The 72,089-nt window shown below is 36.3% G+C and overlaps 1 protein-coding gene across 1 annotated transcript; it reads right to left on the reverse strand.

Annotated features, from left to right (window-relative positions):
- Positions 1-19,735: 19,735 nt before the first annotated feature.
- On the reverse strand, positions 19,736-20,921 carry LOC308489717 (mortality factor 4-like protein 1). Its single transcript, XM_081031258.1, has one exon. The coding sequence runs from the start codon at positions 20,856-20,858 to the stop codon at positions 19,887-19,889; it is 972 nt and encodes a 323-aa protein (XP_080887384.1). The 5' UTR covers positions 20,859-20,921; the 3' UTR covers positions 19,736-19,886.
- Between the last annotated feature and the right edge of the window lie 51,168 nt (positions 20,922-72,089).

The following is a 72,089-nucleotide window of genomic DNA, read 5'->3' on the forward strand; positions in this document are numbered from 1 at the left end:
GGACAGAGTTATTATCAAATCTTGAAGGAAGATTCTCGTACTCTTTTCAATTATGCACTTATGCCAATCACTTTCCTAGAAACAGATAGTGATTAAGTATGGAGTGTATTTTTCTCTGTAACATAGAAAGTCCGTGTGTGTGTGTGTGTGTGTGTGTGTGTGTGTGTGTGTGTGAGAGAGAGAGAGAGAGAGAGAGAGAGAGAGAGAGAGAGAGATCCTTGTATTTTTATTAAAAACACAAATCTGCAAAGAACAGTTGACTAATAATTCTTTGATATTTTCTCCTGATATTTAACTCCTTGCCATGCTGCTGCTCTTTATGAGCACTGGTTGTTTATGTCAGGCAGTGGTGGAAAGCTGACATTTTGTATCAGAAGATGCTTGCACTTTCTCCTATCTTTCCATGATTCTACAGCTCTACTTAGATCTTTTCCCTCAGCAGCACGATGGTCTGCCTTATGAACTTAGCATATGTTCTGCAAAAGACACAATGCTCTTTTTTTGTGGACAAAAGTGCAGCTTTCAAGGAACTCATAGGAGAGGTAAAAAAACAATAACACAAAAATAGTTGTAATGCTAAATTAAGTGTATTAAGCGCAACACTATCCAGGAAGCCCAAAGGGGGGAAAATAACTAGGGCAGTAAAAGAAATCTTCATGGGGTATTTTTGATTAATCTTAAAGACTGGGTAAGATTTCATCCAAAGAGATGCATAATGGATATGCATGGAAGTGGGAATGCTAGTTGTAGACAGAAATGGCTATTGGTTACTGCTTAGAGTCTAATTTGGATAATGCCAAGAAACTGTGAAGAGGAGTTATGGGAGATTAGAACAGAAAAGTAAGGCAGGTCCACATTGTATTTCTGGAATTAGTCTTTCCCAACTGGAGTCCCACAAGAGAAATAAGCCTTACATAAAATAATTTGAGTGAGTATTTTCTTAGTCCTCCAGAAATTACTACATAGCTATCACCCATCTAGATGCATAGGAGAGAAATTAATTTATTATATACAGTGGGTGTCCAGGGTATTTGGGTAATCTCTTTGGGAACTCTGATTGAGGAAGGCCGGTCTGGACTCTAGATAATGAAGAACCATGGAAAATACATGTGTTTTGGGAAAACTTAACTGTCAACAACAGTATTCAGGACAGTTTGAGAAATGTGAAACTAAAGATTATTGGAGCTTTTGTAACATGAAAAATAATATAGAAAGTAAAAAGTAATTAAAAGAAGGTAATGGATGCACAAGATTTATTCATTCATTCACTTAAAGCAAATATATATTAAGTACCTATTGGATGTCAGGTGTTGCGACTAGTAAGATGAGCACAAATAGACCTAGCCATTACCACCTAATGGGAAGTCAAGCATTAAGCAAATAAACACAAACTTACATAACTTCTTAACAGAGATCAATGCGATAAAGGGAAGTTTCTCAGTGCATGTAACAGTGACATGAAGTCTACTATATAGTAAGGTTCATGTACTTGGAAGAGTGAATAACAGTATGATACAATGAGGCTTATTTGTGTATGGTGAGTTTGGAATTTATTTTATCATTTGTGAGAGATAGTAGATATTTTAAATCAGGAACTAAAATTATGATAGCAATCTCCCATCGCCTCTTCCTGATAATGGGATCTTTATTTTACTGATTGTAGGATTATATTATATTCACTATAAATGATAATTTCATAGTCTATGTCTGTGATCATTAAAAGCCGCTGCTTTAGTCTTCCATTCCAATCCTTACTAAAGATCACTTTTGTGAAAATTGTAATGATGCTTGCATAAGGGTATAAACACAAATGCACACAGGATTTTCCTTCTTTGTAGGTGGTACCTGCATGATCAGTGCATTTTCTCTACTCTGTCTCCATTCTGCTGTTCACAGGCTCTCCTCTGGAATACCTGAGTGAGTTTTCCCAGGCTGATAAGCAAAGCGACTGCTAGAACTCAAATGAAATAAAAATAAATGAATAGAAGCAAAAATGAAAGAAACATAATTTTTAAAAAGTTTAAAGGGTTATTACAAATCTGCTATTGAAGATGTTGTCAGGAATGTTACTCTTTCTCCAATACATTTAGGTCCTGTGTGTACATTTCCATTAAAATTTAGTACCCAGATAAAAGTCTCATTAAGGAATTTTTGTGGTTTCTGTTTTAAAATGGAGATTTCTATCCTGACTTCAAAGACATTAAGGAACAATTTTGACGATGAAGCATAATTAGTTATGCTGGCTTCCTTGAATTAGAGGTCCTAATTTTCTTCTGTTTCATTGATCATATTGTATTCATGTCCCATTCAGTTTGCTACTTCAAATAGAGAACTTGTAAGTTAACAAGTCATTATGATTAATCAGGGATTTCCCATGTCTTAGTATCCAGTTGCTTGATGATACTCTAATCAGGCACTGTGTGGGTTAAACAAAGATGATAACCTTCCTTGCCTTGTCTTTACTGAGCCAACCAGAGCATGAACTATCTTTATGGGAATGAAATTCCTGATGAAGAATGAGATTCCAATCTCATTCTTGCACTTCATATTCTCTATTAAAACACAAGTGTCTTCTAGGAAGAATCAGCAAAGCAGACTTGGAGTTCTTGAAAATGTGAAAGTCAAGCTAAAAATGTGTAGGTAAATATATATCTCAAGACAGCAAATAAGCTATAATTTCAGCTTTTATACTGTAAGTGTTGTGAAATAATTGTCCATAAAGTCTAGACTGACATGGAGGGATTTAGAAAAACAAGTGGCTGAGCTGCTTTTAGTAAATTACATTTAAAGGGATAAAACTGCTGAAGAAATTGTAAGAAAACCCTCAAGTTCTAGACCACTCACTTCATCCTTAGGCAAATGTAAAGTTTTCCTTTTATAAAGTTAGAATCAGATTGGTAGGTGTCAACAGTGTTCCTAATTTTACCTTCTAGAACCATCATGGGACATGTTTAATCTTTGTTCTGTTCAACATTTCTTTAAATAGATAATACAAATACCATACAACCAGGTAGCATATTGTCAATTTTTAGTCCTTGATGGGGAGATATTCTCAGACACTGCTCCTATGCATGACCAGTCGTTGCCTCAACAGTAATAATAGTAACTACCAAGTATTGAACCAATCAACAATCACAAGATGGTAGCCTAGGGGTTTTGCTTCCATTATTTCTAATGCACATACGTAACTAACACGATTAATGCATATGTGCAACCAGCAAGATAATTACTAGTATTTTCGAAGTTTGGCAGTTGACAGGGGAGCTGTGACCTTAATTAAGTGTCCCAAACTGATCCAGATTCAGATCTGACTATAAATCCTGTGTTCTTTTACTATCCTACACTCCATTATATAAATTGCAAACACATGTCTTATTATAAACTGTATTATTATGAGTAAATTGCACTATTTTTCAAACTCCATGTTTGTCCTTTTAAAACAGTTATCTTTGGGCTGTGGAAATAACCAATATGATTCTTCCTTGCAGAATTTAATTTTGAGGAAACTTTTATTTTATTATTTTTTAAAAATTTATTTTTCAATTACAGTTGACATATTATATTAGTTTCAGGCATACAACATAGTGATTAGACATTTATATACCTTACATACTAAGTGATCACCCTGATAAGCCTAGTAACCATCTGACACCATACATAGTTATTATAATATTATTGACTGTATTCCCTATGCTGTTTTTTACATCCCTGTGACTATTTTTGTAATTGGCAATTTGTACTTCTTAATCCCTTTCACTGTTTTCACCCACTCCCTCAAACCTCCTCTCATTTCGTGACCATCAATTTGTTTTCTGTATTTATTTTATTTATTTATTTATTTTAAGATTTTTATTGGGGAAGAGGAACAGGACTTTATTGGGGAACAGCGCGTACTTCCAGGCCTTTTTTTTTTTTTTCCATGTCAGGTTGTTGTCCTTTCAATCTTAGTTGTGGAGGGTGCCATTCAGTTTCAAGTTGTCCTTTCAGTCTTAATTGTGGAGGGCGCAGCTCAGCTCCAGGTCCAGTTGCCCTTGCTAGTTGCAGAGGGCACTGCCCACCATCCCTTGCGGGAGTCGAACCGGCAACCTTGTGGTTGAGGGGATGCACTCCAACCAACTGAGCCATCCGGGAGCTCAGCGACAGTTCAGCTCAAGGTGCCGTGTTCAGTCTTAGTTGCAGGGGGCGCTGCCCACCATCCCTTGCGGGATTTGAGGAGTTGAACTGGCAACCTTGTGGTTGAGAGCCCACTGGCCCATGTGGGAATTGAACCGGCAGCCTTTGGAGTTAGGAGCATGGAGCTCTAACTGCCTGAGCCACTGGGCCGGCCCTGTTTGTTTTTTTTTGATCCCACATGTTAAGTAAAGTCATATGGTATTTGTCTTTCTTTGACTTATTTCACTTAGTATAATATCCTCTAGGTCCACCCATATTGCTGCAAATAGCAAGCTTTCATTCTTTTTTATGGCCAATATTTCATTGTATGTATGTACCACATCTTCTTTACCCATTTGTCTATGGATAGACACTTAAGTTGCTTCCATATCTTGACTATTGTAAATAATGTTGCAATGAATTAGTGTTTTGGACTTCTTTGAATAAATACCCAGAAGTGGAATTGCTGGCTCATAGTTTTGAGGAACCCCCATACTGTTTTCCACAGTGGTTGCATCAATTTACAATCCCATCAACAGTGCACACTGGTTCTTGGGGAAACTGTTTTAAATGGAGATTAAGGGCAGATTGCTAGAAGAGGCAGGCTCCTCTAATAATTAGCATGGGGCAGAGTGAGAAGTTGCCTTGTTAGTAACTGAAGAAAGGATGCACTAAAGCATTTCCATATACCCCAAATCTTCAGTTAAGTCCAAGGAACACTTAATTATAAGACTCTTTATGACTATATACTTCTGTGATTCAAGAGCTGTAAACCAATGAACTACTGATAGAAATTTAGAGTATATCAAATATATACATATGTATGCATGTTACATGCAATATATATGTATGATATACATGATATATATGATCTATACCAGATATATATAAATGTATGTGATATTTATATAAAATATATACATATATAATATTTTTGCTAGAAAGAATTACAAATTTATAGTTATAAATCAAAAATATGGGAATGTTTAAGAATAAATTAACATCCCATTAAATACCCATGTAATCGCCTGCCCTTCACATATGCACACAGCTGTTTGGGGCATATTCATCTAAATCTTTTTCTGTGCTCACATATTCTTTTCTTTTGTTCTTTTTCTTTTGTCCCCTTTTATTCTTTTATTTTTCAACAAAAGGTTCAAAATCTGTAATGTCTAGAATTGGTTTCTAAAGTGTACAGCTTGTTCAAATAATAGGTGTCTTTTAAATTTATAGATATTGCATGACTATTTTGCAAAAATATTTTTATAATCTACACTTTCAAAACAATGGTGGATATGTCTTTTCTCCCCAAATTCTTTTTGTCACAGGATACCATAAAGTTTTAGAACTTAGGCTTATCTGATGAGTTAAAAAGTGTATCTCATTCATGATGCAATTTGAATGCTTCATGATTGTGCAAATCTTTTTGTGTTTAATGACCATTTGTATGTCCTTCTTTGCAGCTTGCCTGCTAATATCCATTGCTATATTCTCTATTGCTTTTTTCAGTTTTATTAATTCAAAGAACTTTGTGTATATTAGAAATATTCTTGTTTGTCATATTCATTCTAAATGGTTTTCCCAGTTTATTGTTTATCTTTTGCTTTTGTTTGCAGAGGTTTTGGCAAACAATTATTTTATATCGTATGTTAGGGTTATCTTAAGAAAATCCTCTTGGTATGTGTGATGGTTAATTTTATTTGTCGACTCAGACTGGGACATACACCATCAACACCTTGTTTTTTAGGCCTTTAGACTTGGACTGAGTTGACACCAATAGCTCTCCTAGTTCTCCAGCTTGCAGACAGCAAATCATGGGACTTCTCAGCCTTCATAACTGCCTGAACAATTCCTATAATAAACAAATATAAATATATTTATATGTATATATATATATTTATACATATATAAATATATGTATGTATGTATATGTATACATACATACATATATATATATACATATATATACATAAATTAGCAAAAATATGCTAGCTTTATATGATGAATTGAAATTCTTTCCATATTTTCCTATGACCTGAAAAGAAATAATAAAATATTATTTAAAATTAGGTAGAACTCAAAATAAAATAAGGTAGAACTCAGCTATAAAACAATTTAGAGTGAGGTCATTTTAAAGGTTGAAGTTTAATTAATGGTTCACTCTATGATTATATGTCAGTTGAGATTATTTGACTCTTGGATCAAATTTCAGTTTTTCTTAAGATTTTAATTGGTATCTCACAGTTGTTCTTATATCTAAATTCTTTTGCTGATTTTATATTTTTCAAAAACCTAACTTTATATATCTTCAATTTCTCTTTTTTAAAAAAGGCAGCATGCTTACCTGAGTGTATCACCTTCTCTAGAGAGGGGATGGGAGGAGAGTAGTGATACGCGACCATCATGCCATTATCTCAGAATACCACAGAAATGACTTCAATATTTAGACATGTCTTAGACATATTTAGCTAAGTCTTTAGTGGTGGTCTTTTTTTTTTCTTAACACACTTTGGAATCAAGTGTAACCAAGTTTTAAGTGTTTGTCTCTTAAAAGTGTGATATAATATGAATGGAAAAAGTGAACATTTCTTCTGCAAGGAATTTTAGAGTTTCAAGGCCGACCCACTTGAATTTCAATTTCTTAATAAGCTAAATTATGTTTTGCTCTCCTGCTACATGTCTAAATATAATCATATGAGTATTTTTTCTGCTCTTCTGGATGCAGATTGCCCTGTACGTAACATCTCTCCATCTGAGGCTCCCCATGTGTTCTATCACCCTCTTGCAGAAATGCTTCTTGTTTTTCCTAAGCATTGTTGCTATGGTCTCAACTGTCATTTCCTCAGCACCATCTGTAGACTGATATTTTGTGGGAATTTGTATGGATTCCAAGTAAGAATTCAGCTCAGCAGGCCAGCATATTTAGTTTTTAGGAGAAAAGAAAGTAATCGATCAATTCCTATTCTAGTCCACTCTCTTCCCCCCCAACTTCTTCCCATTCTATCTTCACATGAAGATATTCTTATAACTTTGAAATGGAATCAAATTTCCAGGCTGTACAATTAAATTTCAGTCAAACATTCCACTTGCCAGAATGCTCACAATACTAATAGTGTTGTTAGAAAGAAGACACTTGATTAAAAGGCAGCACATTTGTCTATATCTTTAATGTGCATTCCTAATGATTCTTAGCAGGAGGCTGATTCACAGGAAAATGTACAATTAGCTCATCCAAGTTTAATATACCATTATCTGCACCCAGGCCCTCTCTTCATTACCATTTGAATGCACTGTTTTCTTTGGAGTTTTGTGCAGGAAACAAATCCCTATATATGGCACACAGCTCTAGACTCTAATTTGTCTGCATTTGCCCTTTAGACAAAAGGCCAAAACAACATGCTCTGTGGTGCATTAATTTTCAATCTCTGGCTATTTTTGAAATTGTAATGCAGCACATTTCCTTTTCCAAGGGACTTAGTATACAATGTGGAAGTGGATATAGCCAAGGGATTTCTTACTTTGAGTGGTGGCACGCCATCTTTCCTATGTGGACAGATAAAAGGGGCTGCTTTAAATTGCTGTTGAAACCCAATGAAATAAAATAATACTTGAAAACTGATTTCACTACTACATTGAGTCTGCATTACTCTATCTTTGAATTCTCAGTCAGTTGCCTACAATAAAAACAAAAAAACAAAAGTTTTATTTAATTCCTATGGAGGTTATCACTTGGCCTTTCATTAATTGTTGGTGTTTCTGGCATGCCACACTCCCACAGTTCCACAAGCTTCCCTGGTATTCAGAATTCTATTTAATCTGGAGCAAATAAAATCAATAATAGATTAAATTTAATGGGAAAATAATAATCTTTTCACAAATGGTGCTGGGACACCTGATATTCATATGTAAAACAATGGATTTGTACCCCTACTTCATACCATATGCAAATATTACCTCAAAATGGATCATAGATCTTCTATAAAATAAACTTAATTAAGGAGGTGAAATACTTATACACTGGAAATTATAAAACACCAATGAACAAAATTAAGTGGACGTAAATAAGTTGAAACATGTTTTATGTTCATGGATTGGAAGACGGTGTTATTAAAATGTCCACACTATTCATTGTGATCTACAGATTCAGTGCAATCCCTTTCAAAGTCCCCAAGACATTCTTGCAGAAATAGAGAACACAATCCTAAAATTTGTATGGATCCACAAAAGACTCAGAATACCCTAAGCATTCTTGAGATAGAAGAACAAAGCTGAAGGCATCATACTTCCTTATTGCAAAGCCACAGTAATTAACATAGTAGTAGTGATATAAAAAACACATCCATAACAATGGAATAGAATAGAGAGCCTTCATGTAAACCCACAACCAACTGATCTTTCACAGTGGTGCCAAGATTACACAGTGGGGAAAAGATAGTCTCTTTAATAAATGGTCTTGGGAAAACTGGATAGTCACATGTAGGAGAATGAAATTGGACCGTTATCTTATACCACACAGCAATCAATTCAAAATGTATTAAGTTTTAAACATAAGATGTGAAACTCTAAAACTCCTAGAAGAAAACATAGGGGAAAGGCTTCATGACATTGGTGTTGGCAATGGTTTCTTGGATATGACATCAAAAGCACAAGCAACAAAAGCATGAATAAACAAGTGGGACCACATCAAACAAAGAAACTTCTGTACAGCAAAGGAAACAGTGAACAGAGAGAAAAGGTAACGTATGGAATGGTAGAAAATATTTGCAAATTATTTATCTGATAAGGGGTTGATCTCTAAAATATATAAGGAACTTCTAGAACTTAATAGCAAAAAATTAACAAACAAATAGACATTTCTTCAAAGAAGACATACAGATGGCCAACAGGTATCTGAAAAAATACTCAACATTTCTAATCATCAGGAAAATGCAAATCAAAACCACAATAATATACTACCTCATACCTGTTAGTTAGGATGGCCATTATATGTGTAAAGCAATAACAACAACAACAACAAAATACACAAACCAAAACCACAAAACAGAAAAGATAGCAAATATTGGTAAAAATGTGGAGAAATTGGAACCCTTATACACCATTGGTAGGAATGCAAAATTGTGCAGCTACTATGAAAAACAGTATGGAGATTTCTCAAAAAGTTAAAAATAGAACTTCTGTTGATTTAGCATTTCTACTTCTAGGTACATATCCAAAAGACTTGAAATCAGAATCTCAATGAGATATCTGAACTCCCATAATCATTGCAGCATTATTCACAATAGCCAATGGAAGCAACCTAAAAATATCCATTGACAGATGGAATGAATAAGCAAAGTGTGATACACACACACACACACACACACACACACACACAATGGGGGATTATTCTGCCTTAAGAAAGAAAGAAATCCTACCATATGAAATAACATGAATGAACTTTGAGGACATTATACTAAGTGAAATAAGCCAGTCAGAGAAGCACAAATACTGCATGTCCTTCATTTATATGAGGTGTCTACAATAGTCAAGCTTATAGAAACAGAATAGAATGTGGTTGCCAGGGGCTAGAGGGAGGAGAAATGAGTTGCTATTCAACAGGTATAGAGTTTCAATTGTGCAAGGTGAATAGTTTCTAGAGAACTGCTGTAAACATTGTGCTGAATTGCACACTTACAAGTTTGTTAAGGTGGAACAGAATTGAGAACCCAGAAATAAACCTACACATATACAGACAATAATTTATGACAAAGGAGCCAAGAACATAGAATGGAGAAAGGACAGTCTCTTCAATAAATGGTGTTGGAAAAACTGGACAGCCACATGCAAAAGAATGAAACTGGACTGCTATCTTATACTATACACAAAAATTAACTCAAAATGGATTAAAGACGTGAAAGCAAGATGTGAAACCATAAAATTCCTAGAAGAAAACATAGACAGTAAGCTCCTTGACATAGGTCTTAGTAATATTTTTTGTGGATTTGACTCCAAAGGCAAGGAAACAAAAGCAAAGATAAACAAATGGGACTACATCAAGCTAAAAGCTTCTACATAGCAAAGGTAACCGTCATAAAAGTTAAAAGGCAACATACTGAATGGGAGAAAATATTTGCAAAGCATACATCCAATAAGGGGTTAATACATAGACAACTCATACAACTCAACAACAAAAAGTTCGATAAAAAAATGGGCAGAGGATCTGAACAGACATTTTTCTAAAGAGGACATACAGATGGCCAACGAGCACATGATAAAAATGTTCAATATCACTAATTATTAGAGAAATGCAAATCAAAACCACAATGAGTCATCATCTCACACCTGTTAGAATGGCTATTATTAAAAAGACAAGTAATAACAAGTGTTGGAGATGTTGTAGAGAAAAAGGAACCCTTATACACTGCTGGTGGGAATGTAAATTGATATAGCTACTATGGAAAACAGTATGGAGTTTTCTCAAAAAATGAAAATTAGGATATATGATCTAGGTATTCTTCTTCTGGGTATTTATCTGAAGAAATCCAACACTAAATTGAAAAGATACGTGCACCCCTAAGTTCATTATAACATTATTTACAATGGCCAAGATATGGAAGCAATCTATGTGTCCATCCATTAACAAATGGATAAAGAAGAGGTAGCATGTATGTGTGTGTGTGTATATATATGTATATATATAGAGTATGTATATATATGTGTATATGTATATATATGTGTATGTATGTATACACACAATGGAATACTACACAGCCATAAAAAGAATGAAATCTTTTTTTGAATGAAACAACATAGACCTTGAAGGTATTATGCTAAGTGAAATAAATCAGAAAAAGAAAGACAAATACCATAAAATTTTACTCATATGTGAAATAATAAAAAACCAAACAAGTGAACAAACAAAATAAAACAAAAACAAACTCATACATGCAGAGAACAGATTGGTGGTTACCAAAGAGGAAGAATGTTAGAGGTGGGTGAAAGGGGTCAATTGTATGGTGATGGATTATAATTAGACTTTTAGGGGTGATCACTTTGTAGTTTATAGAGATGTTGAATTATAATGTGCACCTGAAACTTATATAATAATAAAAAAGAATGCCAGGATTGTTAAAATTAAAAACAATTTTATAAAGAGTGTATATCTTATGTTAAATGTTCTTACCACAATTAGGGACAAATCCTCCATGAGCAAGTTAATTAAATTACAAACCTGAGAATACTTCCAAAAATGTGAAAACATTCTTAAGGGAGTTATAAAATAAACTAATTGAAACTTATTAAAATAGTAAAAAATACAAACTTCATATATATGCATGTTTATATATACATTAGGATACCTCCAAATAAGTGGAGAAATGCAGTATAAAAGGACTTATTCTAATAAGAATTGTGTGTTTTTCTGTTTGCCTTAATGAGGCCAGCATGAATTGAGAGCTTGGAATGGGCTTTTACTTTGAATGTGAAATACTAAGAATCTCCAGCAAACACCAGCAAATGATTACTGTGGAAATAGTAAAATGAAAGACTGTTTAATTTAATCACCTAAAGGTTTCAGTGCCACTTCCATCCCTATTCCAAATCCTTTCCATCTCCCAAATTTTCACTCTCACTATTCAAACTGTCATCATTTATGAGTCATCTAAGTCCATGAAGAATAATTTTGAACATTAAAAACTGTATCTCATATATGTTGTGATATAAGGGATGTACGATTATAAAAATACCTTGTATTTTTGACACAGTAACAACAACAACAGCAACAAAAACCAGGATCTTGACTGGCTGCCTGATTGTCAGGGAACAGCTAGGGGTTTATTTACCAAACTTCTAAATAATGATATTCACAATTGTGGGGCAAAAGCCCCTTTGAAGAAGTGAGTGTGGTCTAGTGAGTGTGACTTTAGGAAAGACTTCTTATTAAGTTTAATTAATTCCTCGAACAAAATATGAGGTGATTTTACTTTTATGATCAAACACTGTCAAAATTAACTCCATTTATTTTATAAGGGTTAATGATGCCAAATAATTTTTAATTTCCATTCTAATTCTACATCTTATCATCAGCAGACATAAGAGTCAAGATATAATCTAGAATGATAATAGGGTAATATTTTGTCTATATTAATTTAAAAATAGCACTCTAGATGCAGTCGTTTTCTTTGTTTAACATTTCCTCTCTCTATGACATTAGTAAAAATCTCACTTATGCCAGAATTAAATAAAAATCTGATTAGGTTAAAGAGGAGAGGCAGGATGTGAGTAAAGTGGCAGGGGAAGCTCTTGCTAATAAAAGACATTTGTAAGTTGATATCACACCAGAACTGAGCTATTAGTGGCAGAAGCTAGAAGCCAGAAGAGAACTTAGTGGAGGAGAGACAGTTGCCATGGCTGAAAATATAAAAGAAACAAGGGGCTGTCTTGTCTGTCTAACTTATCTTGAAAAAGCCATGTACCTAAAATGTGGATATGTCTGCTGCCTCCAATGCATCAATTAACTGCAGAAGTTGCTCAAGGGGGCGGCTTTATTGTACTGCTTCTGTTCTTTGGTCTCTCAGACGAACAGTACCAGACCCACCACTTTCCAGATGGGAGAGCTGGTTTCCAAGATCAAGGAACTAGGGCTCCAGAGGAGAGATATTCTATGAATGAATTCAAGGATGCTGAAGTTCCAAGTGGATATGACCTTAGATATTGATACAACTAATGAATTCCTCACCATTTCTGATGACCTGAAGCACATCCAATGTAGGAATATTAAACAGAAGCTATAAATGTGTGTTGAGTGATTCAGCTATTCAATTTGTGTCTGAGGCCCCCCTCAATTCACCTCTGGCTGCCATTACTGTGAGGTGAACGTGGGACCAAGAAAATAATCGGACCTGCGAATTTGCTGAGAATCTGTTCATTGACAAAGAGATATCCAACTATCTAAGAACTTGGATACTGGACCTTAAATTTGAGACATGAAAGCTACTTGAGGTTTGGTCAATATGGTTGAGTAGGCAAACACTATGCTTGCCTCATTTAATGACCACATCAAAATTACAACTACAGAACAACCATCATTGAAAATTACCTGGAGTCTAGTTGAACAGAAGTCTTATACTTCAGGATATACAGAAGAAGCCACATTGAGACTGGTAGGAGATGCAGAGATGCAGAATGGGCTGATCCCACACCCATGTGTGTCAGTGAAAAATTGGGAGAGATATCTAGGCTGTGGAGGTCCACCCTGAGGACTGAGGGTCCAGCCCCATAGCAGCTCCCCAAAGCAGAGCTCCAGTGCTGGCAAGAGAAGTCCTCACAACTTCTGGCTGTGAAAACCAGCAGAGATTGTGGCTGAGACAGATGGTTGCTGGAGTCCCAGGCCTTCCTCTTACAGGGGCCCCTCACAGACTTACTTGCTGATGGACTCACTCGCTTTGAGCTCCTGCTCTGAGACAATAGCATGAAAGGTGCCAGGGACATACGGAGAGGAACTAAATTGTCTGGCTGCAGGGCAAGGGCTGGAGGGGCAGCTTTCTCCCAGACAGAAGTGTGAACAGAAGCCACTGTTCCTCTGTTGGTCCCTCCCACACCCAGTGTGCAGACATAGGTGGCTGTCATATTTGAGTCTCCATCAACCTGGCAAACACTTTTTGCTCCACCCTGGTAATTCCCTGAGACACTGCCCCACTCAACTTGCAGGCCTACTTAAGCTGTTGCCAGTGACCTTTCTATACAAATGGCCTGTCTTGGCTAATGCTACAAACTTTCCTAAAATCTCTCAGAGGTTCAAAACTCCAAACAAGCAGAATTGGGCCTTGTCATGCCCCACACATCTTGCTAAGCAACCCATGCCTGGCACTAGTGGCAGTCAGCTTCAGTTTGCAGCTTAGCCTCTCTTAGGCACCTCTACGCCCAGCACAAATGACAACCATTTTCAGATAATTGTAACTCATACCAAGTGGTCCCAGGCAGGGCACAAGCAGTGGCTGACTTTGGCCTGCAGGAGCCCCCATGAAGAAGCCCCAGAACCCACACACCTGGTGGCCAGCTTCAGACCACACCACAGCACCATCCAGACAACTCCACAAAAGACATACCAAAACGGCAGACTGGGCAGAGCCCTGCTAAAGCGAATCCTGCTCTGTAGGGTCAGCCACTGCACCACAGCTCCTCCACTGTAGTTATTGGCCAGTCCTCCCTCACAAGCAGTCAGCCTGAGGGTGAATTCTTATTACTGACATGTTTGCTGTAGCTTCCAAGACTCAACTACATTAGGAGGTAACACACAACTCAACACAAGGGACATACCTGTAGCACACAGTTCAGGTGACCAGGGAGAGTGTACCCCTGGGCCCCACAGGACACCTACTACATAAGGCCACTCTAAGAATGGGAGACATAGCAGCTCTACCTAACACATGAAAGGAAACACAGGGAGGCAGCCAAAATAGGGAGACAAAGAAACATGTCCCAAGTGAAAGAGCAGAACAAAGCTCCAGAAAGAGAACTAAGCAAAATGGAGACAAGCAATCTACCGGATGCAGAGTTCAAAACACTGGCTATTAGGATGCTCAATGATCTTAGGGAGGACTTCAACAATGAGATAGGAAACACAAATACAGAGACACAAAACTTAAAAAAGAATGAGACAGAATTGAATAATTCAATAACTGAAATGAAGTTAGAGGGAATCAAGAGTAGGTTAGATGAAGCAAATCAAGAGTTGGTTAGAGAATCAAATCAGTGATTTGGAAGATAAGGTAGCAGAAAGCACCCAATCGGAACAGCAAAAAGAAAAAAGAATTGAAAAAATGAGAATAATTTAAGGGGCCTCTGGGATGACATCAAGCATACCAACATTTGCATCAGAGGGGGATCAGAAGGAGAAGAGACAGAGCGAGGATTTAAGAAACTATTTGAAGAAATAATGACAGAAAACTTCCCTAACCTGTTGAAGGAAATAGTCATACAAGACCAGGAGGTGCAGATAGTCCCAAACAAGATGAACCCAAAGAGATCCACACCAAGACATTATAATTAAAATGCCAAAGGTTAAAGACAAAGAAAGAATTTTAAAAGCAGCAAGAGAAAGGCAGTTAGTTACCTACAAGGGAGCTTCCATAAGACTGTTAGTTGATTTCTCAACAGAAGTTTTGTAGGCCAGAAGGGATTGGCAGGAAATATTCAAAGTTATGAAAAGCAAGGACCCATAACCAATTTTACTCGATTCAGCAAAGCTATCATTTAGAATCGAAGTACAGATAAAGAGCTTCTCAGACTAGAAAGAGCAAAAGGAGCCACCGAACCAGTACTACAAGGAATCTGAGAGGAACTTAAGACAAAAAAATCAAAACTGTGAATAATAAAATGGCAATAACTACATACTTGTAAATTTCCTCTTTTCAGTGACAAAGGATATCCTTTTCAAAAGATGGTGCTGGGTCAGTTGGGTACCCAAATGGAAAAAAATTGATTCCTATGTCCATCATAATCCAAAAGCGATTTCAGATAGATCGTGGATCTTAAAATGACAGTGAAAACAAAAGTGTCCCTAGAATAGATTATATGAAAATATCTTTTGGAACTTGGTTAGAAAAATTGTATTTGTAATTATACAAAAGTGCTAACCTCAAAGGAAATGAATGATACATTGAAATACATTAAAAAATAAAAACTTTTGTTTAACCAAGGATATTAAAATAGTGAAAGCCAAGTCACAGAGAGGGGTGAGATATTTATAAGACATTTAATTTTAAAAGTCTCACATCCAGAATATGTAAAGAACTTCTACAAATCAATAAAAAGACAGAAAATACAGTAAGAAAAAATGGTAAAGAAATTTAAACAAGCCCTTCCAGCAAAAATATATCTCAATGGCCATTAATATAAGGAAAGGTTCTCAGCTTCATTAGTCATCAGGGAAACGCAAATTTAAACCACAAAGCAATGCCATTGCATACCCATTCAAATGGCTAAAATAAAAAAAAAAACATTTATAATACTAAATACTTAAGGGTAGGTGGATCAATTTAAACTCTGCTTCTGATAGGGATATAAATGGGCACAGTCACTTTGAAAAAGCACTTATTCTTTTCTACACATTGGAGCATATGCAATTCCCTAAAGTAATCCTAAATTTTCTAAATTTTTCATTAGTACCTAAAAAAATTAGTACCTAAATTTTTCATTAGTAGTTAGACATTCAACCAAAATGCATACATATGTCACACACACACAAACACACACACAAAATGTTAAAAGAACATTACCTTAATAGTCTAAACTAGAAACAACCCAAATGTACATCAACTTATGTCAACTATAAAATGAACAGAAAACACACTGTGATACTCTTCACACCTTCTAATACACTACATCAATGGAAAGGGAGCAACTACAGTTAAATACAACAGGATGCATGTATTTCATAAACAAAATGATGAACAACTTTACCTTAGTATAACCTTGTTATTAATTTGCCTTGTTATTCCTCTTGGCATGTGGTTTAGAAAGTCTTCATTCCAAAGGCCATGAGCATTACCTGCCCAGAGGGGGCTGTGTTCTCGGTGTCATTTCTACATCCTTGTGTAATTTGGCAGAATTTATATTTTGCTTTGGAAATTTATTTGCTAGGTGCTAACGTGAAGAGCATTATTTCTGTACTTCTCATACTTTATTATGCAAATAATTCAAAAAGTGACATCAAAATACATTTGTAGGGCAGGTATTAGTACATTTTAGGCAAATATTTATGTTTTATAACCTAGTATTTGCACTTTCTTTCTTTCGCTGCCCCATTCTAAGATAAAAGATGAGAAGATACCCCAAGATTTAGGAAACAGTTGTTTTCAAAATTATGTTTCATGGTGGTTTCACGGGTGTATACTTAACTTCAAACTCAGTAAGTTGTTTATAGTAAATATGTACATCTTTTTGTGTGTCAATTGTACCTTAGTAAAATGGTTTAAAAATTGTGTTTCATGGAATGAGGATAAAGATTTCTTTAGTTCATCAGATTATCTTTGGTGACTGAGCCAGGGTAATTGGCTGAAGGGATAGGTTATAGGCAGGATTTGAGAGAGAATATTGTTTGTCACCTACAAAAACCTTTATTATGCCTTCCTTACCAGTGACATGAACCAGTGGTAAACTCTTCAGTTTATTCTGAGAGGGGTTTCCTCCTGTGAAAGTATTTCTGCATCAGTGGAAAAGAGGTCCTGACCTCTGCTTGAGGGTAGCTTGCCCCAAAGAGGGGATTATGACATCTTTTCAATAAACATTGAACAAAAAAACAATTTTTTTTTTGTCTATTAGATAACACGTAGCTTAAGGGATGTTGCTTTCATACTCTAAAGATAATGTTATTTATGGTGGTATCTTGGCTAAAAGGACACACAAAATGTATTCTCACCGTCCCACTCCTGCTGTCAGTGCATAAGGCAATCTCTAATTTGGCTCAAGATATTACAACACATCATAAAACTACATAGACTTTTACAATTGTGTAAAATCAAAAAGTTTTATCAGTTGAGGGTACTAATGACCAGGAAGGTCTAGGACTCTACCTGACATACATAGATGGTGCCAAAAAAAATGCATACACATTTTAGAAATGTATTAAAATTATAATATTCAACATGTGCTGATAGCACAAGATGAATACAAGTCACATTTGAGTTATGCAATTACAAGAGGTGCTCAAAATTACCATCAGCGTAATTTTAATACAGTTTTTTCCTTTCTTAAAATGTGTATACATTTTGTTGGCACCCTCCATGTTCATACAGTAGATGGTCAATGAATACATTTTAAATGAGTGGAGGTTAAATCTCCTCACTAAAGCAAAACTAGTAGTTAGTATCTGAACTAGAAGTATATGCCAAACCTAGTTTTCTGTTTTATTATACTGTTATGTATAAACTGACTTTAGAACTAAGGTAAATATTTAAGGACAAAGAAACATTTTCTTGATAGATTTGTTTTCAGGAACATTTGTTCTTTGATGAAATTGTTTAGAAGTGGTCATTGGGTCTTTATGGTTTTTCTGACATATTTTGTAGGTCAGATGAAAGACTAGGCTGTGGTTACAAGGCTCGAACAGCACAGAGGATTGCCAAACGTAACACTAGGTTAGAAGTCAGTTTTGGAACTAGATCCAATTATGAGATTTCTCAGCACTGTGTCCTAAAACTAGACATGAGTCTGGGATCACTAGGTGGGCAGAGTAGCTGATGGTAAATATGATGCTTTGTGTCCTACTCTGAAAATAAGGAAGACCCCAGGAAGTGTGCATGTGTTTGCTCATTAGCTGATGCGAGGACTATTACATACGCCAAGATAGCTTTCCTGAGGAAGAACAAGCATGAGTTCTATATAGAAGAGAAGTCTGTGATAGCCACCAACAGTCCTACATTTAAGTAAGTCTATTCATCTGTGTTTTAATTTTGCAGGTGTTATATTATACAGTATAATTCAAGCAAATTAGGTGCCGTGGTAAATAAATTACATTCAATATTCCTATTGCTGCTGCTGCTGCTGCTACTACTGCTAGCCGTGTTTCCCCGAAAATAAGACCTAGCCAGGCAATCAGCTCTAATGCGTCTTTTGGAGCAAAAATTAATATAAGACCCAGTCTTATTTTACTATAAGACCGGGTATTCGTCTTGGGGTTCTAGCCTTTGGGTATTTCACGCTTCTGTGTAGTTTGCTTGTATTTATGTAATATAACATATTCTAATTGGATCTTATGTTTTACATTTCTGCTTCTATTAAAATGAAAATATAGCATTTATCACAGGCAATTTATGGATGTCTAAAAATTTTATTCAGATGTTCTTTTACCAAACATACTCTAAGATAATTTTACTTTTTTTTTTTCTGCTGTGTCCTTTATTTTTAATTAAATTTTGTGGGGTGACATCAATTAGTAAAATTATATAGGTTTCAGGTATACATTTCTGTAATACATCATCTATATATTATTGCATTATATGTTCACCACCCCGAGTCAGTTCTCCTTCCATCACCATGTATTTGCCCTCTTTACCCTCTTCTACCACCAACACCCCCAATCCTCCCTGATCCTCTGGCAACCACTAAACTGTTGTGTGTGTCTAGGAGGTTTTGTTTGTTCATTTCTCTGCCTTGTTGCTTTCAGTATTATATGCCACATATGAGTGAAGTCATATGGTTCTCAACTTTTTCTGTCTGACTTACTTTGCTTAGCATGATAATCTCAAGATCCATCCATGTTGTTGCAACTCTAAGATAATTTTATAAGCAGTGACCATCCTCGGTTATTATTTATGATAAACTACTCTCTGAAGCATACATTTACATTGTTTAGCTTAAAGTGAACTTTATTAAAATTATTACATTCAAATCCATTGTAATGTCTGACATAATATTCTGAACAGTTTGCATAATAATACCATTTTAATATGTCTCCCATTGAACAGAAAAAAAATAAAAAGACCGAGTATAATATAATATAATATAATATAATATAATATAATATAATATAATATAATACAGAGTCTTATTTTACTATAAGACTGGGTCTTATATTAATTTTTTTTTTTTTTTTTTTGAGCTGTGACCCCTTTTATTTTCTCTGTTTAAAACCAAACAGAAAACAAACATCAATTCTGTTATACACAAACATTTTCAAAGTACAGCATTTGTACAAGAGAAGGACTAAGAACAGAGTGTTTACAGAGATCCAAACACAAGGGTAAGTAAGCGCCTCACACAGCTTTCCGGTGGTACTCAGGAGGGGCCACTTCGTAGTCGCTGGCACTGAACAAAGTTGCAGAATTCTTCGCCAGGTATTTTAGGAAATCATGAAGATAATTCAGTAACAAAGCAAGGCTCTTCTCATCCAAAGGGGTATAGGCCAACATCGCTCCAATTCGCACGAATAATCTCAGCAGGTGTGGCGCCCCATACACCTGGGACATGGGGGCGTCGGGGTGGTCTGCGAGGATCTCCGCGTACTGCGGTCTCTCGAATTTGTAGAGCAGCTGAGTGCCCAGCATCACGTTGAAGTATTCCTTTATCCCCGCCACCACTTCGTTCACCGCGTATTCCTTGTTATCTGTGTTTCCGCGAGATTTCTTGTAATTTGCATAGTCCTCCAGAATGGAATCCACATTCTTTTTGGCAGGAAGATAAAAGAGCTGTTTCTGCCGAGTAATTAAGTCCCAGTCATCAACAAGCCACGGTTTTAGTTCTTCAGGAATCTTCACTTTAACTTCAACTCTGTTCATGAATGTTTCCTCATTTTCAACAGTAGGATCTACTCGGGCTCTTTTCTTGCGGGGTGGCTGAGGTGTCTCACTGGTACTGCCACCATCTCCATTTCCAGGTGTTTTCTGTTTGTTCTTCTTTGTTTTCACTTCAACATTTTTCTGTTGCAGACCAGACGTCTTCTTTCCTGGAGCAGCCCCTCTCATCTTCCCCTCTGCATATTGCTCCTGATTTGCCTTTTGAAGTTCTCGCTGTTTCTGCAGATTGGTGTCCACGTATTTGAGTACTCTGCTTTCTGGAACCCATTCATCCCAGTTTTTATTCCAACCACTGTAATGTATAAAGTATTTCACTTGTTTGTCCTTTATGGCAACCTTTACACACTTTGCTTCATAAAGAAGAGGTCCATGAAAGCACAGCACTCGCTCACCCTCCTGGAATTTAGGCTTCGGGTCCTGCTTCGGCGCCATTTATAGGGATTCGCCGCCGCCTCCTCCTGCTCCCACCACTCGCACTACCGCCCCCCACTCTCCAGCCCCCTTATATTAATTTTTGCTCCAAAAGGCGCATTTGAGCTGATTGTCTGGCTAGGTCTTATTTTCGGAGAAACAGGGTACTACTACTACTACTATTACTACTACTACTACTACTACTACTGCTGCTGCTACTACTACTACATACTAATTTAGGAAAAGATTATTCTGCCTGAGTCAATCTTGTTTGAAGGGTGAATAGGTGCTGTGTATCAAAGTCCACAATAATCATCAGCAACTATATAAAGTTGCCCTTTATCCATTCTCTTTCCTAAAATATTTTTTGGCAGTGGAATATAGTGAATACAGCTGATTATTCTATAGGAAGCACATAAAAGAATAGAGAGTTAATGGGACAAGGAAGGCAGACACATGTTATTGGGAAATTGAATAATAAAAATAGACATTTGGATAATTGCAACAGATGGGCTTGACACAAAACAGAACAGTGCCAATGTAGAGAACGCTGCATTTTTGCACACACTAGCTAGAACTGTATTTATTTATCCAAAACATCCTATTTTTATGTAGACAGACACCAGTGCACCGAAGTTCATTTTTTTCAATACTGTACTTACAATGGCCTAATTTGTATGTGTATTTCAAGATAAGCATGGTTCTAAAAATACAATTAAATATAGAGAAATATATATGGTAATTATTACAAAAGGATACAGAAGATTGTATCCTTTCACAAAAGTCATATACATATATATGTATACACATACATTCTTGTAACTTTATTGCAAATGACTTCTATGTCTCCATTTAAGATGCCCTGGGCTCTGGAGAACCAGTCAGTGGATTTAGTTTTGTTATCATTGCAAAGCTACCTTGTCTTTGGCACACTCTATGTGTACATCTTCCTGACTACCTGGCTGTGTGGGGGCCTTGTGTTTACCTTCATTTTCTGTTTACTTCCTCTTCACTCCTCATCTAGCTCCGAGCCAATCTCTGTCTCACCTCTGCTGCATGAACCTGTACCGTGGTTCAGTCAGTCCTTCTTTGGAGGATACAATGAGTGCTCAACTTGGTAACTAAGGCATGAGAAGGTTTTGAATAACACTTGTCAGGCTGAAGCTGGAGCTTGACTTCCTTAGGACACTTACCTTTGGTTCTTCTCAACCCTAGTTGGTTATCTTATGTATGAGCAACTACCTGCAGCGAGAGGTGAGCAGCATGGACATCTGTGAAGAGCCCTGTGGTCAACCTCCTCCTCCATACAACACACGGCAGACTTGACACCCTTTTTAACAAACTGAGCCATTGGTAAGAAAGGGTATTCAGCAACCATGAAAACATCACCGCTATACCCATTCCCCTTCGAATGTGCCTTGGTTTCACATGACGATTAAAGGTAAATACAGAAGCTACACTGATGAGCCCTTATTTGCTATGCTTTGGGGATGAAGCAATAGACTGACTGCTTCCTTCTGTGCTGTTCTCTCCATATCAGAGCACGTGGCAGTGTTGGACCCTGGAGATCAATCAGCCTGATGGTGGAAGTGAACAACGCCAGCACGAAGCTCAGGCTTCAGGAAATGGGGGAGGGTTCTGATTAGTGGGACCCTCTCACATCATCCCAGTTTTTCAGACTGGGAATATACGTGCAAATATTTCAGATCTTTCAATCATTAGTCCATGCAACAAAACAGTTTGAGCATCTATTATGCAGAGGGTGCCAAAAAATGTATACACATTTTGAGAAAGGAAAAAAACTGTGTTAAAATTGTAATACTCAATATATACCAATAACAAAAGGTGAATACAAGTCGTATATACATTTTTTGGCACCTCTGGTATATCATGCACCACGCTATCCCTGCTTTCGTAGAGCTTACATTCCAGTGGGGGAGACAAGTAAATAAAGTAATTGCGATCCCTGTAAAGTTCTGCAAAGGAATCAAATGGCTGAAATAGAGAACAGATTTGCAAAATAAGCCTGAATTAGATGAGGTGATCATGAAAAACTTTACCTAGGTGATATTTAAATAAAAGGTAAAGAATGAAAAGGGTGAAATCTGTCTGTGAGTCAATGGGAGAACATTCCAGAGCGAGAAAAATACCATATACTGAGGGCCTGCTGTGAACATTGTAGGGCGTTCAAGATACCGAGGACGACCAGTGTGTTAGAGCACAAACTGTAGTGAGGAGTAGGAATACAAGGGCCTGTTAGAGGCCAATAAGGGGCTAGGTCACACAGATGCTGTTGGCCATTGTAAGGAGTTTATATTCTTGCACAGTGGGAAACAATTCAAGTGTCTTGAAGAAGAGGGGCAATTTTTAAGATTAATTTTGCTGAGATGTGGAGACTAGATTGGAGGGGACAAGAGCAGAAGGAAAAATACGACTTAGATGTCTATTACAGTAGCTCAGACAGGTGCTGATGGTTGACAGAATGTAAGGTGGTGGCCATAAAAGTGGAGACTTAAGTATAGGGATTCACAATATGTTTTCGTAATAGAATTAACTTTACTTGCAGAAAGTTAGGCTTATTGGGGAGGTTCCTGGCTTGAGCAAATGTTTGGATGTTACGAGATTCACTCCCCTGGGGAAGAACAGAAGGGAAATAGATCTGGGAAGTGTTATATTAATAGAACTGCTAACAGTTCCCCAAAGTCTAGTGGCCCCAGGAGTAGAAAGCCCTAATCTTAGTTTGGTCAATGGCCACTCAAAATGGAGATTACATTTTCTGAATTTTTGGTAACTAGATCTGGCCAATAAAATGTGGAGGTGATACATGAACATTTCTGTTAAGTGTTCTTAAGGGGAAGAAGTTCATATTTCCTTTATTCTTGGGACTTCCTGAAATATGGGTGGAATGCCTGGAGCTGTGGCAGGCATACTGGACCGTGAGGTGAAAGTTATCTGCTAAGTGTGCTGGAGCGTCAAGGTAAAGGGTGTTGGACATCTTTTTTCCACTGATGCAGATATTCTTTCACAGGAGAAAACCGCTCTCAGAATAAACTGAAGAGTTTACCACTGGTTCATGTCACTGGTAAGGAAGGCATAATAAAGGTTTTTGTAGGTGACAAACAATATTTTCTCTCGAATCCTGCCTATAACCTTCAGCCAATTTTCCTGGCTCAGTCACCAAAGATAATCTGATGAACTAAAGAAATCTTTATCCTCATTCCATGAAACATAATTTTTCAACCACTTTATTGAGGTTTAGTTGACACACAAAAAGATGTACATATTTACTATAAACAACTTACTGAGTTCAAAGTTAAGTATACACCTGTGAAACCACCATGAAACATAATTTTGAAAACAATTATTTCCTAAATCTTGGGGCATCTCCTCATGTCTTATCTTAGAACGGGGCAGCTAAGAAAAGAAAGTGCAAATACTAGGTTATAAAATATAAATATTTGCCTAAAATGTACTAATACCTGCCCTACAAATGTATTTTGATGTCACTTTTTGAATTATTTGCATAATAAAGTATGAGAAGTACAGAAATAATGCTCTTCACGTTAGCACCTAGCAAATAAATTTCCAAAGCAAAATATAAATTCTGCCAAATTACACAAGGATGTAGAAATGACACCGAGAACACAGCCCCCTCTGGGCAGGTAATGCTCATGGCCTTTGGAACTATACAGCCAACGAGTCCAGGAAATGCTCTTGGAACCTGATATATTATTATTTTTTTTTTGAGAGAATTGAAAAGTGAGCTTTTATATTCAGTGCATGTTCTACCACAAAGTTGAATCAGTAACTTTTTAATGAAGAGAATTTATAGTTGTAACACCATCCTATTGTAACGGGGACTCTGAGTTAATGCTGCTGCACATGTGGGGAGAGTTTTATTGTTGCCTAAAGCTTCGGAAATAAATGTAGAGTAATCTCAAAAGAAGACCCTTCCATGAATGACCTGCTCTCTTTTGTACTCTTGTCTGTTGCTATTTCAAGATGCTGTTTTGTTATTGCTAAGAGCCAGTCTAAATCTGATCAACAGAGGTTTCCCAAGAGAATGTGGGTGTTTTTGTTTTTGTTTTTTGTCTTTGGAGCTGTTCAGTTTATCTTTAACTTTAGCCTGTCTCAGAGTAATTAGTTTGATTTGATGTTTTAACAGAAAGGAATCCTCAAAACTCTTAATAGAGTAACACTGATAACAGAAAAAAGGAAAGATAATGAAAAATTGCTCTTAATTTTCTCATGTCAAAGAGTACAAAAGTTTATTTAACCATAAAATTGTTATCTGTATATAGAATACATAGAGGAATATGGAAATAAACAAAAATATAAAAAAACCTCAATAACCATAATGCTCTAGTATAGCATGGTTTCTTTTTGCTTATGTTTGCCACATCAACAATTGTGCAAATTGTACCTTGGACATATGTCTAATAAGAGGTAGAGATATTAATATATGAGTTACTATAATGAAGTTGATGGATTTTTCATTAATATAATTGTTTTTGACATCATATAAAACTAAATTTCTCTTTAATGCCCTTTTAAATAATGTATTAGTTAGGTAAATGTCTTGTTGGAGAAGTCAGTAGCTTATAGGAGAAGAATCACCCTTGCCCCCAGCAACTTTGGGGGGTTGACCCATCTTTAAAGATGGAAACCACCTTATTCAGTGTTTTTCTAATGCTTTTGTGGGAGTTCTTGGAGATGTGTGATTGCGTAGTCACTCTGGTGAGCTGAGGGCAGAGGGAAGTAACTAGACTTGCCTCAGACCCTATTATCCACAACAACATTTAAGTATTTTATTTGCTTACAGTGTGGATCAGCTATTACTTGAAGAAAGTTTACACATAAAAATAACATTTTAAAAATGTTGACCTAGTACAAAGCATTCACCTTACACATACTGAAACTAAGACACGAAGAAATGTACATACATCTCCCTGGTTACCAGCCAGTATGGCAGAATCAGGACCAGATGCTTATTTGTGTACTTGTTTATCCATCTTCATCTCCCTTTCTTCTCCTCATCCCTGCTCTTTCTTTCCCCTCCCTCCCTCCCTCCTTCCCTTCCTTAACTTCACTCATCAAATGCTGGACAGGCTCATTGCTTGCCATAGAAGACATGCATGTAGTTTTAAAAGACACACAATAAACAGACAGATCACAAAACTATGTGGTGAGTGTTATAACAGAAACAAGAAAAAGACCTTGAGCACAGAGTTGATTACGTTTTTGTAAGATAAGAGGTTACCTTTCCTTAGTTGTCGTACAGTACTTGAGCGTTTGAACTCTGCAGTCAGATTTACTTTCAAGTCTTTTCAACCGCTGATTAGCTGTGTGACCTTTGGTATGTTCCTTAATGTGGAATCAGACAAGCTCCACTGCTTCTTCCTACTTATAAATCCATGGGAACGGGTATCTAGCTAAAGGGAAAAAACATTTTCTTATAGCACTCTGATACCAAATGTGTGTGGGCTTCTCCCACGCCAACCAATTCTCCAACTCTTTGGACACCAACTGGGTATCCTACAATTCTGTTATGACACTAACCAGCTGTCGTAGGTTAAGGGCTCAATCCCACAAGACTACCTCCCCTTCAGATGCCAGTCTCAGGTGCTAGGTTGTCACCTGTGCTCCTGCCCAACCGGCTATAAATCCAGAGTTCCCACAACCCCTTCCTCAGGTTCCATAATTTGCTATAATGGCTCACAGAACTTATGGACACACTTACTTACATTCACTGTTTTATTGTAAAGGATGTAAAAAAGCATACAGATGAGCAGCAAGATGAAGAGGTACATAGGGTGAGGTCTGGAAGGGTCCCAAGCACGGGGGCTTCTTTCCCGTTGGAGTTGGGATGTGCCACCATCCTGCCACGTGGATGTATTCATCAACCCAGAAGTCCTCTGCACCTGCTGGTTTAGGGGTGTCCATGGAGGCTTTCTCACAGAGGCATCATTGATTATTCACTTAATCTCCAGCCTATCTTCCCTCCTCAGAGAATGGGGTTGGGGTTGAAAGTTCCATGTTTCTAGTCATACTTGGTCTTTCTGGTGACAGCCCCCACCCAGAAGCCCACCATCAGTTACCTCATTAGAACAAAAGATTCTCCTATCACCCTGGAAATTACAAGGGTTTTAGGAGCAGTGTGTCTACACAGAGTCAAATATATATTCCTTATTATGTCACAGTCCATCTCCTGCTCTCAGACCATAGCCTTATTACAGCAAAATGGTCATATAATTTTTTTAATCATTGACATTCAATATTGTTTTATGTTAGTTTCAGGTGTACAGCATAGTTGTTAGATATTTATATAATTTATGAAGTGATCTCCCTGACTAGTCTAGCACCCACCTGACACTATACATAGTTATTACCATATTACTGACTATATTCCCTGTGCTGCACTTTTCATCTTCATGACTATTTTGTAACTACCAATTTGTTCTTCCCAGTCCCGCCACCTTTTCACCTTGCCCCCCAACCCCTCTCTAATCTGATAACCATCAGCATGTTCTCTGTATCTATGAGTCTGTTTCTGTTTTTTTTCCCTTCTAATTTTTATTTCTTTAAATTACACATACGAGTATAAGTGAGATCATATGGTATTTGTCTTTCTCTGGCTGACTTATTTCACTTAGCACAATACCCTCTAGGTCCATCCATGTTGTCACAAATGGTAAGATTTAATTTTTTATGGCTGAGTAATATTCCATTTTACATATGTACCACATCTCCTTTATCCAATTGTGTTGCTTCCATATCTTGGCTATTGTAAATATGCTGCAGTGAACATTGGGGTGCATATATCTTTTTGAATTAGTGTTTTGGATTTCTTTGGATGAATAGAAGTGGAATTGCTGGGTGATAAGGTAGTTCTATTTTTAATTTTTTGGCAAACCTCCAAACTGTTTTCTGTAGTGGCTATACAAATTTGTAATCCCACCAACAGTGCATGAGGGTTCCCTTTTCTTCACATCCTCACCAACACTTGTTTTTTTTTGATTTATTGATGATGGCCATTTTGACAGGTGTGAGGTAATAGCTCATCGTGGTTTTAATTTGCATTTCTCTGATGATTAGTTACATTGAGCATCTTTTCATATGTATGTTGGCCTTCTGTATGTTCTCTTTGGAGAAATGTCTGTTTAGGTCCTCTGTTCATTTTTTAATTGGATTGTTTGTTTTTTTGGTTTTGAGTTGTATGAGTTCTTTATAAGTTTTGGATATTAAGTCCTTATCAGATGTATCATTGGCGAATATCTCCTTTTATTCAGTAGGCTGTCCTTTCCTTTTGTTAATGATTTTTTTTTTGCTGTGCAAAAACTTTTTAGTTTGATGTAATCCCATTTGTTTATTTTTTCTTTTGCGTCCCTTGCCTGAGGAGAGACATCAGAAAAAAAATATTACTAAGAGCGATATCCGAGAGTTTACTGTCTATATTTTCTTTTAGGAGTTTTATGGGTTCAAGTCTTACATTTAAATCTTTAATCCATTTTGAATTTATTCTTGTACATGGAATAAAAAGGTGATCAGTTTTGTTTTTTTGCATGTATCTGTCCAGTTTTTCCCTCAAAAATGGTCATATTTTTCAGAGCATTTTCATTTAGTGTAGTATTTATAGAACACTTATAGCAAGAGTACCAACAGAAACATGCCTAACATTAGGAGAAGCCAATGTGGGATAGGCGGATTTAAAAATACTGGTACTTTGTCTTATGAAGCCATTGCATACATTTTCGTATTCTTACCCAAGTTGATTATTCTCCCCTTTAATGTACTGCTATTTGTACCTCATAAGTTTGTGCAGGACTATTTAGCACAAAAATCAGCTCATGGTGAGCTAGATCCAGTCCTTCTTCAAGCCCGACAGGTTCCATAGGTATTACATCCTGAGGAGTCTTTAGCTCATTCTACCAATACGTTTGATCATCAATGTCAGTATTATCATAAAATTTATTTACATGAGGGAGTTGAGTCTTAACATCAGTATTATACCATATCACAGTATGATTAATAGCACCATTCAGTTTCCTTATAGAACAAATCAGTAAGAATTACTGAGCTATTTGCTTGTCTTCCTAACAGAATCTGCCTTCGCCCATATACAAGAGACTATTAAGGACAGGCATCATTACAACTGGCTGTGACTTGTTTATATCTGGATTCCAAGTTACTTGAGGACAAAGCCACTCACTGTGCCTCATCTGTCAGGTTTATCTTGAGACTGGTTTCTATTGTGTGTTGTTACATAGCAGGGCCCACCTCTTTCCTATGGAGAGGCGACGAGTGGTATTTAGAATGGTTCCTATACTTACTAACTGTATCACAGGATTTGTTTTATTTTGACCTACTCCGGCAGTGAGAGCAATCATAGTACATCAGTGTAAATTACAAGTGCCACCAGAGAACTTCCATGTGTTTGGAGGGCCATAAGATTTCCATAGGTGCACCCTTGGGACTCAGAAGCTAGGATTGAGAGCAGTTGCTCCATAGCCACTTCAGCTTCCATTTGTATTAAAATAGTCCAGAGGCCTTGTTAGGTCAGGGCACAGGCCCATTTCCCATGCTGGGTTTTAGCATTATCCAGCATTATGTATTGAACGATAGCATCCATTTCAGTATTCCTTTAACCCACATCTCTCTCCAGCTACTGCCCATTTCTCTGTTATTCCTCAGAGAAATATTCTTATAATCTTCATTTTCTCATTTCACATTTTTTTCTTAACTCTTAGTATACCAGGAAAAAGAGTTGTCACCATTTACCATTGGGGTCTAATGGGCTGCCTGTTATCTATTTAAAATATTTACCAGTGATTTTTTGAAATAATTAGAAAAAGAAGAATAAAGGAATAGTGAAGAATATTTAAAATTAATAAGCATTAAACATCAAAATCTATATCAAATAATTTTTGGTACAGGCACCTCATTAAAGATAAAAAATGTCATACGCTCTTATAGCAAAATGGGATGGTCCAGGTTTTTGTCACAAAAAATTGTGTGATGACATCCTTCCTATTAAATGACAAACTGGAGGAGAATACTGTATTTCCTTTTGGTCCTTAGAAGAACATTGCTCACATACTGATCCTGGAGTTTGAGAAAACCATCTATAAGATGTCATCATCTGAAGGCTCATAGTCTGATATCTCACTTATATGATCAATTTAATCATTATCATTAGATCCAGAGTGCTGCTATCTCTTTGTATTCATCTTCTCATTTTTCTAAAAATCGTGAAATGTCTTGTATATTTTCTTTGCCATTATGTGCAGGAAAAATATCTGAATTCTCAACTGTGTTCACCGAAAAGTAAAAACAGGCTATAAAGATAGTTTTTCCAGTCTTTTTGAAATACTGTTTTGAATAATGATGTAATAGTTTAGGTACCAATAAGAAAATTGAAGAGTGATGATGTACTTCATTGTTGTATTCTCCTTTTAGGTGAGTTTAATATTCTTCCATTTTTGTATTTTAATCTTTTTTTTAGTATGCATGGGAATAATTGATAAAAAGTGATTAAATAAAGTCTAGGATTATGAAATAGCAAAATGTTCAAAGAGATAGGAAACATAAGATCACTGAGATCCCGACATATACCTTAAATTTATAAAAGGATCTAATAGATTCATATTGTAATTTTGAAACATAATGGATTTTATTCTATTAAAAATAGTAAACTTTTTTTTTGTTTTATTTTTGGAAGATCTTAGAAAGACTGAAAAATGAAATATTAATCCTTACAAACAGACTTGGTAAAAAAAAAAAAAACTCAAAAGTGAAAACTGGATCCATTGGATTCGGATTATGTATTGATTAGCCCGCTTTTATCAAGCTTTCTACCCTGCACAAAACAATGAAATCATCTTTCAAAGGCATTAGTAACTCAAGTCTTGGGAAAATGTGTATTTAATTTTGAGTTCTCATTGTAATAAATCTGCTCAAAGTTCTACATAGCTGACTTTACTTCCCTCTTGGAATCCTATCCTGAATGACTTCTGTAACATCAGTCACCTAACCTGCTGCTCTTTCTTAATTTCCTCTTCTTAACTCATCCAGTTTGAAATTGGAGGACCTATCATCTCTGTCTTCAGTGTTTCTCTCCATCTACTCTTTTTGTAAATTATCTCATCCAATCCTATTTATTGGTTAATGAGTCTCCCTTTAGATTAGCAATATTTCCTATGGCTCACAGTGAACTACTGCATACCCCCCTCCAAATTGACATTCTCATTCCCCATGTCTCCCCTGTCTCAGCAAACAGCACCACCATTCACCTCAGTTGCTTGGTACAAACACGAATCACTCTTGATTGTTCAATAGTAAGCTTAAATATCTTAATCTTCAAAATATATTTGAGATGTGATAACCTGTTCTCATTTTCTGTATAATAACTAGTCTAAGCCACCATTGTCAGTTACCTGGGCCACTATACCAGTCTTCTAAACACTCTCCAATCTTGCTCTCCTGCAACTGAGTTTCCAACCAGCAATCTTAGAGAGTTTTCTAAGACATTCTTACCTTACAAGACTCTTCTTAAAACCATTTGAGATCTTCCCATTACAACTAGAATAAAATAAAACTTTAGATGATTTAGCTCATATCTAGACCTCTTATTTTCACTCTTCCCATTATTCTATTCTCTAGGCACATTGACCTTCTTTCTGTTCCTCAAATACTCAAGAGAAATTTTTTTTATGAAAGTAATATCCTGTCTTTTTTATATATATATATATATTTTTAAATTTATTTATTGGGGTGACAATTGTTAATGAAATTACATAATTTCAGGTGTACAATTCTGTATTACATCATCTCTAAATCCCATTGTGTGTTCACCACCCAGAGTCAGTTCTCCTTCCATCACCATATATTTGATCCCCCTTACCCTCAACTCCCTCCCCCCACCCCCTTTACCCTCTGGTAACCACTAAACTATTGTCTGTGTCTATGAGTTTTTGTTTCTCATTTGTTTGTCTTGTTCAAGAGAAAATTTTAATTGTTTTCCTCCCACACTGAAGGAAGAATATCTTGACAAGAAACCACCTCTGTTTGGACCCTGAATTGTGATATTCCATTTTTCCAGAATGGTGAAAGCTCCATATTGTAGAGCTGTAGTAAAAATATCCTTGAACCTGACCAATCTATAACACTATTCCTCCTCCTCTGGGGAACAGCGGGGTTTGGGAGGGGTATGGCCAGTGTGGGGTTATGTGCTAATTGTCTATGTTGTAAATTAAAACATATATCATGGTGCACATAGAGTCGGAACTCATTAGATGAGTTGATAACCAACATATGTCATTTATTGTTGGTTATGGGAACCAGAGACCTACTTCTTCAAGAAGACTTACCAGTAGGGAAAAGTGAAACTTATTATACATCAGCGTTTCAAATTTTATTTTGATCATGACATATAGTAAGACGTGTTTTATCTGATAGCACCTATCATACCGTGTTTCCCTGAAAATAAGACCTAGCCGGACAGTCAACTCTAATGCATCTTTTGGAGCAAAATTTAATATAAGACCTGGCCTTACATTATATAAGAGTAAAATAAGACCTGGTATTATATTATATTGTATTATATTTATTATGTTATATTATATTAATTATATATTATATTATATTATATTATATTATACCAAGTCTTATATTATAGTAAAATAAGACCAGGTCTTATATTAATTTTTGCTCCAAAAGACGCGTTAGAGCTGATTATCCGGCTAGGTCTTATTTTTGAGGAAACATGGTACATACTCGTACATATATAGATATATAAGTATATGCAATTCAAACAAAAATTTCACACAAGTACACATATGATGTTCTCTGACATTTTTTACACTATTCTATTTCCATTAAAACTGAATTGTTGTAGTCCACTAAATTGATTTCATAATCCACTAATTAGTTCCAATCCACAGTTTGGAAAACACCATCATTGTATCTACAAGATACCATGAGAGCAACAAAGAAAAACATCTAAATCATCAGGAGGTTCAAAAAGGGTTTCTCAGAGGACTTCATATCCCCTGGGAAATAGAGGACGTCCACAATATTGAAAACAGAGTTTGGTGTACTTTTTGTGGTGTACTGAAAAACAAATTCCCAATAGAATTTGTAATGAGACAGAGTGTGAATGGGTGATGGAATTAATAAAAGAATAGGAGAATTCAGAAATAGCTCTAAAGAATACGTGCCATACTTACTTAATATCTATTAATTTAAAATTAATTCACAATTTGAGATAAAATCAAATGTTAATTTTCTGTTCACAGAGAGCATATCAAGTCTGTAAACATTTATTTACCAAATGTCTATGGAGTGCCTTTAAAATTCCAGAGGTATATTACTTTTCACTTGTAGTATGATTGTAATACTTATGTATTATTAATCTATAGACTTGTATGTCAAGCACTTCTACTACAGTATTAAATCTGGAATAAGAAGGCTAAGAACAACAAAAGTAATGCTAATAATTGTAATATCTAATATTTATTGAGTGCTTTCTACCCTTAACATCCATTTTGGAATTATCTCTAGTGAGCTTGAGTTACCGCTGAACTGTGCACTATAACTTGCTTGTGATTAGTTGTTCCATTCACACATTGGATAGTCCTGCATTTAATAAGTTTTCTATAAATGATGCTTGAAGTATTCTCGTGGGAAAAGCTGAAATACTGCCCGAAATACTTTAATGATAAAGCTTATCCTAGGTAAAATAAAGAACCCATTTTAATAGCCCTTTTGAGAAATGTTTAACTTGCTGACACACATGGGGTTTTGAGATGTTTTGTTTTATTTTCATGTCTTTATTATGGTCTAGAAGAATAGATTGGTTTCCAATAATTGCTATATGCCTCTTTCTTCACATTGAAGCCCCCCCCCGCCTCTCTTTTAAGGTCACAATATTTCTTATAAAATTACTCTTTAGAGAGCATCGAATTAAAGCAACCAAAGGAGACAGTTTTATTTTCTTGCCAGCTAGGAGGAGAGTTCCTTGGAGGAGAGCTTTTCCTATGTTCAAAGTGGCTTCAGCAAGGATCCTTGGTAGCAGAGACTGAGTTTCCAGGGCTGAGATCTACCCACACACAGGTCTCCCAGGTGGAGGAATGCCATTTTGCATGAATGATGGTAAATAAGTATGGTTTTCAGTGAAAAAAAACCTAGAGGAAGCCAGGTGGAGCTGATGAAACAGGGCTCATATGGGAAAAAAGGAGAGGAAAGCTTGTAAATGCTTGGCCAAGGAGGGCAGTTAGAGAATTAACTCAGGGGGTTTCAATTATTTTTAGTGAATATTCTCATTCTTCTCCTTATCTAGATATATAATAAATGCCACATTGTCCAGTGGTATTTTTGTGTGAGTTTGTCTTTCAGGGAACCTGTAAGAAGGTATAGCCAATACCTGATGTCTACAATCAGAGCTATCCTGTTTCCCTGAAAATAAGACCTAACCGGACAGTCAGCTTTAATGCGTCTTTTGGAGCAAAAATTAATATAAGACCCAGTCTTATATTATATTATACTATATAAGACCCGGTTTTATAGTAAAATAAGACTGGGTCTTATATTAATTTTTGCTCAAAAAGACGCATTAAAGCTGACTGTTCAGCTAGGTCTTATTTTCGGGGAAACAGTGTAGTAATCTGCAGTCACACAGCAAGTAAAATTACTGTAGTCTCTTCTCTTTCAATCTGCATCACAGTTTTTAAATTTCAGCTCTGCCCTTAACAAATCATGTGACCTTGGGCCAAATCTCTAAACTCAAGTTTCTCAATCTTTAATAATTTGGAGGGGGTATTAATATCTGCATAGAGTTTTTCAGACATTAAGTTTGAAAATATATCTTTAAATACTCAGGTACATAGGAGATGCTTAATAAAAGTGAGTTTCCCTCCCATTCTTCCATCATTCTGCTGGGCTCCATGAGAAAAAACATGATGTAACTCTCCACTGAAAAGATCCCATCAGACTCAGGGCTCAGCTGTAGTGTAAGTGGTAGCTTCCCTCTGTTCTTACTGTTTTGAGAGGGCCTCTTGGTGCCAATGTGTATTTTTGTTGTTTATACAATTGTGTCTTTCTTTTCTAATAGTACCCAGGCTTTCTAGGTGTCTGTAATGGCCCCCAGTTTATCTGTTTCTTGAGAAGCTGATCTCATCCTCTGTTCTAGATCCTGGACTCAAAACTTGATAAAGAAATGAAAATACTGCTCAAGACAATCCAATCACAATGAATCTCTTCTTTAAAAAAAAAATCTATTTTTATTTCTAGTTTTATGTACTGTGACCAAAAAAAATGCTGTAGCAGACACTTTGATACATTTATCTTAGATACATGTGTTTTTATTATGATAGAGTCCCAAAAATAGTATTGCTCATAAAAATTATGCAAATTTAAAATTTTAATACACATTTCCAGATTATTTTCCCTAATTTGTAGCAACTCATACTCAAATGAATCAAGTCTGAGGATGAGTTATCCTTATTAGCTATGAGTATTATTACCCTTTAAACTTTGTGTTGACCTAATGGGTAATAAATAAGTTATTATTCCTTTAATTTACAATCATTATTTCTTTAAAAATTGTAGTAAGAACTTAAGTGTGTAATACAGTATCATTTAGTATAGGCACAATGTCGGAAAGCAGCAGATCTCCAGAACTCATTCAGATTATACAACGGAAACTCTACAGCTGTTGGGCAGCAGCCTCCCGTTTCCTCTTCACAGTCCCGGGCAACCGTAATTATACGCTTTCTGTGAGTATGACTTGGTATTTCAGGTATCTCATACAGGTGGAATCATGCAGTATTTGTCCTTCTGTGACTGGTTTATCTCACTTAGTGTAGTGTCCTTCAGGTTTATCCATTCATCATACGTGGCAGGGTTTCCTTTTTTTTTTTCTTTGGTAAGGCTGAATTTATTATTGCTTTTGACGTTGTTCATAAGGAGAATAAGATATCTTGAATTTTGTAGAGTGTTGCAAACTTAGAAAGTAACACGAACTACCTCTTCTACTTTCCCTTTCTATTTTTTAAATTAACAACAATCTTCAATTTAAAGCAAAAACACATTTTACTTTATAACTTTACTTTATGGTTTGGTGATTTGGTTGTTTACATGATATTCCAAGACAAAAGTACACTGGGATATTTTAATTCAGGATACACTTCTCTACTATGGTGCAATCTGATGGTTTGTAGGATAATTATGATTCAAATATTCCATTTAATGCAAAATATACAATAATGTAATTTAGTCTGTGATGGTTGCTTTTATTTTTTGAGCCTTTGTTCTTTAAAAATGCACAAAGTAAAGGGAAAATCTATATGCATATACCTAGAGTGTTTTTATAACACTACTTTTTATCATTTTGAATCTATAAAAATTATGTTAGCCTTATGTAGTGACTTCTTTAACAGGAAGATTCTCATTACTGCTTCACTTTTGAAATACTGTTTCCTATAAGCATCTTTCCCTATATTGGACCTGCTACAATAGACTATAACATCTTTCAAGCGGTAAGAACCAGCGAGTACAGTTTTCCTTTAGCTGTCTTTAGACTTTATGAATGATCAGAAAATAATGCACCTGTGGGTCATTTAGGGGCAAAATTGTGAAGCTAATGACCAAATTGTTTCTCTGTGTATCAGTTCATGTCTATTTTTACTAGAAATGAGAATCATAGCTTCTTGAAGAAAAAAAATATAATCATTCTTCACTTAACTGTACTCATACACTGTGTTTTTTTGGGGTATTGTACAAAGTCACATAAACGTTGTGATTAAAAAAAATTGCTGAAGGATGTATAAACATGCCAAATAATGTAAAAATACTCCATTTTGTCTGGATGGAAGACTCAGTATTATTTTTTTAAATTAAGTCTCTATAAATTAATGTATAATTTTCATGTGGTTCCAATAAAACATTTAATAGATATTAAATAGAGTGTGACAGGCTGTTTATTTATGAGAACAAACTGGAAATTTGATTCTATTAAGATAAACAGTATATGAAAAACCAGTCCGACAGAGTTAAATGTAAGTGATAACAGGGAAAAAACAATTTTACTGTGTTGACAGGTAAGAGAGTTACATCTAGACTGCTAAAAAGAAACATTTCAAATATTTAAGAAGATTATCAATAACCCAGTAAAAATGGACAAAGGATAGGAAAAGACAATTCACAAAAGATGAAACACCAAAGTTCAGCAGATGCATAGACTTCAATCATATATTTTATCATAAGAATTCATTAAATTTTATCCCCACCAAATAGAATGACAGTTAGTTAAAAAATATTGCTAATATTAACTGTGGGTAAAGGCATGTATCAGATATTTTGAGTCCTAGTGTGCTTATTAATCGGTATAGCTACTATTGAGGGACGTTTGGTAGCATTAATATTGTTTTAAGTGTGCTTGCTGTATAACATTGACATTCTTTATGATATTAACCTATATGTCCAGCAGTAAGGCACGAAAAAGTAACTAAAGACCAACCATATTATTATGACTAGGAAGAATTACAAAGTATGACATTCTGTCACTGACTGATTTGGAAGGTATAATATGAAAAATATACAAAGCATTGCATTAAAGTACAAAAATAAAGTCTGTATCAATATAGGGCAACATGTGCATTCCTATTTGCTACAGAATATCTTGTAGGTCAGCATCACAGGGAAAAACATGGTAAATGAGGCAGGGGAGACTGAGGGTGTGGGTTTGTGGAAAATAACTAATTTGGTTTACTTACCTTAATTTAAATATTGTCACAGAAATTTATTAAGATATTAGCTGTGTAATTAAGCATTTATTATTAAGAGAATTCTACTACTAAAGTGTCTAGTCCAGAATCAGAAATAGTCTTGAATACAGCTTGTAACCTAAGGTATATCTTTTTAGATAAATATAAAAACATTCTTTTGCTTCAGTGAAGCAGTTTGAGGAAGTAGAATGCCATTTGAAGTTTAGAAGACTGGATTGTAGATTTCTACAGATAAAGTCTAATTACAGACTTGATATATCTTGGGATAATTCTAGGCTTTCTGTCAAATCCATAAGGAAACAGCCCTCCTTTGTGCTACGAGTATTAAGGATTGATTTGCACAACCTCTTTCACACCTATATGTGATCCCCATGGGAAGGATCATGATCCAAATATCTGGGATTAGACAAAGCTGCTATTAAGGGACAGATTATAGAAAAAATGTCATATGCGGAATAAAGTGTACACACAAACATACCTATCACATGCTCATGAAAATAGTTGTTTCCCTTCACAAATTTTAAGGTGTTCCTGCTGCTCAAAGAAGAAGAGGAAGAAGAAAGATAAGGATGAGGGAAAAGGAGAGAGAAAGATGTTTATGTGTTTTGGGGAAAAGGAGAATATGTGGTTATTGGTTTTTATGGATGGAGGCTAAATACTTATTAGAACATACGCTTTTACACATAATCTTGTGAGTTTGTATACTGAGGAAAAGAATAAGACACACCTTTTACAAGTTTCCCTAAAATCATTCTTTCGATATATTTTGGGTGCCTACACATACTGTCCTAGGTGGTGTTGAGATAATTGGGCACACACAGGCAGAGCACCTGTCCTTGTGCAGATTAGTTTCCTGGAGCATAGGCAGACATAAAAGCACTCTAAAATGATTATGAGATTTAAAAGCAATGAATAAGTGAATTAAGGGCCCAGACAGAGAATTCAGGTAGAGAAAAGTGCCAACCCCAGTGAAGAGTGGGGAGGGGAAGCACGCCAGGCAAGGGGAACAGCATGTGCAAATGCCCTGAGGTGGGAGAAAAGCTTGATTTCTGCGAGGAACTAAAACAAAACTAGTGTGGTAAAACCACTGTGAGCTGAATGGGTGGGATGGAGTGGGACCCAGCAGAGGGACTTGGAGAAATAACCTGAACCCACATAATGCAGAAAATGTAGACCATGGTTGAAAGGTCAATTTTGTTCTAAGTGTAAATAGAAACCATTGAAGAATTTGTAATAGTGCTCCAGTTTGGATTATAAGGATATCACGTTCCTGATTATTGGCAGTGAAAATAATATTTTTTAAAAAGTTATCTTTTAAAATTTTTAAAAAAGATTTTAATTAAAATATAGCTAACATACAGTATTATATTAGTTTCAGGTATACACCATGGTTACTCAACATTTAACTTATATACCTAAAGAAGTGATTACCATAAGTGCAGCTACCATCTGACACCATACCATGCTATCACAATATTATTGACTATATTCCCCATGCTGTACATTATAACCCCATGATTTACTTGTTTTATACCTGGAAATTTGAACCTCTTATTCCACTTCACCTTCCACCCCTTTTAATTTTTCAATGACAGTGGACATTCAATATTATTTTATATTAATTTCAGGTGTATAGCATAGTGGTTACACATTTACCTGTATAATTTAAGAAGTGATCCTTGTGACTACTCTAGTTCCCATTTGACCCCATACATAGTTATTACCATATGATTGACTATATTCTCTATGCTGTACTTTACATCCCATGACTATTATGTAACAACCAATTTGTACTTCTTAATCCCTTTACTCTTTTTACCTGGCCTCCCAACACTCCTCCCGTCTGGCAACCATGAAAATGTTGTCTTTATCTATGAATTTGTTTTGTTTGTTCTTTATTCCTCATATAAGCAAAATCACATTGCATCTGTCTTTCGCTGTCTTACACTTCACTTAGCACAGTACCTTCTAGGTCCATCCATGCTGCCACAGACGGCAAGAACCCATACCCTTCCCTGGCCGAGCAATTTTCCATTGTATATATGTACCACCTCCTCTTTATCCATTCTTCCGTCAACAGACACTGAGGCTTCCTCTACAGGCCATTGTAAATAGTGCTGCAGTGGCCATATAGATGCACATATCCCCTCAAAGTAGTGTTTTTGGGTTTCTTCAGATAAATACCCAGAAATGGGAATACTGAGTCCTTCTTTGTTGCTTGCTATAGCCTTTGTTTTAAAGTCCATTTTGTCTGGTATAAATATTGCTACCGCAGCTTTTTGTTTGTTTGCATTTTTATTAAATATCTTTTCCCCATTCCTTTACTAATTTCCGTCTCTGTGTGTCTCTCAATCTGAAGTGTGCCTCTTGTAGGCAGCATATGTAAGTGTTTTGTTGGCTTATCCATTCAGCCACCCTACCTTTTGTTTGGATCATTTACCCATTTATATTTAAAGCAACTGTTGATAGAGATGTAGTTATTACCATTTTATTACTCATGTTTTTGATTTTTTTTTTTTTTTTTTGTCTTAAAGAAGTCCCTCTAAGATTCCTTGTAATTCTGGTTTGGTGGTGATGAACTCTTTTAGATTTTTCTGGTCTGGGAAGCTCTTTATCTGTCCTTTGATTCTAAATGCTATCTTTGCTGGGTTGAGTAATCCTGGCTGTAGGTCCTTGTTTTTCATCACTTTGAATATTTCTGGCTAATCCTTTCTGGCCTGCAAAGTTTCTGTTGAGAAATCAGCTGGTCTTATTGGGGCTCCTTTGTAGGTAACTAACTGCTCTTCTCTGCTACTTTTAGGATCCTTTGTTTGTTTTTAACCTTCGGCATTTTAATTATGATGTGTCTTGTTATGGGCCTCTTTGGGTTTATCTTGTTTGGGACTCTCTTCTTCCCGGGGTGTATGTCTATTTCTTTCACCAGGTTAGGGACGTTGTCCGTCCTTATTTTTTAAAATAGGTTTTCAGTTCCTTGCTCTATCTTTTCTTCTTCCGGTACTCCTGTGATACAAATGTTGGTACACTTGATGTTGTCCCAGAGTCCCCTACACTATCCTCATTTTTTAAAATTATTTTTTCTTTTTATTGTTCTGACTGGGTGTTTTCTGCTATCTTATTTTCTAAATTGCTTATTCAGTTCTCTTCTTCATGTAATCTACTGTTGATTCCCTCTAATCTATTCTTTGTTTCAGTTATTGTATTTTTTATTTCTGACTGGTTCTTTCATATGTTTTCTATCTCCATTTTTATGTGTCCTGTCTTTTTGTTGAAATTCTCCGAAAATCTCTGAGATCACTGAGCATCTTTTAACCAGTGCTTTCAACTCTGCATCTGGTAGATTGCTTGTCTCCATTTTGTTCAGTGATTTTTCTGGAGCTTTGTTCTGTTCTTTTATTTATTTGTTTGTTTGTTTGTTTCAGGTGTATAAAACAATGTAATAGACATTTATCATTTATATCCCTCATACAGTGAAAACCCCCCTCGCCTCATCCACTACCCCTCTGACATTGAAAAATATGGAACGCTTCACGAATTTGCGTGTCATCCTTGTGCAGGGACCATGCTAATCTTCTCTGTATTGTTCCAATTTTAGTATATGTGCTGTTGAAGTGAACACTGTTCTTTTCTTTTGTTTGGGACATGTTTCTTTGTCTCCCCATTTTGGCTGCCTTTCTGCTCCCCCCGCCCCACGTATTTGGTAGGGCTGCTGTATCTCCCATTCTTAGCAGAGCGGCCTAATGTAGTAGGTGTCCTTTGGGGCCCAGTGGCACAATCTCTCTAGTCACCAGAGCCGTGTGCTGCAGGTGTGTACCATGTGTGCCCTCCTGTTGTAGTTGAGCCTTGGTTGCTATTTGCATGTTAGTGGGAGGGATTGACCCTTGGGCTGATTGGTTGTGAGGACTGATGTGGACTACAGTGGAGGAACTGTTGGGCAGGGGCTGACCCTATAGAGCAGGATTTGCTTTAGCAGGGCTCTGGTGTCTGCCCAGTCTTTCCTATGGGTGTGTCATCCTCAGAGGTGGTCGGATTTAGCTCTGGTTCAGTCCAAAGCTGGCCAGCGGGTGTACCAGCCTAGAGCCTCCTGGGAGGGGCTCTACTACAAGCCAAGTTCAGCCACAGACTGTGCCCTGCCCCAGGCCACCTGGCATGAGCCACTAAGCAATCTGCATATGGCTGCCACTTGCCCTTGAATTGTAGATGCTTCTAGAGACCAAGTGACTAACTGAGGTTGGCTTTTGCTAGTGCTAGACCCAGGGTTGCTTAGCAAAAGGTATGAGACACACTAAAGCCAGATGCTGCTTGTTTGTGTTTTGTGTACCTTTGAGAGAATTTAGGAAGGTCTGCAGCATGAACCAAGACAGGCCGTTTGTACAGAAAAGCCACTGAAAGCACTTGGGTGTGCCTGAAAATTGGGTGGGGTGGGGTTCTCAGGGAATCACTAGCGCAGGTCAGAGGAACGATGTTAGCCAGGTTGATGGAGAACTAAGATATGGTGGCCTGTGTCTGCATGCTGGGATTGGGGAGGGTTCAACAAAGAAACAGTAGCTTCTGCCAGCACTTCTGTCTGGGAGAAAACTGCCTTTTCAGCCCTCGCCTGGAAGGCAGACAACTCAGTTCTTCCTCGCATATCCCTGATGCCTTTTGAGCTACTACCCCAGTGTCTGAGCTCAGAGCAAGTGAGTTCATCAGTGAGTAAGTCTGTGCATGGGCCTTTTAAGAGGAGCGCCTGGGACTCCAGCTGCCCTTGTTTTACTCAGCCATAATCTCCTCTTTTCACAGCCAGAAGTTGTGGGGCCTTCTCTCTCCAGTATTGGAACCGCAGGCTGGGAAGCCTGGTGTGGAGCTGGGACCCTTTGATTCTTAGGGGGTGAACTCCACAGCCATGATATTTCTCTCAATTTTTAATGTCACACACAGATGTGAGACCAGCCAGTTCTGCATCTCTGCACCACCTACCAGTCTCGATGTGGCTTCTTCTGTATGTCTTTAGTTGTAGGGTTTTGGTTTGGCTAGACTTCAGGTGATTCTCAATGATGATTTTACCATAGGTTAGTTGCAATTTTGATGTGGTCATCAGAGGAGGCAAGCACAGTGTTTACTTACTCCAACATCTTGACTGGAAATCTAAAAAAGCTATCTCAATTATACATATTGCTCCAAAAAATGTCTGTTATTCCATGCATTACAATGTGGTGAATACATTCCTTTACCGAACTAAGGCTGTCCTTATTCACATATACAATTAATATTTTTAGAAACTTGTTTTAAAAGTAAAATTTTAAATTACATTTTTTTTTATTGAGGTAGAACGCAACATGAAATCTATCCTCTTAACAAAATTTTAAGTACAGGCAACCCCCCTATAACATGGTTGTTAGGTTCCTAAAAATGCTGTGTTATGCGAATCCCTGTTATATGAAGCAAAGAGCTAGTACAAACAAGAGGGTTAGGTTCCAAAAAATAAAAAAACATACTATTATATTTTTATAATTAAAAGAAATATCTTTATTAAAGCAATTTTCACCAAAAGTATAACATATTAATATGTATTAAATAATGTTTTCTTCGTCATCACTACTAAGCAACATTAACTGAGGGTGTTTCTTTTTGACGAGGTATCTTCATCCTCTGAACTTAATTCTCCATAAACAAAATGGATTTAAAATTCTAATAAATTTTAAAATTCTGTAGTCAAATCTGATATGACATCCATGCTCGAATTAAAAATTTCAAATGAGATGTCTTTTGCTCTTAAAAGCTTTTATTATGCTCCGTGTTGTTCGGGGATTTCCCTAATTTTAAATGAGATATTTTTTGTTCTTAAAAGATCTTATTACGTTCCACGTTGTTTGGGGATTTCCCTAATTTCGAATGAGATATCTTTTGCTTTTAAAAGCTCTTATTTCTCTCTGTGTTGTTTGGGGATTTCTCTAATTCTCAAACCGCGTTAGAGTAAAAACGTGTTCTAGGATGCCGTGTTGTACGAGAGTTTTCCCCAATTCTCGAAAAGGGTTAGAGCAAAACCGTGTTATAGAAGTGCCGTGTTACATGGGGAATACCTGTATATAGTAGAGTACTATTAACTGTAGGCACAACATTGTACAACATCTCTAGAACTTTTTCATCTTACATAACTGAAAATTTATACCCATTGAATAGCAACTCCCCATTTCCCTTTTCCCCAGCATCTGCCAACCACCATTCTATTCTCTGCTTTTATAAATTTGGCTATTTTAAATACCTTATATAAGTGGAATCGTGCAGTCTTTTTCCTTCTGTGACTGGCTATTTTACTTATCATAATGTCTTCCATGTTCATCCAGATTGTCACATATGGCATGATTTTTTTTCTTTTTTAAGGCTGAATAGTACTATACATACTGATCAGATTTTCTTTATTCACCCAGTGATGGATATTTAAGTTGTTCCCAAATATTTTGAATATTGCTTCCATTAACATGGGAGTGAAGATATTTCTTCAAGATTCCTGATTTCAATTCTTTCAGAAGATTGCCAGATCATGAGGTAGTTTTAATTTTTGAGGACCTTTCATACTGTTTTCCATAGTGGCTATACAATTTTACTTTCCTACCAACAATGCACAGAGTTCCAATTTTTCCACATCCTTGCCAATGATTATCTTTTTCTATTTCTTGGTAATTGCCATCTTAACAGGTCTGAGGCAATATCTCATTGCTCATTGTGCTTTTGATTTGCATTCTCCTGATGATGAAAAAAGATGTTGAACATCTTTCCATATATTTGTTGGCCATTTGTATGTCTTCTTTGGAGAAATGTCTGTTTAAGTCCTTTGCCTATTTAAAACATTTTGTTATTTTTTAATTTTTTTGCTGTATTTGCCATTTTGTTGTAGGACTTCCTTATATATTTAGGACATTAACCCCTTATCATATATACAGTTTGTAAATATTTTCTCCCATTCCATAGATTACCTTTTTAGTCTGTGTGCTTTGTTGTGCAGAAGCTTTTTAGTTTGATGTAGTCCCACTTGTCTACTTTTGCTTTTAGAATGGTAGTTATATATGTGAATAAGGACTGTTTTAATTCAGTGAAAGAATATGTTCACCACAACGTGGTGAATGGAAGAAATGATATAAAGACATGTATAAAAGATGTTTCTAAGAATGCTAGTTGTATGTCTGAATAAGGACAGTTTTAGTTCAGTGAAAGAATATGTTCACCACACTGTGGTGCATGAAATACGCCATGTAAAGATGCATGTGTAAAAGATGTTTCTAAGAATCTAGTTGTATATGTGAATCAAGACATTCACCCCTCTCTCCCCCCAAAAACCCCAAATATCTTTTTTTTTAAGGTATACACTATTGGTAATTAAGAGATTTTTGTCTATTTGTGTTTTTGATTGGTCAGTCCAAGAGAGTAATTATTAAATAAACAGAAGTAAATAAACGTATTTGTTAGGTTTACGTATTTTGGGGTAGCTAAACCCTTAGGGTACACATAAAGTCTTCTAATAGTGATTTTGTCTCTATCTGTTAAACTTCACTTAGCCTGGAACATGTACCCTTAACTAGATTATCAAATACCGCATGAATTTCCCCTCAAGTATTAATTTCCACAATGGTGATTTCAATATTCAATAAGTGTATAACAAGACAAGACACTCCATTAGAGAAAATAATTCTGTTCTCTACTGATAGATAAACAGTTTAGCCTGAGATCATTTGATAGTTTCTGCCTTAAACTATTTGGTGTCCCAAGGCAGAGGTATTTTTTAGAGCCACCATGTCATTGTAATGACACTATAAAGCAGTTCTTTTTATACTTTCCATTAAAACAGTGTGACATCTTAAATCTGAGTTGCTTTACTTTTTAAAGGGTGAAGAATGCATGATTCTTTTCTGTCTGCCTCCCTCCAGCAAGGCAATCATCAGGTACAAAGAAGTAAGCTCAGGGGAAACACACTGTCACTCTATAAATACATTCAAGATAACCATATAGATGGAGGGGGAATTGCTTACAGTCTGAGAAGATAAGAAGACAAGGTGACAATAACCTAGAATTATTCAAAAATAGAAGTCTAGGTTTTCCAGTGGGTAAAATAACATAATGGAGGACACTACCACACAAAACACACACTCTACAGGGTCTGAAGTGGTTATCAGAATCATCATAGAACAAGAATGTTTGGGATTAGCCATTCCTTTATAATCAAACTGTTTTGAAAGTTGGGCCAGGCCCTGTTACATGGATCGACTTGGGTTGGTGGGAGAGAAAGGGAGAACTGCAAGGGGAAATATGCAAAGGATGGTTTCTGGAAGTTGTCTATGTTCAACTAGAACAGATCTCTAAAATAATACTTACCCATTTCTCTTTAAAACCCCAATTTCAATAACGAACAAATGCAGGGAAACAAAAAGTTCCTCTATTTCCAGTTAACTCTCCCATTCCGAGAAAGAAAGCACAACCAAATAAACACAAACAAAACAACTCATATTCAGAAGAGAGTCTGCGTTAAGATTGCTTGCACATGTTCTGGTAATAATTGTCATTTTAATTAACATTATTGTGTTGTGCAGTGTCAACTCTCTTTTGTCCTGAATCAAAATAACCAAAATCAAACTTGTCAGAAGGATCTAAATCAATGGAAGCATTTGAAAATATTAGTCAGTCAGAAAAAAATTGTTTCTGGTACAAGGTCCTGTTTTCTTGAAGATGAGACTTGGGTTTAAGTAGATGGTGATGCTAAAGTTTATAATGGCTGTCTTAGTCCTTTTGGACTGCCATACCAGAAAGCCCCAGTCTGGGTGGCTTATAAACAACAGGAATTTATTTCTTACAGTTAGGAGAAAATCCGAGATAAGGGTGCCAGCATAGTCAGGTGAGGGTTCCCTTCTTGGTGGCACACTTCTCATTGTGTCCTCACATGGCAAAAGAGGCTAGGGAGCTTTGTGGGGTTTATTAGCATTAACACTACTCATAAGGCCTCCATTTTCTTGACCTAAACACCTCCAAAAGGCCTCACCTCCTAAAACTATCACCTTGGGCATTAGGATTTCAGCAGATGAATTTTGGGGGACACAAACATTCAGACCACAGCACTGGGTGTAGCCTGATGCCAGCCAGCTTTCCCCCTGTGACTTGCTCAAGCCCATGAAAACCAGACTATTGATCTTTGCAAGTAATCTACTGGCATGTGTCGTCTTCTCTAAATTCACATGTAAACTGAAATCTCCAAGATTTTCTATTAGATAGGACATTTTGCAAATATTGGCTTAATGTCTTGATTTACCTCTTTCTTCAGAGTTCTATATACCTCTGTAAAACCTGCTCTCACTCACTTTAACATGCATCTGCAAAATGTAAACTGAAGATGGATATCCTAATTGCATACTAATGGGAAACACTTTGGCTTCATAATACCTGAAATTTAAAGCTGATGAATACTTGAAGACAATCTCTGTCTGCCTGGGTGTCCCCTTTGAAATTCTTGGTCACTGGGCTAAGCAGCATTCTCTTTCTCTCAATAGAAATTTTGACACATGGATAGTTGCTTAATAATAAATATGTTTTATCGCTATTTAGATTTTATAGTTATTTTTATTTGCATCACACAGTACAGCTGTGAAAAAGCTTTATGCTGCCCTGGAAAAGAAAACTTTCATTTAGATAGAAGAACTAAAGTGACAATGGAGAAAATACAATGGGTTAATGCAGGGGAAATGTGGTTTTGGATTCTTTATCAAAATATAGTGTGATAGGCAAAAAGAGTTCCATGTTTTATTTCCAAAGGGCCAAAACAAATGAAATCCTAGAAGAATATGAAGGAACACAACTAGCCAGTTGATCACTAAATAGGTAAAATGTAACCCTCCTTCCATCTATCCCATTGCCAATGGGTATCATTTGCTTTTGCTTAAGACCAGGGTCGTGTACACTGTGAAGCTCAGAAAGACAGCAAAGAACCACTGTATTTTCACTTCAGAGTGAACCCTAACATTTCATGGAAACTCTCAGGTTTAATTTCTCCCGAAAATATATCTCCGACTATTATGGGGTGAAGGGAAGTAAGCACCAGGCTATCGTAGATGGGGGAGAAAATCTGAGGGTTCCGTTGCTCTGTGGACAAACTTTCAAACAAGTCCCTTTCTGGGAGGAGCTACCCCTGCCACATCTGGAACCTTTCTCTGCAGAGGTCTGCAGAGTTAACTCTTTCTGTGAGGCTCTGTAGGCCCAGAGACTTCAACTTTCCATTCTGTTCAACCCCTTCCCTCCTTGCCTTTTGATGAAAAAAAAAATCTTTAATTCCTTAAAGCAATACCTCTTGCTTCTTTGACTCTCTGTCTTGCTCTGATTCTCTCTCTAATGTGCCTGTTCCCCACCCTTCTCTGTCTTTGTCTTTCTCCTCTTTCTCTGCCTCTCTTTTAAGTGGACGCTTAATTATCGTTTTGAGAAGCCTGATTAATGAAGGAAAAAAGATTTGCGTTTGAGGTGGTATGATATTAAAATAATCCTGTGAGTTTGGAAGGAGTGTATTTTTTAGAGAAGGAAGATGTATGTCGACATATTCAGAAGAAATATCATGAATCCAGCAGAGGTATAGCTTCACAGGAGCTAAAGGCATATTCTGTTATACTGAATGTATTTTACTTACTGTCGTGCCTCCAGACCTTTGTTATTGTTGTTTAAATGTGTTCATTTCTTTTCTCTGAAAGACAGATCTTTTTCAAGCAGTTATTTTACTGAAATATGCACTATCTTTCTCCACTGTTCCAAGTTTAATGGCATGCATTTTTCAAGACAGCCACCGGAGTCAAGTTGCAGAATTTCCAGAGTTGTTTCCTGTGTTCCTCATATCAACTAGCCCATCCATTGGGAATAAAGCTGGGCCTCATGAGCACCGTGCTTCATCAGGCTTTGAAAAAATGGCCCCGGTTTTAAAGAGTGTCGCTAGCCTAGTAAAAGTACTTCAGTCAAATTTTATGACGCTTTAAGTAAATGGGTTTTCATGCTTATTCTTGCAAAACTTATGCTTTCTGATTTAACTTGCAACTAAAAAGGATGCTTTCTCTTTTTTGTCACCCCAAGTTTTCTTAGCATACAAACAACTCCCTGGGGATAAGCAACTCAGATGGAGACATAAGCTAACTGTAACTTAATGGGACCCCAATGGCCTTTAAAAGTTAATGCTGCTAAAGCAATTAATGAAGCTTTTAAAGTAAGGGATGTAAGCCTGAGGATAATTTATGCGTTGGGATGATCTGGCTCATTATTGACATTATTTAACATTCCCCAGGCACTGAAGTAGTCATGGCTTCACATCCAAAAATAGGAAACGGAAATATTTTTGACTCCTGTACATAGGAAAATATTCTTCAAATTAGAAGAATAAAAAAAGATCTTAAAATGGGACACAACAACTAGTTGAGGAGAGGAAACTTCTTTATGAGGTTTCTGCTGGTAAGTACATATATGAAAGACTGATGAACTCTAAAATAGCATTTTGCAACTCTGGATGAAATAATGGGTCTAGACAATAACCACAGTGAATCCTAAAATCATGAAAGGAAAGCTCAAGTGGAAATTTTATGATAAGGATCAGGTTAACATTATCTGAATCCCCTGATAAATGTTTTTTATTTTATTTTTTAATTAAAAAAGATTTTATTAAAAATATAGCTAACACACAACATTATATGAGTTTCAGGTGTGCACCATAGTTGTTCAATATTTATGACTTATGGAAGTGATCACCATGGTAAGTCCAGCAACTACTGACACCATACCACATTATCACAGTATTATTGACTATATTCCCTACGCTGTACGTTACATCCCCATGACTTATTTGTTTTATACCTGGAAATTTGGACCTCTTATTGTCCTTCACCTTCACTCCCCCACCCCCCATTTTTTTAAATTACAGTTGACATTGAGTATTACTTCATATTAATTTCAGGGGTATGGCATAGTGGTTAGACATTTATATAATTTAAGAAGTGATCCCCCTGACTAGTACCCACCTGGCACTATACATAGTTATTACCATATCATTGACTATATTCCCTGTGCTTTACATCTAGTTTTGACTGTATCTATTTATAACTATTTTGTAGCTACCAATTTGTACTTCTTAATCCCTTGACCTTTTTCATCCATCCCCAACTAACCTACCATCTATTAACCCAACAAATCTAGTACCCATCTGACACCATACATGATTATTACAATATTATTGACTATATTTCTTATGCTATACGCTACATCTCCATGACTACTTTGTAACAACCAATTTGTACTTCTTAATCCCTTCCCTTTTTTTTTTACCCACACCCCTAACCCCTTCTCATCTGGCAACCTTCAAAATGTTCTCTGTGTCAATGAATTTGTTTCCGATTTGTTTGTTTATTTTATTATTTATATTCCACATATATGGGAAATCACATTGCATCTGTCTTTCTCTATCTGACATATTCCACTCACCACAATACTCTCCAGGTCCATCCATGCCATCACAGATGACAAGATCCCACTCCCTTCCATGGCTGACCTGTATTTCACTGCATATATGTACCACCTCCTCTTTATCAATTCTTCCATTGATGGACACCCAGGCTGCTTCCATATCTTGGCCATTGCAAAGAATGCTTCAATGAACATATGGATGCTCACATTCTCTTAAGTAGCATTTTTGGTTTCTTCAGATAAATACCTGAAAGTAGCATTACTGGGTCCTTCTTTATCTCTTGTTATATAGCCTTTGTTTAAAGTCTATTTTGTCTGGTATAAGTATGGCTACGCCAGCTTTTTGTTTGTTTGTTTCCATTTTCATGAAATATTTTTTCCATCTCCTTTCCATCTGTGTGTGTGTGTCTTTCAATCTGAAGTGATTCTCTTGTATACAGCATATATAAGGGTTTTGTTTTCTTATCCATTCAGCCCTCCTATGTCTTTTGATTGGAGCACTTAATTTATTTACATGTTGATAGTAATTGTTCATAGATATGTAGCCATTGCCATGTTATTATTCATAATTTTGATCTCCCTCCGCCCCCATCTTAAAGAAGTCCCTGTAACTTTCCTTGTATTACTGTTTTGGTGGTGATGAACTCCTTTAGATTTTTCTAGTCTGGGAAGCTCTTTATCTGTCATTTGATTCTAAATGATTGCCTTGCTGGGTAGAGTAGTCTAGCTTGTATATTCTTGCTTTTCATCACTTTGAATGTTTCCTGCCCATCCCTTCTGGCCTGCAAAGTTTCTGTTGAGAAATCATCTGACAATCTTATGGGAGCTCCCTCATACGTTACTACTTTCCTTTCTCTTGCTGCTTTTAGGGTCCTCTCTTTGTTTTTCACCTTTGCCATTTTAATTATGATGTGTCTTGGTGTGGGCCTGTTTGGGTTCATCTTCTTTGGGACTCTGCATTTCCTTCAGCAGGTTAGGAAAGTTTTCAGTCATTATTTCTTCAAATAGGTTGTCTCAGTCCCTTGCTTTCTCTGTTATCCTTCTGGTACCCCTATGATGCAAATGTTGTTACACTTGATGCTGTCTGAGAGGGCTCTTAAATTATCCTGATTTTTTTTTTTGTTCTTTTTGCTGTTCTGGTGGGTGTTTTCTGCTACTTTGTCTTTTAAATTGCTGATTTGATCCTCTGTTTCATCTAGTCTGCTGGTGATTCCTTCTAGTGCATTCTTTATTTCAGCTATTGTATACTTCACTTCTGATGTGTTCTTATTTTTTTAATGGTGTCTATGTCCTCTTCAATGCTTTCTATGTCTTATTTGAAGTTCTCACTGAGTTTCTTGAGCATCCTTATAACCATTGTTTTGAATTCTGTCTCTGGTAGTTTGCTTGCTTCTATTTTGTTTAGTTCTTTTACTGGAATTTTCTACTGTTGTTTTATTTGGTACATATTTCTTTGTTTTTTTCATTTTGGCTGTCTCCCTTGTTCCCATGTATGAGGTAGAACCACTGTGTCTCCCAGTCTTGGCCAGGTGGCCTTATATAGTAGGTGCTCTGTGGGTCTCTGGCACTGTCTCCATGGCCACCTGCTCTGGTTGCTCCAGCAATGTTCCTTGTGTGAGTCGTGTGTGACATTGGCAGGTCAGTGGGTGAAATTGACCATCAGACTGATTGGCTATGGGGTTTGGCCATATCTGTAGCTTATGGCTGCTCTGCAGGGGGCTTACCCCACTGAGTGGGATTCATCATAGTGGGCTTTGGTGCCTGTTGAGACTGCCTTTTGGGTGTGCCATTTGTGGGGCTAATTGGGCGGTGCTCTGCTGTGGTCTGAAGCTACCTCCTAATATGTTGGTTCTGGGGCTTCTTGGGAAAGGCTCTGGTGCGGGCTGCAGTCACCTACTGCCTATGACCAGCTGGGGATTACCTGGTAAGAGCTACAAAGCAATCTGTGGTTTTTTGCTGCCTGTGCTAACCTTGGAGGCATGTGGGAGAAGTCAGGCTGTGAACTGAAGATGGCTGCCACCAGTACCTGGCCTGAGGTAGCTCTGCTGGCCTGCTGCCACCTGCTGGCTCCCTTAATGTTCAGCTACTGATAAAGCCTCATGTGGTGTGTGAGTTGGGTGAGGCAGGATCTCAGGGAGTAACTAGAGTGGGAAGAATTGTGTTCACCAGGCTAATGTAAGTTCTTGTTTGGTGCCATTGCTGAGCCTGGAACTATCCAGCAAGAATCTCAGAGCACACCAAGGCCAGTTGTCATCTTCCTCGGACCCATGAACTTTGGTAATCTTCCAAGAAAGAGTGCAATACAGTCAGGGCTGGCTGCTCTTGGAGAAAGTGCCTGCTGTATTGGGGGAGTTGGATGGGGTGGGGTCCTAGTGAGTTAGCAGGGGGGAGCTCCGGATCTCATCAGGCCAATCAGATTCAAATTTGGCCATAAATTTAGGTGGCAGACTCAACACATTAAAGAGGGTGGCCACCTGCATGGGAAGAGGACCCCACACAGGGAAAATGTCGACTGTCCTCTAGCCCTGGCCTTAAAGCCACACACCTCAGTCTGTTCCCCATATGCCTTGATGCCCCCGAGTCACACTATCCATTTGCTGGAGCCAAAGTAAGTACCTGCGAATGAGGGAGTCTGTGCATGGATTGTTTAAGAGGATGTCTGGGTTTCCTGCAGTCTTTTGTCCCACTCAGATGGTTGGAATCTACACTGTTTTTCACAGCCAGATGTTGTGGGATCTCCTCTTCCTGGCACCAGTACTCTGGGTTGAAGAGCCTGGAGTGAGGCTTGGTCCTTTGCTCCTCCGGGGGAACCTCTGCAGCAGATATATTCCTTCCTATTTTCAACCACCCAGGGATGTTTGGGACCAGCTGGATTCACATTTTTGCCTCTCCTACCAGTCTCGACATGGCTTCTTCTTTACATCCTTAGTTATAAAACTTTTGTTCAGCCAGACTTCAGTTGATTCTTCAGGTTGATTGTTCTATAATTTAGTTGTAATTTTAATGTGTTCACAGAAGGAAGCAGGCACAGTGTTCATCTACTCTGCCGTCTTGGATCTCCCCTGATAAATCCTAATATCGTTAAATATGGGAAAACCAGACATTATGGAGTCTCAATGATGTGAAGTAATAGGAATACAAAACACCACATGTGAAATATATTTGTCAAAATACTTGAGCTTGATTACCTTCAGTCCTCCAAAATATAGGTGACAGAGGAAAGTTAATGTATGCACCATGAGGAAGTATTCAGTCAAATGCAGAATGTGGGACATTTGATAGTACATATCAATGGAATAAATAAGGGGTACTGTTATAAAATGAATGAGACTTAAAGGACATAGCAACTTAATGCAATATGTGGACATGGAGGGGTCCTGATTCAAATAAATCAAGTAAACAAAAAATTTCATGGTATTAAGAAACTATTGACTTTTAAAGTATGGTGATTATTTAAAAATAATTGCCTTTGTTAGAGAAGCATGCTTAGGTATTTACAGTTGAAATGTTGTGATGTATGGGATTTGCTTTAAAATATTCTGGCTAGAATATGTGGATCAGTAGACGAATTGAGACTGGCCATATGTTAATGCATATTAAAGCTGGGTATATAAGTGCTGATTAGCATGTTCTCTGTACTTCTGTTTATTTTTGAAAATTTTCACAGTGTAAAGGGAAACATGAGTACCCTATGACAGACAAAAAGGTGGTAACTGAAAAAATTGTATTTTCTATCACTAAGGACTTGAAGACATGGTGGCATAATCAGATCAAATCTGGCTATGTTTTGAGCTGATGTAAACTGTTCAGACATTGTTCAGATACAGTCACAAAAAAAGAGGAGTTTCAATTTTGTGTTGAATTACCGTTTTTTGTAAATTGATTTCAAACACTTCTCTTTGTGCGTTTTACCTATGTTTGAGATGTACATAATACAGTTTCTAATGCATATTATTGATAGTTGCTCTGTTAATTTAATCAAACCAAGAGCAGTTTTGGGTTCTAATTGTTTTAATATTGTCACAATTATATCATATATGATTGTATCTTGTCAAGTTCCTGAAAAAACACAAGTGTGAAATTGGGAAAACTGAGATAATAAATAATATTTAAGAGTTTGCATCATTACAGTGTTGCTGAAAAGTAAGACAACTTGAGTATAAATAATGTAATCACTGTGTGTGTGCATGTTCATGCTTGCGCGCGTAGGCTCTACCCTATAATGCAAATGTTTAGCCAAATACATCCTTAAGAGATTCTCCTCAAAGCAATCTAATTCACAAGCCACCTTGTCTTCCTTCCTCACTCTCTATTCTATCAGATCCACAGAACACAGACCTTGTTTGAGTGAAACAACTACATCTGCCACTGGCAAGACCCCATCTACAAAACAGAGTTTGTGTCATTTCATGTTGATGTCTCGTCTTTATATACACATGTATTTAAATTTTATTTTATTTTGGTAGTAACACTTTACGTGAGATATACCCTCTTAACAAATGTTTAAGTGTACAATACAATGTCGTTGACGCTAGGTACAATGTTGTATAGCAGATCTTTAGAACATATTTAATTCATCCTGGTTTGTACTGCTATAATTATATCCCCCTAATGATCTGGGAGCAGTCGTGTTGATTGTTCTCTCTGATTCCTGTTCTTGTCGTGCACACTTTTTTGTATAGCACGTGTCCTATCAGGTACATCTCTAGAGGAACTCATCTCTTTCTGTTCTGCTGCTGCACCAAATACCAACCCAATTCAAGATACTGTGTCTTATGTCGCATTTGATTTTCTTTCCAACTTATTGTTGCTCTTGGTAAGATTTTTGTTTATATCCATTCCCTGTCGTAAGTTAGACACACTAAACTTCATATAAAAAGGCAGAATGCAAGTATCAATGTCTCGTGGATACTCTTGATTTTTTTGGGGTATTTTCATTTGCAATGTTTTCCTGCTTTAATGGGACTCAGTGTTCGTGGGAATAAGGAGCAACATAAAATGCAATGATGCGAACAGATTTGAAAGACCAAACACCGCAATAAAATGCACCTTCTGGGACTCTAGAAGGGGAGTTGTGAGAACTATTATATTTAAGCTCTGCAGGTCCCTGAGCTGGCGTGATTTGGAGACACATGGAGGGTTTCTGGATAAGGGGTCAGTACTAACAATCGTTTTATGGAAAATATCCAATTAAGTGTTTGTTAGCTTTCATGTGGAAGAAATCTCATTCACATTAAACTAATTCAATGTTTCAGAACAGAAAAAAACAAAGAATTACACAGATACTGGAGATGAGGTAATTCCCAGGTGCGTCTATTCATTTGTTTGAAGTGGTGGCTGTTTCAGTGTGTGGTCTTGGGACCGGCAGCGTCAGCATCACCTGGAAATTTGTAGGAAAGGCAAATTATCACGCCCCTCTCCAGACTTACTGATTCAAAAACTCCCAAAATGGGCCCAGAAATCTGTTTACGCAAGTCTACCAGGGGATTCTGGTGAGTTTGCAAATTTAAGAATCACCTGGTTCAATGTATATTTTTCAAAAGAAAGATTTTGAAATTCTTAATCCAGCTTTTCATTTTCATAATACTGTAAAATCCTTTGAAATAATCCTTCAGGTCAGATAAATAGTTCTCTCTCTTTTTTTCTTTCATTATTAATAAAGGCAATGAGGTTTCATGCTAGCTTGATAATTCCAGGTCTGAACAGCAGGATTTCCTGCCAGTATATGAGACAGTACATGTAACATTCATTGCCATGCCTAGCACATCAAAGGAGCTTCATATTAGCTTTCATTATCGTGGTGCTTTTTAATACTATTCTTGAGAAGGCTCATGAAGTTCTGTTTATGTCATCATGCAGCTTGACCACTGGACACAAACAAACAAACAAAAAAAAATAAAGAAAAATACTATTTAACAGCCTAATTTCTCATATGCCTATGTTATTTATGTTACAAATTCTAAAGAAAATAGAAATTATCAATGTATTGAAAATAAATTTACTATAAGTTCAATTAAACTCTGTATCATGACATTTCTATCCTTAAGAGATGTCTTTTTTATTATATTCAAGTTAGATTTCTTAGAACTTTTCTTTGTCTGCTATTAATATATTTATACCAGCTTTATTTTAGTGATCTTACGGTATCTTTCCCCATCCCTTTGTTTTAGACAGGTTTTAGTTCTTGAAAACATATCTTGTAAACAGCGTGTAGTAGAGTTTTGTTATTTCTATCCAATCTGAAAATCTTTGCCTTCTTTATAATGTTTATTTCATTAACATTTAATTGAATTACAGTTATTACTTACTACTATGTCTGCCATCTGGCTTTTCTACTTTTCCCTTCACTTTATTTCTTTTCCTCCCCTTGCTGGTACATCTTAGGATTCATCAAATATTTTTGTTATCGCTATTCCTCTCTGATTTTTAGATCTTATTCAGTTGATTACAATATTTGTCCTTGACTTGTTAAAGCTTACTTTCAATTAGTATTTTTTATATTTCCAAAATAATGCAATTATTGTTTAACAGTTGTAACCCCATTTAACCCCTACTTGGGATTTTGTATTCTTATTCCTCTTTCACGTTAATGACCATCCTCCATTTTGAATTTATGTTAAATTCTTGCCATATGTTTCATTAATACACATAAGATGTATTATTCACTTTTTGTATTTCTTATTGTATTCATTGCCCTTTTCCCCCACTTTTATGGCCTGTGAGCTGCTCATATTCCCCTCACTTATTCGCCACCCTGTATGGCAGGCAAAGCCAGGGACAGATACTGAGCTGTGCCTCTCCTGGTGTGTTTGGACATAAAGGAAGAGACGAGCTGCATGCATCATGGAACTATTGTCCTCGCACTCTGAAAGGCTCTCTGCCCCTGCTGAACCTCCAAGTTAAGGAGTAGGAATCTCTCCAGGTTTGCAGTTGTGAGTTTTAGAGTAGGGAAGGAAGAATCAATGGAAGATGGCAACACAATAGCCCATCAGTCTGTTGTGAGCGGTGCAGCAGTGCTGTGTTCTGATCACCCTGGGATGCCTGGCAGTAGTGTTGGGCCAAGGCTGTCGCAAAGCACCGTGTGTGTGGGAGGGATGGAGGTGAATGGAGACTAAAACAGAGCTCTTATGTCTTCTTCCCAGGCTGCTTCTGTGAAAGCCCCCGTACCCACATGTACCTCCTGATAGAGATAGAGCACAATCCATAGCGCCCTCTGTTCTCCTCAGGAGCTGCTCCTACTTAGTACAGGTTTCCTCGTGTCCATAGTGTCTTCTTGTTCTGTAGTTTCTCCACAGTCGCCTGTGCTACATCATCACAGAGTCAAGACTTAGCATCTTTCATGGTCCCCTCCCTGCCCTTTTCTCCAGTTCTCTTCTTGAAACTCAGAGATTGGGCTCCTGTATTTTGATAGAAGAGAAGATTTGTAAACGAAAAAACCAAGTCTGTGGATAAATATTTTATATAATCATTTGTTCTGAGGGGATTACATATTATGACAGGGGAAGTCCCACTCCACTCCCGATATTTTGTCCAGATTCCAAAACCAGAAATCAGATTGAAATGAAAGCGAGATCAATGGTTTTCTCTTTTCCTGTCCTCACTTCCTGCTGGACAGCACAGGGGGAATTGAGACAATCTCTCTAGGGGTGTGGGACCCTCACACAGAAAACCTTGTACCTTGCTGCATGTTGGGAGTGTGGGATGGGCTGCCTGAAAGAGTTCCCCTTACCACAAGACGCAAATATATCATTAAGTGGGGTGCCTAGGCTGAGAAGGCTGGAGGGAGCCATCAAATTTCCTGGGGTCTTAGTGTCATCTGAGAGAGCAGTCAGTGTCCTCCTTTGATAAGGGGTACAGGAATAGCCTCTGGTTTCTCCCAGCACACTACCTGTGGAGAGAGCTGCCTTTTTTGTTGGAGGCAATTCGTATTCAGCTAGGGGAAGGAAGTGTTATAGGAACAGGTATCTTTCTCTCTTACCTCCTCCATTTCTCTTTCCTCTCTTCAGTTCTACATTTTGTGAAAACAGAGAAAAGGAAGTGGGAAGTTCACAGGTATTCTCAGAGATGTGGTTGCCAGGAGCACCTCATCTTCCTTACTGACGCTTCACATTGAAGAATCTGAAAGACCTGCCACCCCCTTCCTGTGAGGAGCAGCAGGGACCCGCTGCTCCCTCTGCATCCCCAATCCTGGGTTCTAGGTCTCAACCCTGACTGTGTACAAGAAACATCTGAGCAGCTTTAAAAAATAAACATTGATGCCAGCCCCATAACCAGAAATCCTGACTTTGGTCTCGTGTGGGGCTAGGACACCAGTATATTTTAAAGTTGCCCAGGTCACTTTAGAAGCTTTGCACCACTCTGCAAGATGGAACTGAAAATCTTGGCTGGTGCAATGGCAAAGATTTAGAGGAGTTATACTAAAACCAGGAGAGGGATAAGGCAGAAAATGACATGCCCAGAATTCCATTCAGAGTGGAACAAAAGGTGACTTTATAGGAAAGATAATAGTCTCCACCTGGGACCCTATCACTGATTATCAGAGTTCCGCACTGTAGTCATACCCTTATAGATGTTTTGGGTTTAACTAACCCTCATTAATCGCGTCTTCCGAGTTTCCCTTCTCTCTTGTGACTAATGGTGATTCTCACATCTCTTCACACCATTCAGCACTAGTCCACTTGATTTCTCTTCATTTCCATATCGATATCCTCAACCGGCAAGGCCGGCCGTTCAAAATTCTTACAACTTCATTGTATAAAAGGCTTCACGCTGGCCAGGTAACTACTTGCAGATTTGCATGTCCCAAATGTTCCTCTAGCCCAGAAAGCAGAACACCTTTCTAATACTAGTATCTACTCTTCTGAGAGGGCATGGGGGCTTCTAAAGTTATACATAAATTAAGAAGTCCTCTGCTTATTACAGAATTTGCCATTCTAACTGTTTCGGGATTTTAGATTAACTTTACTCTCTCAGCTTTTAGGGTTAACGACTGGTCATTTTGATTTAAAATAATTTTCTCTTGCTTTTAGTAACTTCCATGTTAAGTTACGTGGTAAAGGGGTTTTAAGGTTGCAGATGGAATTAAGGTTGGTAGCCAACTAATCTTGAAGTGGATAGCTATTCCTGGATTATAATCACAAGGGCCTTTTAAAGTAGAAGAGAGAATCTGAAGAGAGAATCAAAGAGGTGGCAGCCTGAGAAGGACTCAACTAGATGTTGCTGGATTTTAGGATGGAGGAAAGGGACCACCAGCCAATGCAGGCAGCCAAAAAAGTTAAGGAAATGGATTCTCCAGAAAGGAATGCAGCCCTGCTGACACCTTGATTTTAGCCTCATGAGATTCTTTTTAAATTTATGACCTCCAGAACCATAAGATAATAAACTTGTATTGTTTTAAGCCACTAATTTTGTGTTAATTCATTATAGCAACAATAGGAAAGAAATACACTGTTGAAAAGGATGAAGTAAATTAGTAATGATAAAAAGCATGCAAGTTACTTGAAGAGCCTCATGATGGAGGTGATTATAAATTTGCTAAATATTATTATTGTTTTTCTACACAATATCTTGTACAAATTTTAAATAACAATGAAATGCAAACATTTTTGAGAAAGAAGTTTAACTGAAGCACTAATTTCATGTCCTAGCAGGTCTTTTCTTTGATACTTAATTGTCTCGTGGAAAATCAGTTCATAATCATTATTTTTGGAAGTAAGTTTATTTAAGGGACTTGAAATGGATCCCCTTTTATTTTTCTGAGCATAATATACTCAGATCCATTTTACTCCATGAAGGCGAGAACGCATCTCTACTCAACCACAGGTGTCTTTTTTTTTTTTTTTAACATTTATTAATCTAAGTAAAAGATAGCAAAGTAAGCATGAAATCAATCTGGTTGTATGTGTGTTTAATTCATTTTCATGGGAAACCTTTTTTTTTTTAATTTCTGATGAAAATTTTTTTTTAAATAAATAGGAAGAGAAAATCACAACACTTTTCTTCATCGACTAATCTGATAGTAACAAATGAAGCAACAAGAGGATGACACTGATAATAAAAAAAAAACCAAAACAAAAACGCTGAAATGCTGCCAGAGGGTCAGACTATTGCCAGGAGCCTGGTTATTTTCTGCATAGTTTTCATATAACTGTCCAAGCTTATTTGGTAAAGTGGATGTTTCGTTTTTGCTGAAATTGTTTGCAAGACACTAAGAAAAATTCTTTAAAACACATTTGGGATTATAAAGAATTTGGATGAAAGAAAACTGTAATAGATGCTTTCTCTTTGAGGCCTATTATAGTCACTCTGGCAGCCTGGCCTAAATCTCACTATCTTGCTTTGGAGGTACTTGAAGAGAACATGTTTCATTTTTGTGAAGAGCTGTCTGACACAGGGAAACTTCACTTTCAGCAAGATTATTTCTGGGCGCAAGAACAATTGAAGCATTGTTTCTTTAAAATCGCTGGAATATACTTCAGAAGCCCTCCTTGAAGAATACACTTTAATTTGTGTCCTATTACTGCTTGTCAGAGCTTTTGTGTCCACCTCTCTTTTGTTTCCAAATGATGGGTAGAGTTGGCACTCGATAGACAATTCAGAGAGGTGTTCTGAACTGTCATTGTTTTGGAAGATTTTATTCTTTTAAAGACCATGCAAGAAAGATGTTAGGTTAGACACTTAAAGGTTTTCTACACTTAATTCCATTGTGTATTTTCTCTACCTGGTGGTATACGATTTCATGTGGGGACATTTTCCTTGATGAGGTTCACAGGGAGAGTACAGGATGTTTTATTTTGATCAGTTTGGAAGTAGCTGGGGGTGGCTATATGTGTAAGAAAGCTTTAAATGGCTTTCTAAATTTCATATATTCTTTGCTCTGTAGTTTTCAGTTTTATCCAGACTCAAGCTTTTATTTATGTGTCCTTAGTCCCAGTTTTTCTTCAGGAGAGAAGCCCTGTGTGCCTATAGGTCCTCCCATAGAAGCAAGCCAAGTATGATACACTTATTGTCAACACTTCACTAGATGATTTCACTCGAGTTCATTTGACATTGATTTTTAATTACAGAATATTGTTATGTTATAGTTTACATCTTCTTTCTCACCAAATAAAGCAAAGGTATGAGTTTACACACTGCAAATCAACTTTTTTTGTGAATTCATTGCTTTGAAATTTTAATTTTTTCTTTTTCAACATTTTGATTTCCCTCTTCTGTGATGTACTTTATCCCCCGGGAGTAGTTCTCATTTGTATGTTCAAGAGCATTCTTATTTCAGTTATACTTGAAACTCTATTTTTTTGTTCTATTTATAAAATTAAAAATAGAACTACTGTATGACCCAGCTGTCCCACTTCTAGGTAGATATCCAAAAGAGTTGAAATCAGGATCTCAAAAAGATGTCTTCCTCCCTCCCCCCTTCACTGCAGTATTATTCACAAGAGCCAAGATAGGGAAACTGCTCAAATGCCCATCGACAGATGAATAAAGAAAAGGTGGTATATACATACAATAGAATATTATTCAGCCTTTAAAAAGAAAGAAATTCTGCCATATGAACCCAGAGGACATTTGCTAAGTGAAATAAACCAGTTACAGAAGGACACGTACTGCGTGATTCCACTTATATGTGGTATCTAAAATAGTCAGACACATAGAAGCAGAGAATTGGATGGTGGTTGTCAGGGACAGGGAGGAAGAGACGTTGCTCAAGGAGTGTAAAGTTTCAGTTAGGCAAGGTGAGTACTTTCCAGAGATCTGCTGTATGACAGTGCCTATAATTGGCAATGCAGTATTGTGCACTTTAATATAAAGAGGATAGATTTCACGTTAAGTTTTCTTACCACAAAAACAAAACAGAACAAACCCCCCCGCCCCCCGCTCCTGCACATGAGCGCCAAAAGAACAGAAAGAAATTTTTGGAGGTGATGGGTATATTTAGTAGCTTGGTTGTGGTGATGGTATCATGGGTATATACATACATTAAAATTCATCGAGATGGATACATGAAATATGCACAAGTTTAGTTTATCAATTACATGTCAATAAAGTTTAAAAGAGCTATATTAATCAACTTTTTTTTCTGTAACTATAGAGACTTGCCTATCTTTTCTACCTTCTTCCTTGAAATCCTTATTACCTCCAGATACATCTTTTTCAGAACTGTGTTGATTGCGAAAGTATTTCGCGGTAAAGTGGGGATTACGTGTGCCTGTGTTTGCTTCTCTCTACACCTCTCTTTTGGAGAAACAGTCTCCCTCTGGAATGTCCAATTGGAATGTTCTATGCAAGTTCTCTGGTTTGCTTTGCTTCTATTTCTTGTAGTTTTTCTCTGGGAAATGTCAGCAATCTCATCCTTAGAGAAGTAATGTCTGTTTTATTTTTCAGAATCTTAACTGAGAATTTAGAATAATTGTGAAAATGTGTATTTCCAACATTTTAGTGTGAAGAGTTGGAGAGAAGTTAAGCATTCCGAATAGATTATGATATAGATTATGATATATTCATAAAGCATAATGCCATATTTTAAAGTGAAATAGCAGATTGTGAAATACTATGAATTCACTCATGTAAAGTATATGCAGATACTTTAGGAAAAAATTAATGGAAGACTGTAGAACAAGATGGTGGCAGTGGTTATCTGTGGATGGTGGGATTATTCATTTTATGTCTAATGTTTACTTCCATTTGTATGCTTTTCTTTGACTTATTATTATTTTTTTAAAAAGCAAAGTATGTTCATTTCTTTTCTTGCAGTTACAACAACTTATTTCCATTTGGGAAGAAATATCAGTTACAATACACAAATTTAGTTATTACCTTGTGTAGCATTTTGCTTTCCTTTCATAGATTATCATAAACCTCACCATATTTATTACCATGTTTTCAAAATTTTATTTTATTTTTTATGAAACTTATCCTGTCTGCTTGAAAAGAAATACGTTTCTTCTGGGAAGTATTTATTTCTCTTACTATTTTAACATAGACAAATAGATTTTATTATTTAAAAAAAATGTTTTTTATTGGGGAACAGTGTGTTTTTCCAGGACCCATCAGCTCCAAGTCAAATCATTGTTTTCAGTCTAGTTGTGGAGGGCGCAGCTCACAGTGGCCCATGTGGGGATCGAACTGGCGACCTTGGTGTTATGAGCACTGCACTCTAACCAACTGAGCCAACTGGCCGCACCGACAAATAGATTTTAAATTTTCTACTGACTTACTGTGATTGTTTGCCTTAATAAAACTAGACTCAGTTCTGAAGTGGTAATTCCTAGGCCTACTTTTAGTGGCAGTTTTAAGGCTTGTTTTCCAAGTTTGTGGGTCTGAAATGGATGCCTTCTCAGTGAAATTATATACCTTACCAGTAGGAGGCATACATATAATGGTCGTATTTTCTAGGTTAAATATTACAAGAAATCAAATACCTTATTGCTACTGCTACAAACATGGATGGACTTTTTGCGAATTCAAAGTCCCAGAAAATCTCTCACAAATTCGAATGTAATATATTGGCACAGAAATGGTATCCATTAACTGAAGATTGTTATACCTTAGTGGAATCTTTAAAATAATTTAGAAGACCCAGTTTATTTGACAAGCAAGAGAACTCTGCTGCAGAGATGTAATCTATCTAGTATCTCATGATAATTATTGGCATTTAACAAGTGATTATGAAATAGCTACTATGTGCCCGGCACTATGCTAGATATTAGGAATTTTTATTGTTTCTATTTAGTTTTAAATGATTTCTAACTTCTTTAGAGTTTTGACGTTAGGAAGTATTTCTTCCACTGTAAGTGACCGCTTGATTTTCTGAAAACCAGTAATTTAATGTGAATACAGAGTAAGTGTTCACAGTCTCTTTTGTTTGATATTGTTACTCTTTATTATGTACTGCTTTCTAATAGTTTCTTGTGTATCACTCATTTGAAACATATGACATTTTATTTTCAATTATGTAATATTAAAAGAATACATTCCCACTGAAACAAACAAACAACATGGAAAATACAGAATAAAGAATTGTCACACATGCATACACATGCCCACACACGTACACACATATACACACATACACAGAGGTGCTATCCAGGCTTACTTCCCAGGGTTAACCTCTAGCCTTCTTGACTTTGGTATACACTCTTCCTGACATTTCCCTGTGCATTTAAATTGGCACACAAATGAATCCATAATGATGCAGTTATTTTACACAACTGTATTACAGTGTACATATTTTACCACACAATTTGCTTTTCTTAAATATCTTCTTACACATTTTTCAATGTCAGGCACATGAGCCTATTTTTCTCAATGACTGCACAGTATTTCACAGAACAGTTTGTAGAATAATAATTTGTCTGCTTCCAAATTAATAGACATTTGGAATATCTCCAGTGGTTCACTGTGGTGAGCATATCTACTATGAACATCCATATATCCATCTTTGTACACTATGTGTACTTTTGTGTTAGTAAATAGAAATGGAATCACAAGGCCAAATAGTCCAAGTTTTCAGTACTGGTTTTTAAGTTACTGCTAAATTGCCCTTAAAATGGTATTGCAGATTGTGAGAGAATCTTCCTCCTATTCCTTCATCAACACTGCATGCTATCAACTTGACTGAACTAAAACTCCCCTAAGAATATTATAGGACCAAATACTCTCTTGTAATTTAGCTTTGCTGATTGGAATGTGTGTGTAGAAAGACTAGAGTAAGTTCTTGCTACAAAATAGAACCACAATTACAAAATTTCAGTCATAAGAAATGCCGTAGTGCCATTAAAATATTTAATGTATGTGGCACATCTGTAGAATGGTTTTTAAGGGAAGGAGTGGATGGTATCACTGGACTACAAAAAGAGCATTGACAAAAATTTTAAATAGGATAGCTTTATTTTTATTTTAAACCTAAGTGTTTGAATGACCAGTTCTAAGAAGAGGAACTGAATGAGACAGACTGCCTATACATTAGAAAATATTTTCTTTTATTACTATTTTATTACTTTCATTATTTTATTATTTTTACTTTTGTGAAAACTACCAGTAATTCATCTATTTGATGAACTTTCTTGAGTAATTTAATAGTCAACACACAAGTTTGTTTTTATCAAGTAAGACTTTGTAGGTGCTTTTTTCAAAGCTGCAATTACACATGATTAGCAACACTTTCTTCAGTGTTAATTTTGAACTCAAATAAAAACAACATAATTTTTCCCCTTAATTTCTTTCTGCAGGGAAATTGTGTACACACACATACATCTCTCTTCCAAACTTCTGTTAAGTTGATGCAAAAATAATTGAGGTTTTTGCAATTATTTTTAACCTTTTAAACTGCAATTACTTTTGCACCAACCTAATATTTACAACAATTTCAGCTTTATGGATAAGAATTGAACTTTTATTTTTCTCTCCTCACTTTGTCCTCACAGTTCCTGTTGAGGGAGAATGCACATGCAGGTGTACCAAAATCATTCCACAGACCTGTCATTTCACCCATATTGTTTTCATAAATTTGCTACCTCCCTTGGTGGAAACATATGATTTTCTTCTTCAGTTCACCTGAAAATTGCTTCTTCAAGCCTTCATTTGGAATGGTATGGCTTTGAGTGTTGTCAGCAGTCCAGGGATGTATTTGAGTAGAGTCACACTTCCTTGATCTCGGTCAATGTCATCAATCACACGTGTCTCAGGGATTTGTCTTGTGGCCTCACAAATCTTTGGCTCCAGAATGAGCCTCACTTAGAACCAGAGTCCACTGCTGCCCTCGATGGAGTCTTTCTATCAATTTCTAGAACACTGGAGCCTGGTTTTTCCCAAATGAAGTTTGTACATGTGGACATGTTCATGGAATATAAAGCTTTTTTTCTAGAAGCTTTAGGTATTCCAGCAAAAGAGAATTTTATCTAAGAGAGTCACTTTTATAGGAAACTAAAGTTCAAGTATAAGAAGAACATAGGAAGCATTTTTGTTCTTTTCCAAATTAGGCGTTTGAAAGGACATTGAAGGAAAAGTTCCAAATATTGACAATAGTTCCAGATTGAGCAGATTTGTCCTAAGCAGAAAATTTTCAACTTGAAGCAAAACCACATTATCCAATATAATTACTTTTTTATAAGTGATAAGGGTAACACAGAAATCCACTATGAAAAAATTGGAAAATGCAAAAAAGGAAGAAATTCCAATGTCAGCAAAAAAACATATGTATATTTATTAGCTTGTTTCCCTCCAATGTCATTTATATCTGTATTTTTGTCCATTTAAAATTCATTTGCATATTATATGATAATACTAACAAGTAATATTTATTGAGCACTCAGTTAATGTACTCCAGTATTTTCTCATTCAGTTCTAGAGAAAAATCTATGATGTTTGTATCATTACATTTATTTTATAGATATGAAGACTGAAGTGTAGGGTGGTAAATTTTCTAGGACATAAATTTAGTAAGTTTGGTCCTTTGCCTATGCTCAATTTTGTAGCATTGTCTCTTTTAATCTTCACTTTACAATTAACATAATCATATTACATTCATTGTTCATGTTGCTGTGTAATCTTTATAACAATGATTTCTAATGACTATATCATGTCCATTAAGTGGAGGTACCATAAAAATTGAATTGTTCTAAGTTAAAAATTGTAGTTAAATTAAAAAAAGTTCAACAGAGTACTTTTAAAAATATATTTGCACACATAATTGTTTCTATATTTTGGATTATGCCAAAAAAAAAGAGAGAAATGGACATTTTCAGTACCCTTGATGTGTATTACCAAATGTTTTCCAAAAAGGTTATATTGATCTAACAATTTACCAGTAATTCTTGAGAGGTGTAGCTTTCCCATACTTCTACCAACATTACTATAATAATTTTAGCTTTTATGAAATACTTGAACTAGAAGTTTACTCAAATAATAATGCAAATATTGTAGTGATGAATGAAATAATGAGTTAGAGCTTCTAAAACATCTCTTCCCAAAATTTACTCTGTGTAGTATAGACTATACTTCTTGTGTTTGTTTCTAAGATATTGTTTATGGTACAAATTATCTATCTATCTATCTATCTATCTATCTATCTATCTATCTATCTATCTATCTATCTAATCATCTATCTATCATCTATCATCTGTCTCTGTCCTTCTGTGTATCTGAAATAGTGTAACATGCATTATTCTTATTTTGTCATCTAATTAGTTATATAAATAGTATTACACCACTTCAAAGTGTGATATAGCTATATCAGATGACCTCAGAGACGGTCTATGTCCATGTTTTTGCTTTTCTATAAGTGGCAAATTGCTTTTGATTGTTTCTTGTGCATGCTAGCCTGTTTTGAGAGACAAGGGAGTCTCTGTTTTCCTGGTCCAGCCTTAGTTTTAGGCAGAGCCTGTGTCCCTGGTTTTCAGGGGTGGGGTTCTCTCAACGATCTTGTCTCTGCCCCCTGTATCAGGAAACATCTAATGGACTCAGTCCGGGATGGTTTCCTGCCCCTTTCTCAAGGGAATGGGGTGTTTTTCCTTTCCCTTCCTCCACTTTCCCCAGCCACAGTGGGTCTTCTACTCTGTCCTCAGGCCTAGGGTTTCCTGCCTTTTTTCTAGTGACTTAACCTTTTCTTTACTTAGAGGAGAAGGCACCAGGTGGTACTTTGCATTTTTCTCCAGAGGCTGCTGCTCCCCTCCTCATGGCCTTCAACAATGAAGGAAGCTCTCCCCAGTCTTCCTCTTGCCTCCACTTTTTATCCTCTAGATTGCTTATGCACCTGGAGAGTCCTTGGAGAAAAGTCTGTAGTGAGTGCAAAGTGCCCAGTGTCTGCGACTCTTAGGGTTTCTACTCTGTTACACTCGCTCACGCTGGGAGTTTCACAATTCACTACAACTTTAGCCGAATTCTTTTTATCCTCTTGTGTGAAGATCTTGTTCTCCTGCTGCAGCTATTATGACAGTGCTCCCGCCCTGTCTTTCCTTTGATATCAGAATAGTTGGTTGTTGTATTATCTTAGCTTTTTGATGTGTCCAAGGAACATTATAATTTTGTACGTTACCCTGCTTTTCCTTGTCATTAGGGTGGGAGTGATACTCTTACCAGTTTTCTACATCTTAAGCAGAAACTGGAGGCCTACATTCATGAAAAAAATTTTGTGAGATATAGAATTCTTTGTTGATAGTTTTTTGTTATTGTTTGGTTTGTTTCAGCACCTAAAAGATATTCTGACTTTTTTTTACCTTCACTTATTCCTGATGAGAAGTCAGTGGTATTCAGATCGCTGTTTCCTGTATGTAAAATATGTTTTGCTTTTGCATGTTTGCTTTTTTTCTGACTGCTTCCAATATTTTCTCTGCAATTTTTATATGTTGATTGTTTTCCTATGGTATTTTTGGAACTGTGCCCTTTCCTTCTTCTAAGTGTTGCCTCTTCTCTAGAATCTGCTCCGTTTTCTTCACTGTACTGCTTTTATGATTTATTTTGTAGTAATTTCTCTAGTGTTTATAAATGTTCTATATAGGTTAGTCAGTTTGGTAAGAGCTTTCACCATCATCAGAAATGGACTGCAGAAAGTTTGCTTTTACTTCAGTCTTCATGTTATAATTATGGTTGTCTCTCTCTGTAGGAAGTCTGATATGCTGTAACCTTAGTTGTCTGCTTAGTCTTGCCATTCTCTGTGCCCACAGATTTTAGTCTGTCAGGTCCCTCAAAACTAATATGGACTGATGTTGAGCTGGTGGCCACAGCAACACTAGAAAGGCTTTCTTTTAAGATTCATAGACTTTAGTAACTCTAGCTGTGCTCTGTTAGAGTCTGCAGATATGACCCCAGTAGTGGTTAATTTTAAAAGCTCCTCAGGTGATTCTAAAACCTGATGAATTTTAAAAACCACTTAAGTTCTTACTGTAGAGTTTTCATGACCTCACTCAGTAGCAAAACCCTTCATGACAAATTGAGTTTTAAAGGTTATGGAGGATTTAGAATTTAGAAAAATTGAAAAAAAAATCATTCTCGACAATGAGAGTAATACAATCAAAGAAACAGGCAGAAAAGTGAGTGAATGTCATTACTGCTATATTACTGGAATATAACATGCTTGTTGGAAATCATTTTGAGGCTAGAATTTGGATGGCCTTGGAAGTCAAACTAAGACACTGGGGTTTATTCTCTAGATAACAGGAACTCAGTGGAGGTTTTTGAAATGAAGAATAGCATGATTAGTGCTGTCACAAAAAGGACTATTATGCAAGACTACTAGTTTGCATAGCGCTGACTGACATCAAGAGGCTAGAAGTGAAAAGACTACTTACAATATTTTCGGAGAGAGTAATTGTGGACTTGGATGAGAGGTTGGTCACTGGAATGTAAAGGTTGTGATAGATGTGAAAGTTAATAAGGCTAAAGGATCAATAGAAGAAAGAAGGCAGTATCAAGGATAGTACTGACGTTTTAAATGTAAATGATTAAGAGGCTAGGCTGTCATTTATAGCAACTAGAAACAGAGAAGCATAAGCAGCTTTGGGGAAAAGATAAGACATTTAATTGGGGTTAAAATTATTTGAGGAGTTGCTGGTATTTCCAATTGGTGATAAGCCAAACCAGTCTTAAGTTCATTAATGCAAATACACAGTCCATCGAGCATGCAAACTTTCCATTTTTCATAGTAAAATTCTATAATTGAGATTTTCTCATTTAACCCAGAATACCCTGTGGATATACTGAATTAATACCCCAATTTATTCCTTTTGCATTTGATATATAACATTTCATTTTATGGTAATAATTTGATCTACCAAAGAATTTTCTAAACTTTATTTAAATAAAGAATGAGTCAAAAACCTAGATTTACTTTCTAGTACAAAGTCCTAACACTAATTATTGTCTGTTTTCTTTTGCGTTTCATTTTGACATTATATCTTACCTTTAACGTTATAATTCCCATTATTTTAATCTGTTTCTTTAAAGTCATTTTTGTCAAATTATAAAGTACATACAGAAAAGTGCACAAATAATAAGTATAGAGCTTGAAATTTTCACAAATGTTCTTCTGTGTCCCCTCCACCTACTGTCTACCTCCTCCAAAGAAAGCCAGATTAGTTTTGCCTGAATGGAAGAATAGAGTATGTATTATTTTGTGTCTGATTTCTCCCATCCAAAGTTATGTGTGTGCTGTTTTTCCACTTGGTTGCATTAGAAATACCGTATTTTGCTGTGTATAATGCACCTTTTTTTTTGCCCAAAGTTGTGAGGGAAAAATAAGGATGTGCATTAGACATGGGTAGTATTAATTCCGTATCTATATAAATGTTTTTAATTCTTTTATTTACACTTATGAGTTAAAAGTGTAACTCTAGAAATCAAGAATGATATCCGTATGATAAATAATTCCCTGGAATACTGATAATCGGTTTTGTTGAACTTACAACGATGGAGTTCTTGGCCTTTATGATACATAAGTATTGTAAATTTGTTACCAGTACATAAAATTTCTTGTACATTTTATCTGTTCTTGTGTTTTGTAATTATTTGTTACATACATTTCTTGTACCATAATATGTTACAAAATAAATGCTAAAATTCCTTTATAATACTAAAAAACAAGTACCTAAATATAAGCAAATGAAAATTTAAATTAAAAAATATAAGTGAAGTAGGTGGCAATGCCTTAACCTTATGCATGGTGTTAGGGCTGAGGGCCTTTTCCATTTGTGTCAAGGGGAATGCTAATTTCTCCTTTCACATATATGGTGATGGAAGGAGAACTGACTCTGGGTGGTGAACACACAATGTGATATATAGATGATGTATTACAGAATTGTACACTTGAAACCCATGTAACTTTACTAACCATTGTCACCCCCATAAACTTTAAAATAAATAAATAAATAAATAAATAAATAAATAAATAAATAAATAAATAAATAATATCTTCGGGCAGGGGAGGAAGTCTTCCTACTATGTTTCCCAAAAAATAAGAACTAGCCAGATAATCAGCTCTAGTGTGTCTTTTGGAGCAAAAATTAAGACCCAATAAGACCAGGTATAATATGGTATAATAAATATAATACAATACGATACAATACAATACAATACAATACAATACAATACAATACAATACAATACTGGGTCTTATATAATATAATAAAAGACTGGATCTTATATTAATTTTTTTAAAAAACTACTATTTTCCAAGCTCCTTAGTTAAAAAATTTTTTCCAATATGTGCTTTTCTTTGTATTTCATTAGTTTTTTATCTTGTTTTTGCTATTCCCTTTCTTTTACTTTCACTGGATAACTTACTCAGATGGATACTTAGATCATGGAGTATCAACATTAATTTTTTTTCTAAATATGCCTTCAAGGTTATAAATTTCCATCCTAGAAACTTTAAATGTTTCCCTGCAGACTAGATATGATTTATGTTTAACCTATTTACACTCAACTGATTAAAAAATTACATTGCAATATTAACTTTAACTTAAATATTGGGGGATTTTCTAGTTATATTTTTGCTGTTGGCTTCTAATTTAATTCTACTTGGTTAAAAATACACATGAAGTAATTTCATCCTTGTATATTTGTTGAGCCTTGCTTAATGGCTTAGTATATTATCAATTTTTAAAATGTTCCACATCATTTTAGGAAATATGTGTATTTTCCAGTTGTTGAGGATGGTGTTATATACAGAGGGTGCCAAAAACATATATACACATTTTAAGAAAGGAAAACTGTATTAAAATTGTAATATTCAATATATACTGATAACAAAAGGTGAATACAAGTCATGCTTGACTTCTGCAATTACAACAGGTGCTGAAAGTGGCTACCATCAGCATAAAGACACTTCTGATGATGGCGAACTACTGCTTGAGCAATGTTGACCAAAATGACCACTTACGTACATTTTTTTGGCACCCCAGGTATGTTGATGTGATAATAAATTTAAAATTTTATTCTTCAAAACTTCTCTGTCCTTACTGATACTATTGACTTATTTTATAAGTGACTGAGAGCAACATGTTAAAATCTACTTTGCATCTGTATTTCA

Source organism: Rhinolophus hipposideros, assembly GCF_964194185.1.
Source record: "Rhinolophus hipposideros genome assembly, chromosome: 21".
NCBI lineage: Eukaryota > Metazoa > Chordata > Mammalia > Chiroptera > Rhinolophidae > Rhinolophus > Rhinolophus hipposideros.

Excerpts from the sequence above, each read along its gene's own strand:
- LOC308489717 (XM_081031258.1), bottom strand. The coding sequence starts at position 20,858 with ATGGCGCCGAAGCAGGACCCGAAGCCTAAATTCCAGGAGGGTGAGCGA.